General features: G+C 44.1%; 1 protein-coding gene and 2 long non-coding RNA genes across 3 annotated transcripts; 2 read left to right on the top strand and 1 right to left on the bottom strand.

The window, feature by feature from the left end:
• Positions 1-19,550: 19,550 nt before the first annotated feature.
• On the top strand, positions 19,551-23,312 carry LOC114813834. The gene is made up of 3 exons (XR_003761594.2): positions 19,551-19,629; positions 19,796-19,914; positions 23,226-23,312. It is a non-coding gene; the product is annotated as an uncharacterized LOC114813834 (long non-coding RNA).
• A 15,698-nt stretch (positions 23,313-39,010) lies between these two features.
• Positions 39,011-44,086, top strand: LOC114813835. The gene is made up of 3 exons (XR_003761595.1): positions 39,011-39,233; positions 41,565-41,686; positions 44,051-44,086. It is a non-coding gene; the product is annotated as an uncharacterized LOC114813835 (long non-coding RNA).
• A 9,707-nt stretch (positions 44,087-53,793) lies between these two features.
• POLR1F (RNA polymerase I subunit F) lies at positions 53,794-71,319 on the bottom strand. The gene is made up of 5 exons (XM_029071412.2): positions 71,279-71,319; positions 67,658-67,900; positions 60,725-60,866; positions 57,062-57,270; positions 53,794-54,643 (listed from the first exon to the last, which is right to left on the bottom strand). Exons 1-5 carry the CDS (start codon positions 71,317-71,319, stop codon positions 54,226-54,228), a joined length of 1,053 nt encoding a protein of 350 aa, XP_028927245.2. The 3' UTR covers positions 53,794-54,225.
• Between the last annotated feature and the right edge of the window lie 770 nt (positions 71,320-72,089).

Raw genomic sequence — 72,089 nt, 5'->3', positions numbered from 1 at the left:
GAAGTCATGTTACTCACCTGACTAATAGAAGCATGAAAAGAGTGGAAGTTGCCCTATAAATCTGGTCCCTTGAGTAAAAACAAAACAGAAAAACATTATTCTGAATGTATTAAGTGAGGGCAACCCACACATTAAGAAAAATAATAATAGCAGTAACAATAATAATGTGGTGTTTGTTAAATGCTCACTCTGTGTCAAGAATAGTGCTAAGAGGTAAGTGCTAAGATTTGGGATATTTAGATTGGACCCAGGCCTTAGCCCAAATCTAGCTCAAATTTTAAGAGAGAATCTATTTAATCCCCATGTTACAGATGGGAAACTGAGGCACAGATTAGTTGCAATTTGCCCAGGTTTTATCAGTCCCTGGACTGTGCTCTTTCCAGTAGTGATTCTCTTCTTAAACAGGGGAAAGGTCTAGTTCCAGAGAGGGATTTGGGAGGAGAGAGAAGGGGAATTCTCCAGAAACAGAGCAGAGAAGTAGGATCTGAATACCATTTTGGTTCTGTACTCATAATCCTGGATATTAGTTCCTACTGCACTCCACTTGGCTGGGAATATTTGAAACTACTGGGAAGTGAATTATTCTGAGAAAGTTGAATTTCCATGCCAGCAGGAAAAGTGCCTATTTTTTGGTTCGGCCTCTAGGGTTCAAAAAACTATAGAACCTGTTTAATCGATGGAGACACAGATCTCTGTTGAGTCCCTGGACTGTTTTACTAATCCATAAAATCTCAGAGCAAGGGAGACAAAGAGACAGACAGTCCTGGTTAGAGTGACCAAGGCTAGCCGTTAAGTTTGGCCCTTCCCGTTGACGTATGCTTTAGCTCCTGGGAAAAGCTTGGGAATTTGACTTCTGTTATAATTGGATCAGATCTTTCCAGAAACTCCTTCAAGGAGGATATTAGTTTCATATGGATGTAGCAGCCTTCCAGTTTGAGGCTTTGATCTTGCAAATAAATGTTGAAACACTGATGCTCGTTCTGTCACCCCAGTATAATTGATCGCTGATTTTAAATTGAACTGTCTGAGTGACACTGAGTTCCCCGAATGCAGAATTGGCCAAATGGGAAAGGAATAATTTTCAGCGTGTGGTACAGAAATTGTTAGAATTGAGGGACTCTAGAAATTTTTTTATAGTATGATCTTACTTTCTGGTCTATATTAGTAGAAAATTTGAAATTGATTTGAGCTGTGAAAGCGTTTCTTGAGGAAATGTTTTGTCACATTAACAATCTGCTTGAGAGCCCTACTTCATGATTATTTTTCAGTCTCGCATCAGAGGGCCTGCGTTCTAAACTTGACTCTCTGCCATTTGCCTGCTGCATGACCCTGGACAAGTCACTCATCTTCACTGGGTCTCAGTTTCCGCCTGCATAAAATGGAATTCCAACACCTGTTCTCTCCCCTACTCCGACTGTGAGCCGCATGTGAGAGGAGGAATGTGTTTGACCTGATTATCTGGTCTCTAACTCATCGCTTAGTACAGTAAGCACTTCACAAATACTACAATTCTGAGAGAGCACTTGGGCTATCCTCTCCCCAGTATTCAGATCCTAAATGGTGTTGGTCTGGAGCTAATCCTGTGACGGTGGGAGCTAACCAGCCATTTTGTCTCCCTGTTATATCCCAGAGGGGTTAGAGCTATTCTAGGGAAGGGAGAAGCAGGTGAGCAGTAGCACTGCTGACTGATTGCTTCTCTGAGCCTGAGAGTCATTGGCTCCTAGGTTGATTTGGTTCCACAGCAACTGTGGTACTCATTTTGGGAGGGAGAGAGTCCTCCACAAGATAATAATAATGTTGGTATTTGTTAAGTGCTTACTATGTGTAGAGCACTGTTCTAAGCGCTGGGGTAGGTACAGGTAATCAGGTTGTCCCACGTAGGGCTCAGTCTTCATCCCCATTTTACAGATGAAGGAACTGAGGCACAGAGAAGTTAAGTGACTTGCCCACAGTCACACAGCTGACAAGTGGCAGAGCTGGGATTTGAACCCATGACCTCTGACTCCCAAGCCCATTCTCTTTCCACTGAGCCACGCTGAGGGTCTGGGTCCCAGCTAGCCAAGCCATGGACCATTCGTTCATTCAATTATATTTATAAATAATAATAAATAATTATGGTATTTGTTAAGTACTATGTGTCAAGCACTGTTCTAAGCGCTGGGGCGGATACAAGGTAATCACTGCTTTCTGTGTGCACAGCATCGTACTAAGTGTTTTGGAAAGTATGGGTCACCGTGGATTGTGTCCTAGGTGGCCAACCTAAAGAAGCAGGATTTGCCCTGAACTTGAAACGTTCAAACAAGTGACAGTGTGTCTTTTAAAAAAAAAACACGAATTTGTTAGGTGCTTGCTATGTGACAGGTACCGTACTATGTGCTGGTGTATGTATAAGCTAATCAGGTTGGACACAGTCCATGTTCCACATGGGGCTCACCGTCTTAATCGCCATTTCACAGATGAGGAAAATGAGGCACAGGGAATATAAGTGACTTGCCCAAGGTCACCCAGCACACGAATGGTTGTGCTGGGATTAGAACCCAGGTCCTTCTGACTCCCAGGCCCTTGCTCTATCCTCTAGCCCACATTGCATCTCCTTATCACTGATGTTAATTTGCTTATTTATGAATTTTAAAGGCAAGGCTGCAGTGATTATGTATTACTGGGAATGTGCAAGTATTCATAATAATAATGGTAGTGGTATGTTTTACTTACTTTGGGCCAAGCACTGAGCTAAGCTCTGGGGCAGATACGGTCAGATCTGACAAGGTTCTTGTCCCACATGGGGCTCATTGTCTAAGGGCAGTGTGGCTCAGCGGAAAGAGCCCGGGCTTGGGAGTCAGAGGTCATGGGTTTGAATCCCGGATCTGCCACTGGTCAGCTGTGTGACTGTGGGCAAGTCACTTCACTTCTCTGTGCCTCAGTTACCTCATCTGTAAAATGGGGATTAACTGTGAGCCTCACTTGGGATAACCTGATTATCTTGTATCTACCCCAGTGCTTAGAACAGTGCTCTGCACATAGTAAGTGCTTAACAAATGCTAACATTAAGGGGAGAGAGAAATGGCATTTAATACTCATTTTACAGTAGAGGAAACTGAGGGACAGAGAGGTTATGTGCTTTCCCTAAGGTCACACAGCAGGCAAGTGGCAAAGCCAGGGTTAAAATTTTCAAAGTTCAGAATCACAGGTATTTCAGGCAACAAAGGAAAAATGACAGTACAAAACAATATTCCCTTATATTTATGGTGTCCCACTTCTTGCGAAAAATGTCCAGCTAATCACTTTCTCCCTCCCCTCCTCCTCTGAATGATTGTGTGAGTGCTTTCTTTCTAACGTAAAATTTTGGCCACTCAGTACTTAAGAGCTTAGTATGTGCCAAGCATTGCCCTAAGTGCTGTGGTAGCTACAAGTTAATCAGGTTGGACACACTCCATGCCCCACATTAGGCTCACACTCATCCCCATTTTACAGAGAGGTAACTGAGTCCCAGGGAAGTAGAGCGACTTGCTCAAGGTCACACAACAGACATGCAGCAGAGCCGGGATTAGAACCCACGTCCTATGAGTCTCAGGACCGTGCTCTTTCCACTGAGCCATGCTGCTTCTCATTTCTTTAGGTGGTTATCTCAAGGGAACAAAGTGGTCCAAGAAAAGCAGTGTGGCCTCTAGGAGTCAGAAGATCAGGGTTTTAGTCACAGCTCAGCCACTTGTCTGTGTGTGACCTTGGGCAACTCACTTAACTTCTCTGTGCCTCAATTCCTGCATCTTCAAAATGGGAATTCAATACCTGTTCTCCCTTCAACTGAACCTGTGAGCTCCATGAGAGACCTGAATACCTTGTATCTACCCTTGTGTTTAGTACAGAGCCTGACATACAGCCAGCACTATAAAAATCCTGCAATTATCACTAGTAATTATTATTAAGGAAGATATCCAGGAGTGGCCCCTGTGCTTTAGCTTTCTATATATTCTAATTGTTTAACAAAAGACAGCTTGGTTTTTATCCCTTTTCAGATAAGAGGGTATTCTTCTGCCTGTAGCTCTAACAAATCAGTGACATTTTTACTTCTAGGAGGAAAACTGAGTCAGCAGTTCCATTATTAAAACCATACTTCTCTACCTTCCCTTTCTTTTCTGCTCCTCCCAAAAGAGTGCAGCAGAAAAAGCAGTATATGGACCAGTTCTGGATTAATTTATCTTTTCTTTCCCTGAAGGACGCCAGTCTTCCTTCCTTCCAAACTGTCCTCAGAATTTTCTCTAGATTGTAAACTCATTGTGGGCAGGGAGTGTATCTGTAACACTGCCGTACTGTACTCTCCCAAGCACTTAACACAGTGCTCTGTACACCAAAAGCTCTCAATGCCACTGATTGATTATTTTGCATATTTTATACCTGGTTAAATATAAGGCTAACTTTCCGTGCAAGACCTAAGCAGAGTTTATTGGCTAGTTCTTAAGCATTTGACTAGGCTCCTCTGTTTCCAATATTCCTAAAGGTGAGGGTAATTAGGGTGGATGTCCTGGGAGGATTGTGGAATTTTTGAAGAATCTTTAAAAGCACAATAGATTCTCCTCTGATAAGATAATTAAAGGACAATTAATTAATGGAGGTGGTAGTTAAGGAGCACTTACTATGTGCTGAACACTGTCCTAAGTGATGGGGTGAGTATAAAATAACTCAGAAAAGCCCACATGGAGCTCACAATGTAGGTGAGGGAGGGTGTGCACATAGACTAGAGAAATAAACTGTGGTTGAGATATGGCAGAATATGATATGAATCTAGAACTATGAATTTAGATATGAATCTAAAACTAAGTGCTTCAGTAGTTAGCTCTCTAACTATTGAGAAGCAGTGTTTATAATGGACAGAGCACAGGCCTGGGAATCAGAAGGACCTGGTTTCTAATCCCAGCTCTGCTACTTGTTTGCTGTGTGACCTTGAGCATGTCACTTGACTTCCCTGTGCCTCAGTTACCTCATCTATAAAATGGGGATTATGACTGTGAGAACCATGTAGGACATGGACTATGTCCAACCTCATTAGCTTATATCTTTGCCATTGCTTAGTACCCGGTATACAATAAACACTTAAAAATGCCATTAAAAAAGATATAACTACATATAGTTCCAGCAGTGTGGCCTGGTAGATAGAGCATCGGCCTGAGAGTTGGAAGGACTTGGGTTCTGATCCCAACTCTGCCACTTGTCTGATGTGTGACCTGGGGCAAATCACTTCACTTCTCTGTGCCTCAGTTACTTCATCTGTAAAATGGGGATTAAAAGTATGAGCCCCACATTGGACAGGGATTGTGTCCAACGTGATTAGCTTGTATCTACCCCCATGCTCAGAACAGTAAGTGCTGAAAAAGTACTATAAAGTTAATATATTATTATTATTAATGTCTTCTCCCCAGCCCACATTATTGGTTCCAAATTAAAATAATAGGAAGCAATTAAGAAATACCATAATTATTATTATCATTACTATTGTCAGGTTTAGTGTTTGCAGTGCCTAGGACTGTTTCCTTTTTCACTTCTTTATCCCTCTGTCCTCATGAAGCCTTTATCATCATTACTACATTATCATTGCCAATATAATAATCGTAATTGTGGTATATGTTAAGTGCTTATTCTCTGTTAAGCACTGAGGAGAGGAGGGAGAACGTGATAATCAGGTCAGTCACAGCCCCTGTCATGCAACGGTTCACAATCTAAGCAGGAGGGAGGATAGGCATTTTATACCTACTTTTCAAATGAAGAAAATGAAGCACAGAGGAGTTAAGTTGATTTGGTCAAAATCACACAACAGGAGGAGGGCAGAGCCGGATTTAGAACCCAGATCCTCTGACTCTCAGGTCCATGCTCTTTCCACTAGTCCATGCTACATCTCTGGAAGATTTTGCTGGAAGAAAGTCACTCTTTTCTTGATTGCTGCCCCTCTAACTTTCCATATGAAGGGAGTCCACCTCCTTAGCCACACTGAGGTCCAACTTGTGGACAGGTTACTAAAACACACACACACACACACACCTTTACACCCGCTCCCTCTTTATGATTATCTTGACAGGCTGATCGACTAGTCCACTTAACTCCTCTACACTGTATTTTACTTTGTCTTTCCTGCTTGTCTCCCCAGGATCTTATGATGATTTATATTTTTAATAAGCCATCTGCGATTGTGAATTGGACTGACAAGATGGGCTTTCGCTTCTGGAGGAAAAGGTTTACGCGAACCCAGAGCAATGTTCTTTGTATCCCATGGTTCTTTCCACCCATGAGGGCCGCGACTGGGAATCCTGCCCATCGGCAGTGTCACGGAGGAGAGCTAACATTCGCTCAGCAGGTACAAACACTTGCAGACTGTGTTTATTTCCCGTGGCTCGTAGCTTCTGAGGTTGAGGTCTCTTTGTGGCATCACAGGCTATGAGAGGCACAGAAGGTCATGGGTCCTGGCTCTGAAACAGACTAATCTAGTCAGCGGGGATTCTGGCCAGACCATGGAAGGTATTTCCTTTCATTAAGCAATCAGAGCTACCAAGATCAATGGTGGGAGCCTTGCTTGTGTACTGATCTTCACCGCCCTGATCTGGTTTTAATAAAGCTCCTCTGGGTGATTGGCCTTTTTCCTGACAAGCTAACATGATAATCAAGGAAATCAGCTTCCTACCTCCACCCCCACCCTTGTTAAAAGTCACTTTGTTCCCAAAAGGTTAATGAACATATTTAGGATTCTTGGTTTCCTTATAATGTTTGAGAAATTACCTCAGGAGAGATTTCACTTGGCTGTCACTTAGCTGGCTGCACTGCAAATGCTACAAACTAAAATCTGTGTAATAATAATGGTGGTATTTATTACCGAGTCAAACACTGTACTAGGCACTTGGGCATATACAAGATAATCAAACAGGATACAGCCCCTATCTCCCTCTAGACTGACTCATTGTAGGCAGGGACTGTGTCCTCTTATTGTTATATTGTACTCTCCTAAGTGCTTAGTAGAGTGCTCTGTGCACAGTAAGTGCTCAATAAATGCAATTGAATGAATGAATGAATGAATCCCAAGGGACTCACAGCCTAAGTAGGAGGGAGAACAGGTATTTCATCCCAAATTTACAGATGAGGAAACAGAGGCACAGAAAACTTAAGTGACTTGCCCAAGGACACACATCAGGCTAGCAGTAGAGCTGGGATAAGAACCCAGGTCTATGAATTCCCAGTCCCATGCTCTGCTCCTTTGTGGCACCAGTCCACTTTCTTCTTCCTCTCTCTGAGGAAAGGAAAGCCCCACACATATTTCTTCTAAATCTTCTGGGTGTTGACTTGTTGTGGGATCTTTGGTTTCTTTTCCTTTCCCATTGCTTTTGCCACAAGTAGAAAGACAACCCAAACCTTACTATCACCAACCTGTGTGCCATTCTACTTGCAGGTCATTTATGGGATTGGAGAAGACCCAGCAGTGACTGCTGCTGTTGAGGATCTCATGACTATCAAATCTACTGTACTGCACTTTTCCAACCACATAGTACAGTACTCTGCACAGGGTCAGTGCTCAATAAATCCCATCCTCATCCCCTCAGCACTTATGTAACATCACTATTATATAAACATATATATATGTATACATACATTTATACTACCATCATTATTATTATTATGTGCAATTCTGTAGGTCATTTCAAAGTCTGTCTCCCACTCTGGACTGTAAGCTCCTTGTGGGCAGGGAATATGTCTGCCCGATCTAATATACTGTACTCTCTCAAGCTTAGTACGGTGCTCTGCACACCGTAAACAATAAATGTGATTGATTGAATGATTGGGTAAATATTTATTTTTGTCAATGGTATTAGTTAAGCACTTATTATGTGCCAGGCACTATACTAAGCACTGGGGTAGATACAAGTTAATCAGTTTAGATAGAGTCCCTGCCCCAAATAGGGCTCAGAGTCTTTATCCCCAATTTACAAATGAGGTAACTGAAGCACAGAGAAGCAACTTGCCCACGGTCACCCAGCAGACTAATGGTGGAGCCAGGATTAGGACCCAGGTCCTTCTGCCTCCCAGGCACATGCTCTATCCAATTAGCCATGCTATTTTTATTATTATTATTACTATTACTACTATTATTATTATTTTAGTAATTGAGTATCATAATCAGAAGTGGGAAACATTTGTCTTGCTTCTGTTCAGTGCTTTGTACTTAAAATCCATCAGTGATATTGAATGAGTGCTTACTGTCAATCATATTTATTTGGTGCTCATGTGTGCAGAGCATTCATTCAATTCATTCAATCGTATTTATTGAGCCCTTACTGTGTGCAGAGCACTGTACTAAGTGCTTGGAATGTACAATTTGGCAACAGATATGGACAATCCCTGCCCAACAACGGGCTCACCATACTAAGTGCTCGAGAGAGAATTATATAACAAGAAAGAGACACATTCCCTGCCCACATGAGTTTACAGTCTTGAGGAATTAATTTATGCAGGGCACTGTAGTGCTTGGGAGAGTACAGCACAGCAGAGTTACCAGACAGATAACCTTCCCCTCATGAGTTTACAGTCCAGAGGGTCTAAATATGTGCTATTGACAGATTAAAGATGAACTTCTGAAACATGGGGAGCCCCATTCTGACCTTTTATAGAGGGAGAGATAGTGGTGGCTTTCAAGATTTCCCTTGATGTCTGGGCCTTCTTATTTAGGAATGTGATTACCACCTGAAAGGGCATGAGGCCAGAAAGGAGACACTATTATTTTATGTATGTGTCTGTGCATGTGTGTTTTATGCTATTTGTTAAGCGCTATGTGTTAGTCACTGTACTAAGTGCTGGAGTAGATGGAAGCTAATCAGGTAGACACAGTCCATGACCCATATAGTGCTCACAGTCTTAATCCCCACTTTACAGATGAGGCAAATGAGTCAGGGGAGTATGGGTGTAGATGTTGTGAGTTGGGGGTGGTGCTGGGGAGGTATAGAGTGGTAGAGTTTGTCAATTGTCCTCAGATGTACTATTTCAGCAGTCTTCTTTAAACAAGGAGGACAGGTTTTTGGCCTCCTTATTTTTGCAGTGCCATCAAATATATCAAAATAATTTCCTCAGTTTTGTTAAACTGATGTGAATTATTAGCAATTTTTATGGTATTTTTTAAGAGCTTACTATGTGCCAGGCACCGAACTAAGCGCTGGGGTAAATAGCTAATCAGGTTGTACACAATCTGTGTCCTACATAGGGCTCACAGTCATAATCCCCATTTTATGGATGAGGTAACTGAGGCCCAGGGAAGTCAAGTGACTTGCCCAAGGTCACACAGCAGGTCAAGGGCAGCAGGGCTGGAGCTAGAACCCCGATCTCCCGACTCTCAATCCTAAACTCTGTCCACTAGAGATTATGTCTCCCACTTTATGTTCTGTAGCACGCCTGACCGTGGAAAATAAGGGGATTCTTAAAAGCCCATTTATAATCCTAACAAGCCCATTTATAATCCTAACCCATCTGCCCGCAAGCCTCTTGCCACTGAGAAACAGAAGGTGAAACTCCAACAGGCTGCAGAAGGAAACAATTGTCTGAAAATCATTAGTTACTTCCTTGGTTCCTTATAGACCATCAGAAAATTTCCTTGGAAAGAGATATTCTTTGATTGTCCACTTTTTTCTTCTCTCAAAATGAAAATCCCCAGCGCGATTTCTGGGCAGAGTTTGACTGCCTTTTGTTGGGAGCAAGTTATAACAACATCAATTCTAGGCCTGTTTTCTGGTGCGGTGATGCTTTTTGAAGATTTTATATCTGGGACAGCCTGTTTAGTGTTTCGACTCTGTGGCAGCAGCCCGGCATGGCATTCTTGCATTCTTGAATATCAGGCACACTTAGGCTGATTTATGTCATCAACCTCCACACGGTATTCATCATCAGCCATCAAAGTAAACGCTCTCAGAAAATAGCCACGTCTGCCTCCACGCCAGGCGAGGCGAAAGCTTTCAGGTGGTGGAAGGACCCAGGCCGAAGCCTTCGCCGAGCGAGTCTCTTGGCAGCGTGAGCGTTGTGGCTGCCGATGGGAGTGTGGGCTCACATCGGTGTGCCTGCGAGCTGTCTGGGTTATGGAAACCAGAGCCCATCTGAGGGAAAATAAACAGATTTATCAGTCTGGTTGCGATTTTATGAAGTACAATGTTGAAAGCTTTCCACTGTCTGGGTGAGACCACGACAAGATAAATCCGACATGGCGAGGAGTAGGGTCCGTCGCTCCTATCGAAGGTTTGATAAGTATAAGGGGGAAGGAAGGGTCCTCCAACCCTCTTGTGGAAGGTTTGGATCAGATCTAAAGGACAGTTTGTTTGACTTTTCTAGATTGCTTCATCATCGCAACCAAGTAACCAGTTCCGTTACAAAGTTTGGGGACTGTTTATTGCCACGCCAGATGTCTGCAACCCAAAGAGTGTGGAGGAGAACACTCGACTGGGCGATTTTCTTCCAAGAGCATGCTGGTATTTGGTCGGGAATATTCCACCGCTAACTGTCTCGGGGGGAAGCTGATAGCGGACTTGGAGGGATATTTAAAATATATGAGGGATTAGTCATTTCTGCTACCTAAGTTTAGCTTAGAAGGAGAAAAGAAGCATATGGTACTGCTAAGAGTGGCAAGCAAAAAACATACATGAACAGAGTACAGTGAAAATATGGGTTTAAACAGCCCCATGTGGAAGAGGGGCTGTGTTCAAGCAGATTATCTTAGATCTACCCCAGCACTTAGTACAGTGTTTGGCTCAGAGTGAGAACTTAACAGATACCACCATTTATTATTATTATTATTATAAGCAGCAGCAACAGCATTATTAACCTTAGGAATATTCTAGAATGGCTCCTCTTTATCCTTCCTCCTTTTTCCATTGTTGTTTGGCTGAGCTATTGAGCTATTCATGACTCCTCTCCAACTTTTCTCAGGCTCTTAACTACCCTACACAAGCACTTGAATTGTTTTTCAAAGCCTGAGATAGTTGAAGTACTGTTTGAAGTGTGGTCAGGTCTAAATGAGAAAAATTAAGTGGAGAATTGAAGTAATAATTAGGATAATTCAGGCCATTAAGAAGCCGGGTATCACACTGGATATATATAGTTTAGCAAAGGTGTTCATAGTTCGTTCAAAAGGATCTTCACTGTTGAGTAGAAGAATAATTGAGTTGTTTTTTTTTTTGTTTTGTTGTTTTTAGATTAAATATACACAAACCTGTGAGTCAATCAGCAATTACAGTGGAGGCCATTTCGGTGGGACTTTGCTGAGCCTTTCAAGTTCATTTATTGCCAAAGGTTAAATAAAATCCCAGCAAAATCCTCTTTTCACTTCAGGTTTTGATTCCAAATGGGAGGGTCCTGATAGATAATTATGTAAGTCTCGTTAACTCTTCAACTCTTCAGCTCCTTTAAGCTTCCATTCTTTATGCTATTTTTGGCTACCATTCTATTTAGTGGTAGCAATAAATTTTTTTCTGCTATCTGATTACATAGATAGTTTGTCAGTTACAGAAGATGCCCATATCTCCACAGTAGCATGGTTTAGTGGAAAGAGCCTGGTTTGGGGGTCTAGAGACCTGGATTCTAATGCTGATTCTGCCACTTGTTTGCCAGCTGTGTGACCTTGGGCAAGTCACTTAAATTCTCTGTGTCTGTTTCCTCACTTATAAATGGGGATTGTATACCTTCTCTCTCTTTCTCTTAGATTATGAGCCTCATATGGGACAAGAACTGGGTCCAATCTGATTATCCTGAATCTACTCCAGTGCTTGGTACATAGTAAATGTAAATACCACAATTATATTTATTATTTTATTATTATTATTCCACTATCAATCAATCAGTGGTACGATTTGAGTATTTACTATGTGCAGGGAACTGTACAAGAGCTTGGGTGAGTACACTTCAACAGAATTAGCAGACATGTTTCCTGTCCATAATGAGTTCTATGCATAAATACCTCCAGGCAACATATGACTCCTTAGCAAAGGTGTTGATGATTTCATGAAATCCACAGATAATACAAAAATCTCAATTAACTAATAATTTCAATATCTTTTTTTTTCAGGCTATTTGTTAAGAGCTTACTATGTGGTAGGAACTGTTCTAATTACTGGGGTAGATACAGTGTAATCAGGATGGATACAGTCCACAACCCACATGGGGCTCACAGTCTTAATCCCCACTTTATAGATGGAGGGAACTGAGGCACAGAGAAGTTAAGCGACTTGCCCAAGGTCACGCAGCAGTCAGCTGACTCTCCCCTACTCCCAGAGTTTTGATCAGGTCTGTTTACAAAACAGTAAGGTGGGCAGTAAGATATTTGAGTTCTGTTCTCTTCTCCCTTAACACTCTTAGGGTGAAAATTAATGAGTTCATTCAATCATATTTATTGAGCACTTACTGTGTGCAGAGCACTGTACTAGAACTTGGGAGAGTACAATATAACAAGAAGCAGACACATTCCCTACCCACAACGAGCTTACAGCCTAGAGAAGGAGACAGACATATAAATGAATAAGTTACAGATATGTACATAAATTCTGTGGGGCTGGGAGGGGGGATGAATAAAGGGAGCAAGTCTGAACGATGTAGACGGGAGTGAGAGAAGAGGAAAGGAGGCCTTAGGGAAGATGAGTGTTGAATTGGTGGAAAACAAAGAATAATCCAGTTTGCCTGTGCCTGAATATCAAGAGTTGGCGTCAGGGATCTTAAGGGTTTAAAATGGTAATTTGAGTAATTGAAATAAGATATAAAAATGTATTTTATTACCGTTTAGATTTGTAAATGAGGAGACTTCTTTACAAAGAAGACAGAGGGCTGACAGCCATAACAGAAGAGGAAGCTAGAGCTAAAGATGGTTACTGGGCCAAAGGGAAACTGGAAAAACGATCAATGGATTTTTTTTACAATGCATCAGGTTTTGTTTTATTTTTGACTTGGTAATTATTGTTCTTTGAAATTTGGATTGCAATTGGTTTAACTGGATGGTGTTATTCAGATGTCTGACCCGTTGAGAAGATGAAAAAACATTTTAAAACTAGTTTCAACTAATCTGCCTTTTTGAACCTTTCCTTAATAGTTCTCTGACACTTATCTTGGCAGAGTGCCATTTCACTCAATGCATTTCATTTCTACTCCTTATCTGATGCTTATCAATAAGTCATCACTAACTCACAGGGATCATTTCCAACTGCTGAAAGCCAGGTTTTAATACGAAATGAATAATGTAATTTTAATGGTATTTGTTAAGCATTTACTAGGTGCCAGGTAGTGTACTATGCGCTGGGAAAGATACAAGCTAATCAGGTTGAACACAGTCTTTGTCCCACATGGTGGCTCATAGTCTTAACCCCCATTTTACAGATGAGATAACTGAGACACAGAGAAATGACTTGCCCAAGGTCACACAGCAGACAAGTGGCAGAGTTGGGATGAGAACCCAGGTCCTGCTGCCTTGCAGGCTCATGTTCTATCCATTAGGCCACACTGCTTCTCAGTTTGGTCCACTCTGCAGTGCTAATTCATTCACTCATTCAATCATATTTATTGAGCGCTTACTGTGTGCAGAGCACTGTACTAAGTGCTTGGAAAGAACAATTCATGAACTACTAACTACATGATCCCATGATTTTGCTTCAAACAAATTTAAGAAGGTACCGCTTAACATCACGGGCCCAGCACTGTATCCCTGTGTATCCCTAAAACACCTTGATCCTCACCTCTAGCTCCTCAGCACATATGTACATTTCTTTATACCCTATTTCCCCTATCTGTAATTTATTTTAATACCTATCTCCCTCTGCAAACTGAAAACTCTTTATTGATAGGGATCGTCTACCCACTCAATTTTATTGTACTTCCCCAAGTGCTTAGTATAGTGTCCTGCTCAAAAATGCCATTCATCGATCGACGTCACCTAGTCTTCCATCACGCTCTCTCCAAATTGGCTCTAAAACATCATGCTGTGGCAAGAATGCCTGAATTTGACCCCGATATACCACCTTTCGCTGCTCCATTCCGTCACTACCCTAATAAATCCATAGAGGCCTTTCAAAATAATGAGAATTAGTCCTGAGTGATTTCTTATTGAGCCGTAATGCAGAAAAGCCTTTGCATGTTTCTTACCTGAATCCACCTTGCCCCCTCCTACCTCACCTCACTTCTGTTCTTCTACAACCCAGCCCACACATTTCACTCCTCTGGTGCCACTAACCTTCTCACTGTGACTCCATCTCACCTGTCTCGCTGCCAACCTCTAGCCCACTTCCTTCCTCTGGCCTGGAATACCTTCCCTCCTCAAATCCTACAGACAATGACTCTTCCCCCCGCTTCAAAGCCTAAATGAAAGCACATCTTCTCCAACAGGCCTTCCCAGACTAAGCTCCACTTTTCCTCATCTCCCACTCCCTTCTGTATCGCCCTGACTTGCTCCCTTTGCTCTTCCCCCTTCCCAGACCCACAGCACTTAATGGATATGCTTGTAATTTTATTTATTTGTGTTGATGTCCACCTCCTCTACTCTAGAATATAAACCCATCGTGGGCAGGGAATGTGACTGTTTATTGCTGTATTGTACTCTCCCAAGAGCTTAGTACAGTGCTCTGCACATAGTAAGTGCTCAATAAGTACGAATGAATGAATGTTTTAATGATATTGAATTTCACTAAACTATTGTTTTGAAACAGCTGTGAAGGAGAGGAGTTGATGTCTGCTTTCCGGAACTTGGTGCCGCAATGGATGACGATAAGCCCAAAAGACTGCCCTGCCTCATATACGGGATAGAAGGGGAGAGTTAAGTAGAAAGAAGGTTTGCACTGAACATTTTTCTTTGTGAATTTTCTGTAGTGATCCAGTCTTTCTTTTGTTTCTCTTCGCCCCCTCCTTTCCCCCGCAATCTCCCACAACTAGCCAATCCTACAAGCACCTTAATTGACATGCCCAATTAATATTGTTTCAATTTAAATAGGGCCAGATCTCCTCCCATTAACTGTGCACAGAAAGTATCATCTAACCCTTAGGGATTTTAATACTTCAAAGTATATAATTCCATTCTAGAATACTTCTTCCAGGATCGAGAAGCAAAATCTCTCAAATAAAGCAGAGAAATTCTTGGAAGAATTTCTCTTGTGTGGCAGAAATCTTTCTAGTGAATTCTGATACACTTAATAATCCTAGTGATGGACCAGAAAAACAATTTTTGTATCTTTACAATTTACAGAACTTCACTTTAGAAATGTAGAATTTACTCTGTTTTTTTTATGGCTTCTGCCTATGGCAAAACCCTCTGATGGATTGGGTTATATCTTCTTTCAGACTGAGATTTGCTTCTTTTTTATGGTATTTATTAAGTGCTTACTAGATGCCAAGACCATTGTGCTAAATTCTGGGTAGATGAAGCTAGTCAAGTTGGACACAGTCCATGTCCCACAGTGGGCTCACAGTCTTAATCTCCATTTTACTGATTAGGTAATTAAGGCACAGAGAAGTTAAGTGATTTGCCCAAAGTCACAAGTGGCAGAACTGGGATTCGAACACAGGTCCTTCTACCTCCCAGGCCATACTCTATCGACTAATAATAGTGACAATAATAATAATAGTGATAATAATGATTGTATCTAAGGGCTTACTATGTGCCAAGCACTGTTCTAAGCGCTGAGGTAGATACAATGTTATTGGGTTGTCCCACGTCGGGCTCACAGTCTTAATCCTCATAATAATAACAACTGTGGTATTTGTTAAGCGCTTACTATATGCCAAGCACTGTTCTAAGCACTAGGGTAGATACAGGGTAATCAGGTCGTCCCACATGGGGCTCACAGTCTTAATCCCCATTTCACAGATGAGATAACTGAGGCACTGAAAAGTTAAGAGCCCGTGCTCTTTCCACTAGGCTATGCTGCTTCTTTTTGACTGATTTTAGAAAAACATAGATTGGGGTTTTATTCTGTAAAAACTAATTCAACTGTAAACTATTTGCCCAGGTTACCCCTCCATTTTTCCTGATTTCCATTATCCTCAGAAGCGGTATGGTGGGAAGACCACAGATCTGGGTGTTAGAGAACCTGGGTTCTAATCCTGGCTCTGCCCCTTGTCTGCTATATGTCCTTGGGCAAGTCACTTAGCTTCTAAGTGCCTCACTTTCTCCATCTATAAAATTAAATTAAAATTAAATCCTACTACCTTCTACTGAGACGGCAAGCCCCATGTGGGACAGAGACTATGTTCAACCTAATTATCTTGTATCTATCCCAGTGCTTAGTACAGTGCTTTACATGTAGTAAATGTTTAACAAATTCCACACATTATTATTTTTATCATTATTATTATTATTATCTTGGAACTCCAGTTCATGCTCTTTTTCCTTTTTGAACATACTCCACCGACTGTAACTCTCTTCCACTTCACATCTACTAGACAATAACTCTCCCCATCTTCAAAGCCCTTCTGAAATGGTGCTGGGCGGGGAACGGGTCAGCCAGTCAGTCGACCGTATTTATTGAGTGCTTATTGTGTGCAAAGCACTGTACTAAACATTTGGGAGAGTACAGTATAACAATATGAGACACATTCCCTGCTCACAATGAGCTTACAGTCCAGAAAGGGAGACAGGCATTAATATAAATAAATCCAATACAAATATGCACATAAGGGCTATGGGGCTGGGACAGGGGCAGCCTGGCTCAATGGAAAGAGCACAGGCTTGGAAGTCAGAGGTCATGGGTTCTAATCCCGGCTCCGCCCCTTGTCAGCTGTGTGACTTTGGCCAAGTCACTTCACTTCTCTGTGCCTCAGTTACCTCATCTGTAAAATAGGGATTAAGACTGCGAGCCCCACGTGGGACAACCTGATTACCTTGTATCCCCCCAATGCTTAGAACAGCGCTTGGCACGTAGTAGCGCTTAACAAATACCATTATTAGGAGGAGCAGTACCGCTTAATGGAAAGAGCACGGGCTTGGGAGTCAGAGGTCATGGGTTCTAATACCACCTCTGCCATGTGACATCTGTATGACCTTGGGCAAGTCACTTAACTTCTCTGGGCTTCAGTTTCCTCATCTGTAAAATGGGGATGAAGACTGTGAGCCCCACGTGGGACAATCTGATGACTTTGTATCTATCCCAGCGCTTAGAACAGTGTTTGGAACATAGTAAGCACTTAACAAATACCAACATTATTATTATTCCAACACAACAATATGACAGACACATTCCTTGCCCATGATTGTTTTGCATCCACCCCTGTGCTTAGCATAGAATTAATGCTAATAATTGTTATTATTGTTATCATTAACATCATCCTAGGTTTTTCTTTGCAAGAGCTCACAGTAAACTAGAAAAATATAACATTTTCTTCAGGAAAATATATTCCTAATAATAATAATAGCAGCCTCATGTGCTTTTGGCTATACTAATGTTAGTGGAATATTGCTATTCTCTTATCTGTCTACCTGGTAATTCAGTCACTAAATCACTGTTTTCCTTAATTAAGTAATTAGAAGTATATTAAATTGTTCAGTTGTAATGATAATAATAATAGTAGTATTTATTCAGTGCTTACTAGGGGCAAATCACTCCATCAATACTGGGAAAGAATAATTATAATAATAGTGATATTTGTTCAATATTCTGTGCCAAGAATGGTACTAATTCCTAGGGTAGATAATCAGATTTCACATGATGCTCACAGCATAAGTAAAAGGGAGAACAGGTACTGAGCCTCCATTTTACAGATGAGGGAACTGAGTCACAGAGAAGTTAAGTGGCTTACCCAAGATCAAACAGCTGGTAAATGATAAATTCAGGATTAGAACCTAAGTCCTCTGACTCCCAGGTCCATGCTCTTCTACTAGCCCACAGGGTTGAGATACAATATTAATAATAATTGTGCTATTTGTTAAATGCTTACTGTGTGCCAGGCACTGTACTAAGCGCTAGGGTGTATACAAGCAAACCAAGTTGGATACAGTCCCTGCCCCACATAGGGCTCACAGTCTCATTCCCCATTTTGCAGATGAGGTAACTGAGGCCCAGAGAAGTGAAGCCACTTGCCCAACATCACACAGCAGACAAGTGGCGGAGCCGGGATTAAAGCCTATGGCCTTCTGTCTCCCAGGCCTGTGTTCTATCCATTACATCATGCTGCTTCTCTTATATAGACAGGGTCTCTGGCCATCCAGGGGCTTCCCATCTAAAAATCTTGGGGAATGGGGACTGACAACGCTGCTACAAGGGAAGCAAAGGGATAGTTTATTAGTAGTAAAACTTTTTAGTAACACTATTTTTAGTAAAACTTAGTAAAACTGTTGTATTAATAAAACTGTTGTTTGCACATGATCACAAGCACAAGATGCCTTTCCTGATTCAGCTCTTCTCTCTTCTTTTCCCACTTCTTTCTGAGCTGCTGTTACTTGTTCCTTTCTTCGTCCTTCTTCCCCTCTATTTATCTATTCATTCATATTCATGTCTATCTCCCTCTGTAGACTGTGAGCTCATTGTGGGCAGGAATAGACTGTTGTTATATTGGACTCTCCCAAGCGCTTAGTACAGTAGAGAAGCAGCGTGGCTCAGTGGAAAGAGCGTGGGCTTTGGAGTCAGAGGTCATGAGTTCGAATCCCAGCTCTGCCACTTGTCAGCTGTGTGACTGTGGGCAAGTCACTTAACTTATCTGTGCCTCAGTTCCCTCATCTGTAAAATGGGGATTAAGACTGTGAGCCCCACGTGGGACAACCTGATTCCCCTGTGTCTACCCCAGCGCTTAGAACAGTGCTCGGCACATAGTAAGCGCTTAACAAATACCAACATTATTACAGTGCACACAGTAAGCTCATAATAAATGCCACAAGTCCTATCAAAGTACTCGCTGTCTTGGCCTCCAAACGGGGCTCTGTACCTTCACCTCTCCTATTCATTCATTCATTCATTCATTCATTCATTCATTCATTCATTCACATTTATTGAGCGCTTACTGTGTGTAGAGCACCATACTAAGTCTTTGGGAGAGAACAATACAACAATAAACTGACACATTTCCCATCCACAGTGAGCTCACAGTCTAGAGTGGGGGAGACAGACATTAATTTTAAAAAAAGGAGATATGCATATAAGTGTTGTGGGGCAGGGAGAGGGGGAAGAACAAAGGGAGTAAATCAGGGCAATGCAGAAGGGAATGGGAGAAGAGGAAAAGAAGGGCTTAGTCAGGGAAGGCCTTCTGGAGGAGATGTGCCTTGAATAAGGCTTTGAAGTGGGAGAGAGTAATTGTCTTATGTCCTCAAAGCCTTTGCTTCTCCTATGTTCTAGCCCCCTCAGCCTCTCCCACATCTCCAAGGCCTCCACCTCGCCTGTGGATTCAGCCCATCACCCCTATTAACCCATCTCTTCTCTAACAACTGCTGGTATTCTCCAGACCCAACCGGCCGGCGACACGAACGAAGGAATCCATCCACCCTGAAGACAGCGGGGCTGGGGAAGGGGGAAGGGAGGCAGAGGCTGATGGCGGCAGACCTAGCTCCACTGCCGATGGGATTCAGCTCCGGGACGCCGGCGGCTTCCCCAGTCCAGCCCCGAGAGCCGTGGAGCCGCCGCTGCCGAGTCTACGACTCAACCTTTGACTTCGGCTTTTCGTGTGCGTTGTATATTCTGCACATATTCTATTTCTTGAGACTCTTTCAGTGTTTTTCAATGCACCGTGAAACCTAATTTGGAAGCTTATACCCACAAGAAACTCTATAAAATGTAATACAATTTATTTATCCTTGTAATTGGTTAAGAATTATGTTTCTTCATCCCAGTGAAGAAGAAAGCAGAAACACCCTGATAGAGCACGGGCCTCCATTAGCTCTCAGCCGTGACACAGAACCCCATCTGGTGGGACAGATCTAAGCTGCAGGCCATCCAAAGCAGTGCCCTCGTAAGTCTGTCGTGCATTTAAATTTGCAGTGGTTCAATTGAGAGGAGCCTGTGCCCGTCCGGTTCAGTGTTACACTTCTGAAATGTTCCATCAATACGAGTGACTGCCTAACCGACTGACTGAAATGAACGTCTGAATGGAACCCGTATCCTTGAAGATACTTTGGGGCATTGAGGGTGTTAATGGGCAGCTTTGACCAACTGTCTGTATAGGTGATGGTAAGGTAGGAAAGGATGCAGGATTTAGTGCTTCAGTTCTCTCTCAGTCAATCATATTCATTCATTCAATAGTATTTATTGAGCGCTCACTTTGTTCAGAGCACTGTACTAAGCTCTTGGAATGTACAATTTGGCAAAACAGAACAAAACAAAACAACATCATCAAGATAAATAGAATCATAGAGATACACTCATCATTAACAAAATAAACAGGGTAATAATATAAACAAATATGCACAGTGCTGAGGGGACGGAAAGGGGGAAGAGCAGAGGGCGTGAGGGGGGTAATGGAGAAGGGGGGGAGGAGTGGGGGGAGGTTAATATAACCTCCCATCTGAGGGGAAAATAGCCTAGAAGCCTCATGGCCCTTTTCAGTCAATCAATCCGTGGTATTTATTGAGCTATTATTGTGTGCAAAGTTCTGTGCCAAGCACTTAAGAGAGTCTACCAATACTCATGCTGGGAAGTTGCCAGGAGATGTGCGGAATATTTATTAAGCCCTCAGGAGAGTACGATACAACAGAATTAGCAGGCACGTTCCCTGCCCACAATGAGCTGACAGTCTAGAGGGGGAGACAGACATTAATATGAATAAATTCCTTCTCATCTGAAGTCATCATGCCACTATGCCCTACAAGTTCACCTTTCCCAGTGGCCGAATGCTTTATTGTTTTAGATTGAGCCTTCAGTTTTCATGGTTGTAGGATACATGCTCAATTAATACTGCGATTGCCCCGCAGAATCAGATGTGTGTTTTGGGAGGCTGTCCCAGGGATCCTGGCCTTAAATAAGTAAATGTGGAGAAATAGAAAATTGAGAAGAAACGTGGAAGGAATATACGCACCTTGAAGTTCAGGGAAATAAGATGGCTATCTTTAGGATTTATCCTTCAAGTTTTTTCTTTCTTTTTTCTTTTTTTTTCTTTTAAAGAAAGGAACTTAAGGAAATAACAGAGGCTCGATGCCAGCTGCATATTGAATGCAGATGGGAATTCCCGTTTCATTTGTGCTGTAACTTCAGAAACTCCAGAAACTAAGAGTCCATGATTAGAAACTTAAAGGGTTCCCGGGATGCTTTGAAGAGCTTACGGGTAAAATTAACTCCACAGACTCCAAAAAGGGAGAATGGAAAGGCAAGGGAGTGCACCTGGGGAGAGGTAGAAAATGTAGACTGAAAGAAAGCAAGTGAAGGATAAAAGGACAGAGGAAAGACATTACAGTCTCCCAGAAAATAGATGCCATGCCAGCATTCTGGAAGAAGGGAAACATGTTGACTTTGAAACATAAATAACCGCTCCCTGCTTAGTTTAGAAATCTCACAGAGGCAAAGACACTTAAATCTTTTAAAAATGACACTGGCTCTCGCGGTAGATGAATATGGAATTTTATCGCTTGATCGGTTTGCAGTTTTTAACAAAAGCATATTGCACAAGAAACGGGATTTTTTTCCCCCTGTGGGGCTTTGTTAGTAATAAGCACAGATAGGTGCTTAGAAAATATGTGGACGAGGCTTGGTATACATCAACCCAAAAAGAGAAGGCCAAGGAGTATCAACCCGTAGTTTAATAATAATAATAATAATGTTGGTATTTGTTAAGCGCTTACTATGTGCCGAGCACTGTTCTAAGCGCTGGGGTAGACATAGGGGAATCAGGTTGTCGCACGTGGGGCTCACAGTCTTAATCCCCATTTTACAGATGAGGGAACTGAGGCACAGAGAAGTTAAGTGACTTGCCCAAAGTCACACAGCCGACAAGTGGCAGAGCTGGGATTCGAACTCATGAGCCCTGACTCCAAAGCCCGTGCTCTTTCCACTGAGCCACGCTGGTTTTGCCCATCTCAGACCCCAAAGTTCTGTGGTACGTACTTGGAGTGGGCAGAGAATGTGGGCAGTGAATTCTTTTTTTTTGCCCTTCTCAAGTACTTCATGCCGTGCAACAGCTGGGACAGCAAATCCAAACTAAGCCCTCATTTCTCCTACTCCCTCTCCCTTCTGTGTCACACTTACACTTGGATTTGAATCCTTTATTCACCCCACCCTCAGCCCCACAGCACTTATATGCTTATTTATAATTTATTTATATTAATTACAGTCTCCGCCTCTCGACTGTAAGCTCCCCGTGGGTGGGGAATGGGTCGAACAACTCCGTTATTTTGGCCTCTCCCAAGCATTTTTTAGTACAGAGCTGTACACGCAGTAAGTGTTCAAAAAATATGATTGATTTGATAATGCTGTTATTACTGCTAACTATTCTGGAAAAAAGCACGGAGAAAAATCAATCGCTTGAGAGAGTCAGATTAATTACTCCTAAAACATTTGGATTTTTCCTATATTCTGGAAGGAAAGAAACATGCCCCATTAGGTCAAATTGGTGCATATTTTTATGCCAGGGATAAATTCCTAAAGGAAATAGTTAAAATAAGGTGCTACATAATGTTTGTAAGCTTCTTGTGGGCAGGAAACATGTCTACTAATTCTGTTTTGTACAATTCCAAGTGCTTAGTACAGTGCTTGACACATGGTAAGCAATCAGTAAATACCATTGATTTCGCTAAATAATTATTATAATTATATATTATATAATTATATAATTATATTTATAATATTATATAATTATATATAATTCTGGTATTTGTTAAGCACTTACTATGTGCCAAGCACTGCTAAAGAGGAAGTTATGACATTATGGCATTAAGAGGACTGCTTCATCTTCAGTTTCTACTCTGTGGGCAGCTGTCACTGTAAATATAATTTTCCATATTCAGAGTAGGAAGATTCTACTAGTCATGGAAGTAGTTTCAACTACTAATGAGGATAATTACTGACTCAATCAGTGGTATTTACTGGACACTTTGTACAGAGCATTGTACTAAAGGCTTGGAAAAATACAATGTAAAAGAGCTGCCTACAAGAAGTTTACAATCTAGTGAGATGCATTTTATCCCTTTCCTAGGTACGTACACGAATATATGTATTTTATTCAGCTATTTTACCCTGCTCTGTTTACTACTGGTTGCATCCGTGTTCTCTCTCCTGGTAAATATAAATAATTTATAATCTTTATAAATAATTCTAGTTTGTTTGTCTCTCCAGTAAACTGAATTAAACCAGAAGACATGAGGGAATGGAAAGAGCACAGATCTGAGAGGAGACCTGGAATCGAATCCCAACTCTAGCACTGGCCTGCTGCATAAACTCGGGTAGGTCATATTTTGTCTCTCTTCCTAAAATGACAATAAAACAACTGCTCTCCCTACTTCCTCAACTAAGTGCCCTTGGTGGGATAGGTTCTGCTGTTATTATGTTGTTGTTAGAACCAGTAAACATCCCAGCACATAGCAAGAGCTGTTTTATTTTATTTATAGTGTTTGTTAAGCACTTACTGTGTGGCAAGCACTGTACTAAGCATTAGATACAAGCTAATCAGGTTGGACACAGTCCCTGGCCCACACAGGACTTCACAGTCTTAATCCCCATTTCACAAATGAGGTAACTGAGGTACAAAGAAGTGAAGTGACTTGACCAAGGTCACAGAGCAGACAAGTGGCAGAGCCAGGATTGGAATCCATGTCGTTTTGACTCCTCTAGGCACAATGCTTATCTTTAGAGCTTAAGAAATATCATAACCAAGTCATCAAGGGATGGAACAGACTAGTGTCTAATCAAGACCTAATAGGAAAAATGACTCCACTTTACCTTCTGTGTACATCTGAGTTTATAATGGGCAGTGGCTAGAAAGCTTAGGCGGTACAGGATTAATCCAGTAGAGGATTATCCAGTTTGTGATAATTGGTTTTGGTCATATCACAGCATGGCCTGGTGGAGAGACCACAGGACTTTGAGTGAGGAAATCGAGGTCCTAATCCTGGCTTTTCCGATTGCTTATTGTGTGAACTTGGGCAAGTCAGCTTCTGTGTGCCTCAGTTAATTCACCTGTAAAAATGGGTCTGGTATCTGTTCTCTTACAACCTTAGACAGTGAGCTTCCTACGGGAAAGGAACTGGGTCTGGTCTAATTTCATTTTCAATTCCTTGAAATTTAGTACAATCCTCGATACACAGTGAGTGCTTACTAAAATACTTTCATTATTATTATCATTAGTAGTAGTAATAGGAGGCATGATTACATGAGTCCATGGGGAGATAGAGACTGTTTGAACTACTGAACTCTTTCTGAATGTATTTATACTGACCCCATAGATTGCAAGCTTGTTGTGGGCAGGGAACATGTCTACCAACTTTCTTATATTGTACTCTCGCAAGCACGTAGTATAATGCTCTGCACACAATAAGCACTCAATAATTATGATTGATTAACTGAACTGTTTTATCTGTATTTTCCCCAACACTTTACCAGGATCAGCATACATTAAGCACTTAGTGACGATAATAATAACTGTGGTATTTGTTAGGCATTTACTATAAGCCCCACACTGTACTAAGCATCAGGATGAAAACAAGCAAATCATGTTGGACACAGTCACTGTGTCACATGCAGCTCGCAGTCTTAATCCCCATTTTACAGATTCATTCATTCATTCATTCAATCATATTGATTGAGCGCTTACTGTGTGCAGAGCACTGTACTATGCGCTTGGAAAGTACAATTCGGCATAGAGACAATCCCTACCCACCAATGGGCTCACGGTCTAGAAGGGAGAGACAGACAACAAAACAAGTAGACAGGCATCAAGAGCATCAAAATAGATAAATAAAATTATAGAAATGTACACATTAATAAAATAAATAGAATAATAAATATGTACAAATATACACATGTGTTGGGCAGGGAAGGGGATAGAGCAGAGGAAGAGCTTAGGGGAGATGAGAAGGGCAGGAGGAGCAGAGGCAAGGGGCAGCTCAGTCTGGGAAGGCCTCCTGGAGGAGGTGAGCTCTCACTAGGGCTTTGAAGGGGGGAAAAGAGTTTGGCAGATGTGAGGAGGGAGGGCATTCCAGGCCAGAGATAGGATGTGGACCAGGGGTCAACGGCGGCACAGGAGAGAACGAGGCTCAGTGAGGAGGTGAACGGCAGAGGAGCGGAGTCTGCAAGCTGGGCTGTAGAAGGAGAGAAGGGAGGTGAAGTAGGAGGGGGCAAGGTGATGGACAGCTTTGAAGCCAATAGTGAGAAGTTTTTGCTTGATGTGAAGGTTGATAGGCAACCACTGGAAACTTTTGAGGAGAGGGGTGACATGCCCAGAGCATTTCTGTAGAAAGATAATCCGGGCAACAGAGTGAAGTATTAGACTGAAGCAGGGAGAGACAGGAGGATGAGAGATCAGAAAGGAGGCTGATGATGTAACCGAAGCACAGAGAAGGTCTGTGCTCCCAAGGTCACGCACAGCAGCCACGTGGCAGAGCCAGAATTAGAACCCAGGTCCTTCTGACTCCCAGGCCCTTCTGACTCCCAGGCCCATGGTCTATTCACTAGGCCACGCTGCTAAATACCCCAGTCGATTGGAATCGTGTTGGAATTTAGGAAGCCGAAAAGCATCGCCCCACAGAATTCGCCATGGTATTTGCTCTTTGGAGAAGACAAGAGGGTTGGGATCAGGGATGCTGGGGGGAGGGATTTCAACTTGTCCATCCCTCTGGGACCTGCCATTTCCATGCCTCAGTGGCTTTGAGTCCTCCCACCAGGAGGCCCCTTCCTAACGCAACCTAGAAAAGAGAGAGTTCTGCAGACCACAAGCTCCAGTACCATGGCAGGATAAACAAACCGGCAGACGGGCTCCAATCAGGTCCGACCGTTTTGTTTGACTCCCTGATATGTTTGCATTCTTTGCAACCACATGTTGGAGGCTTGGGGTTAAAGAGAAAATTTTTATGTGCAGGAGGGAATGCTTTTCATGTGTATTTTTCTTTTCGTTTTGGAACAGGCTAGTAAATGGTTTAGGAGTGAGAACACTAATTTGGATAAGATAAAAATCAACACAGATGGAGAAGTTTGTTTAATTGTTGGTAAATTGCAGATCGGTCAGTGGGGGTGGAGGGATAACACACTATTTCCTTCCCGGAGTTGTTATTTTAAATCCGTATTATCGTTCTGATTTTCACGCACGTTTTGGGGCTCTTCAAACTCCTAACTATATTTCCCTTCAACGTGTCATTTCTCGAGTCTGAGATCTGGGCTGGATTCCTGTTGCTTCGGATTAATCTCAACGAATAAATCATTAAGTTTCACTCTGTCAACTGCAGAGTGTTCTTCAGTGGGAGTGATATGCCAAAACCAGAAACTGTAAAAGAGGCCAAAACTTGGTTTCACCCTCTCCTCCCATCACACTCCTCTTCTTCCTGCTCTTCCTCATCCATCTCTACCTCCTCCTCTTCCTTCTCATCCTTCCTTTTCCTCCTACACCTCCTCTTCCTTCTCTTCTCCTCTTCCTCCTCTTTTCCCCTTTTATCATTCTTTACATCCTCCTTGTCTTTCTCCTAATCCTCCTCTCCTCCTTGTCCTCTTCCTCTTCTTTCTCCCCGTCTCATTCTCCTCCTCCCCACACCTCCTCCTCCTCTGCTCCTACTCCTCCTTTCCCCTTCTCCTGCCGCCCGACTATCCTTTTCCTTCTCCTCTTCCTCCACCATCTCTTCTCATCGTTATCATCCTTCTCATCCTCCTCTTCTTCCTTCTTTTCCTCCTTTTCTTGGTCCTCCTCCTTCTCTCCATCCTCCTCTTTCTCTCTTTCCTCCTCCTGGTTGTCCATCTCTTCCTCCTCTGGGGAATCCCATGCCGCCTTATCACCCCCCTCCAGCCAGCTGTTTTCTTCCTGGATCTTCGGTGGAATCTGCCAATCACCCCACCCGCTGCCAGCACACGCCGACATTTCAGCCCGAGTAGCCAAGAGTCAGCAGCCACCGCGTGGAATCCACTCGTGTCGCTTTGTTTTTCATTGAAGCTGCATTGAACTCCGGCTTCCAGAAATGAAAGGTTACTTCATCAAATCCCCATGCCACCTGGCCCCTTTCTGTTTATTTTCATTTTGCATTTTCTCAGCTGGGACGTCGCCGCCCACGCAGGCAGACACAGCGGAGGGGAGAAGAGGAAACGAGTGTTGTTTCACAACGAGCGGATGCCGTCAGTGTTTAGGTCGATGGCTCTGGTCACGGAAGACTGTTTCACTGTGCTTTGCTTCCAAGCTGCCTCAGTGAAACTGTTTCTCTTGGGCCTCACTGGATATGGGGAGATATGGGAAGGACAGATTGGTGCTCCACAAAAGTCCAATGTTGTAACCTAGTTCTCAAAGTATAAAGACCCTTCATCAGTGAACAGATGGAGAATGTTTCATGGCCTCTTTGCTTAGTGCTCTTTGTTCCCATGTATTTGATCTTATCCCTAAAGCTTTCATCCTGAGGGATGGGGAGGTTCATTTTGGGACGCTAAGGAACGTACCTGCCAGGCATATTGGCTGAGAGGTATTACCATAATAAGCATTCTCTGTCCTAAATATATGAATGCATTCATCAGATACTTGCTCAGGTCTCTTTCACATCAAAGGCTCTTTCTCATGTTTTGATTTTCCTCCCCTGCAGGGTCATTTGGCATTGATTAGAGCTGAGACACCATTTTGAGTGACGGAGTCCTCACAGCCCAGGGAGGTAGGAGGTAGGATTGCACCATCGCAGTCCTTTTATCAAGAGGAATGGGATAGGGAAGGGGCTTACTATGTGTCATATCCTGGACTTAATATTTCCCTCCATGGCCCTGTGAGGATGATGGATAAACTTTCCTCTTCCCTCATATTCTCCGGAGCAGCTAGACTCCCACCTAGTGACAGGTGAGAGATGAGGTAATGGTTGGTTCTTCAAAAATGGGCAGATCTACACCCTGAAGACCGTCTTTAAAGGGTGCCGGTCTTGAAGCTGCCTTTTCTCTCCCCATATCTTACCTGATGCTAATAAAACACTGAATATGGTAAAGATAATCATATCTGTTAAGTGCTTACTATGTGCCAAGCAGTCAACTAAGCACTGGGGTAGATGCAAGATTATCAGGTCCCATGTGGGGCTCACAGCCAAAGTATGAGGGAGCACTGGTATCCAATCCCCATTTTGTAGATGAGGTTAATAATAATAATAGTAACTGTGGTATTTGTTGAGTGCTTATTTTGTGCCAGGCACTCTTCTAAGCACTGGGGTAGATATAAGCTGGTCAGGTTGGATAAAGTCCCTGTTCCACTTGGGGCTCACAGTCTTCATCCCCATTTTACAGATGAGAAAACTGAGACAAAGAGAAATTGTGACTTGCCTAATGTCACACAGCAGGTAAATGGAAGAGATGGGATTAGAATCCAGGTCCTCTGACTTCCAGGCCCCTGCTCTTTCCACTAAGCCACACTACTCAGGACGTTACACAGAGAAAGGAAATCTCTCCCTCCCTCAGGTGGTTCCTTTACTTTGCCCTGCTTAAAGAGGAGGTGACTCAGATAGGTTCATCGCCTATAAGGATGACATTTTGGTCACCTCCCTATGCTGGCCACACTGAGAAGCAGACCAGTGGTCACCCTTAGGAGAATGGCACTTTGCTTTTCTCTTGGCAACCTCCCAGCATAAGTGCCTACCAACTATATAGTACTCTCTTAAGTGCTTGGCACAGAACTTTACACACAGTAAGAGCTCAGTAAATACCATTGATTGACTGATTTTTTTTGTTGGGTATTTAAGTGCTTACTGAGTGCCAAATACTGTTCTAAGCACTGGGGTAGATACAAGGTAATCACGTTGTCCCACGTGGGGCTCACAGTCTTCATCCCCATTTTACAGATGAGGTAACTGAGGCACAGAGAAGTGAAGTGGCTTGTCCAAGGTCACATAGCAGACAAGTGGTGAATCTGGGATTTGAACCCATGACCTCTTTCTCCCAAGCCTGGGCTCTTTTGCTAAGCCTTGGTGGGTCATGAGGCTTCTAGGCTATTTTCCCCTCAGATGGGAGTTTAAATTAATGTTTGTCTCCCCCTCTAGACTGCAAGCTTGTAGTGGGCAGGGAATGTGTCTGTTTGCTATTATTATTAATAATATTTATGGTATTTGTTAAGCGCTTACCATGTGCCAAGTACTATTCTAAGTACTGAGTAGATACAAGGCAATCAGGTTGTCCCACGTGGGGTTCACAGTCTTCATCCACATTTTACAGATGAGGTAATTGAGGCACAGAGAAGTGAAGTGGCTTGCCCAAGGTCACACAGCAGACAAGCGATGAAGCCGGGATGAGAACCCACGTCCGCTGACTCCCAAGCCCGTGCTCTTTCCATAACAGCAGTGGCATGCTGCTTGTTGTATTGAACCCTCCCAACCACTTAATAGAGTGCACTGTGCTCAGTGAGCACTCAGTAAATATGATAGAATGAATGATTGCATGAAATAAGCTGGAGAGCGGAAGAAGGAGGAGGTTTCTTGGGGTCCGGCCAGGAGTAATCCTAGCTCTTTGAGATATTCGCTTTATGGTCTGAGATCTCTCTCTTAGCAGGCATTCTATAATGGGGATTACCATTCTAAATGCTAAGGGCCAGAAATTTTCAAAAAATGGCTGCCATTTTTTAAATGGTATTTGAAAATAGCTCTTACTATTTTCCAAACACTGTACTATGCACTGAGGAAGAGATAAGCTAATCAGGTAGGACACAGTCCAGGCTGGAGTAGATACAAGGTAATGAGGTTGTTCCATGTGGAGCTCACAGTCTTAATCTCCATTTTACAGATGAATTAACTGAGGCACACAGAAGACAAGTAGCAGAGCAAGGATTAGAAACCACGACCTTCTGACTCGCAGGCCAGTGCTCTCTATCCACTAGGCCATGCTGCCTCTCCAGTGTTATTTGGTCATTTCTCATTTAGAAAAGGCAACAGGGTTCAAAATGGAATAACAAAATGGAATCCAGCCCCCTAAAGAAGGCACCATGATACCACAGAAACAGCTCATACCAGCATAAAATTAATGCAGAATAATCCGCAAGGAGAGAAAGCAGAAGGCCACGCTTCAATCGTCTCTTGTGAAGATCTGGGTTTTCTACAGTTACATAGGGGCTGTGGGACAGGAACTCTCTCAGGCCTGTCTGATTTGCTTATGTCGTATTAATCCCAGTGCTAGTACAATGCTTGACACAAAGTAAGCACTTGACAAGTGCCACAGTTATTTTTATTAAGTTATCCTATGTGCAAATGACCTGAAGAAACAATCATAAGTCATGTACGCATTTATATTCCCTCCAGGCATCCAAAAAAAAAAAGAACCAGATCAATTTGGAGTCTGTGGCTTTGCCTGGATGAGTGATGGCAGACCTCTTCCGGGAGAATGCATTTAGCATCAAATGTATCCAGCGTTGAAAATGTGGTATAGAGAAGAATTGTGAAATACAGCAGCACTTGGTTATTAAAAGAGCCAAAAGAACAAACACATTTTATGAGACTGAAGTTATTGTTCCAGTGTAGCCTATTTGATAGAGTTCAGAACTGGAAGTCAGGATACCTGGTTTCCAGCCTAGACTTGGCCATGCCCCTTCTGTGTGACCTTGGGCAAGTCACTCAACTTCTCTGTGCCTCAGTTGCCTCATCTATAAAATGAGGATTCAACGTTAGGTCTTCCTTTAGTGTGGGGGCTCGATGTGGGACAGGTACTGTGTCTGATCTGATTCTCTTATATCTACCACACTGCTTGGCACATAGTTGAGCGATTAAGAAGTACCCCAATCATTGTGATCAAGAATTCCTTGGAAACTTTCAGAACCGAAGCTCCCTCTTCGTTCCGTGATTCAACTTTTGTGTTGGATCCCATCGGCTTCGTGAATCATAGAATCCCAATCCATCTTCTGGACCTGTTATCTGGATCATAGGGAAGAAAAGTTTTACTCCATCTCACAAGGAAAGAAAAAGATTATTCATTCAACTGTATTTATTGAGCACTTACTGTGTGCAGAGCGCTGTACTAAGTGCTTGGAATGTACCATTCGATTATATTCAGGGTATAAGTTGACTGCCCTAATAGCGAGGTATCGGGCCTTTGGAGACTTACTCATGTGAAACTTGAGAGTTTCGCCGGTCATTTTCGAAGCCAAAATTGGCTTAGCAAGAGAGGTCTTAATCATGCACATCCTCTCAGTTCTGGATGACATCAATATTTAATAAACGTCTCTTAAAAATAAGCTGGGCTTTTGCTTGCCTGTCTCAGTTGTCGAACTAGAGAGGTGCTGCTTCACTTCAAACTCCCTGGCTTTTAGCATTTCATTGTCAGTTGTAAACGGTGATTCTGATCCAAGATTTAAAACCAATTATTTTCATTCGGCATTGGAATAGCCAAGAGCGAATGGTTATAATTCTTCTAAGGAGAGCTAACGTAGTCAAGCTCCTGATGTTTGTTAAAAAGGAGGGAAACCACATCCAGGTTCTTTAAATAGCAGCCAGACCTCATGATTGCCCTCGTGAGCAGGCCCAGAGAGCATACAAATAAGCATCTGGGGCCGGGTGACATTTATGAAGTACGAACTTGAACGTGATGCTCTGACCTAGAGTAAGTCAAACCGGCCCGCTGAAAAAAATGACCAATGAGGTAACAGAACATGGTTTCCACAAGGTGGCAGTAAAGAGTTCCAGGCCCCCCTCCCCCCTACCCACCCCCACCCCCCCCGCTAACCTCTCCCCCAAAGCATCATTTTTATCTAAATAAATTGATCGTGTAAACTACAATAACTGTTAAACACATCATGTTCCCCTCCAAGAAACTGGTAAAGATAATTAAGAAACTAACAATTTGTTTTGTGGCACTTTTGATAGAAGAAACTAATACTTCTATAGAGGACACTCGTGTTTTTCTGAAAGAGAAAGAGACCCACAGCACTTGTACATATCTATCTATATATTTACATATATAGATACATATATATATGTACATATATATATTTACATATATAGATAGATATATACAAGTGCTGTGGGTTTCTTTATATTTACATATATAGATATATACAAGTGCTGTGGGTCTCTTTCTCTTATATATCTGTAAATATATATATATACTACTAATAATAATAATGTTGTTATTTATTAAACGCTTACTATGGGCAGAGCACTGTTCTAAACGCTGGGGTAGATACAGGGTCATCAGGTTGTCCCACGTGAGGCTCACAGTCTTAAGTCCCATTTTACAGGTGAGGGAACTGAGGCACAGAGAAGTGAAGTGACTTGCCCACAGTCACAGAGCTGACAAGGGGCAGAGCTGGGATTCGAACCCATCACCTCTGACTCCCAAGCCCGAGCTCTTTCCACTGAGCCACGCTGCTTCTCTATATATGCATATCTCTGTTTACATAAATATATATGCATATAAATAAATAGAAGTATAGATATATGCATATATAGATATTTATACACATATATCTATGATTCTATTTATAAATAGAATATAATAGAATTCTATTTATGTATTTTGATATCTGTTTACTTGTATGGATGTTCCCCCTCCTCCCCTTCCTTCCCCACCACTGACTGTGAGCCTGTTGCAGGAAGGGATTGTCTCTATTTTCTGTATTGTACTTTCCAAGTACTCAGTATAGTACACAGTAAGCGCTCACTAAATATGATTCAGTGAATGAAGAGAGATATCAGGGGACTGTCTTTGGGGGCAGTTCCTTATACAAATGGAGTAAGGGGATGGTTTTAAGTCAAGCGATAGAAACAATCAGTGGTATTTATCGAGTGCTATTATGGGCAGAGAACTGTACTAAGCATTTGCAAGAGTACAGCGGAATTCATAGGTATGATTCCTGCCCTGAAGGAGCATTCAATCTAGGGGAGGGCAGACCAGCTGCTTTTTACATTTCTGAAACGTGGACTAAGACCCCCGACTAAATATTGAAAATAGGGTGTTCATTTATCCAGTTCTCCCCTGGTCAATCTCTTATCTGCTATTGACACGATACTGGATGCCTTTATGTCTGGTGTAAAAAAGCAACAGACCAACCAGAACTGATCAAATGTGTGCTATCTAAAACTCACTAGTGAAGCTGAACCAAATTTTAGGAAAGTAACCTGTCTAAACATATGACAGGTTAATGGACAATACACAGAATAACTCCATGAAGTTTGGATCATACCAGAAAAATATCATTTTTTATTTTGATGAAATTATATATACGCGGACAATGAAATTGTATATTTAGGATTGAGTAGAGCCTTCAAATTGGTCCCACCAATTTGGTGAGATTGTGTTGGAAAACTATGAAGAAATTCCCTGGATCAATAATGAATGTTGAGCCCTCTTTATAGAGGAAAAGATAAGAGATTGCCCTCTTTACAGATATAAATAATAATGAATCAGTTTGGGCTTGATTTTTAATCAGAATTCCACCAGAAAACATATAGGAGCCAATGCTGTGAAAAACCAACCAAAGTGGCTTGGATATTTCATTCATTCGGTTTGTTGGTGAAAAATATTAGCAGGAACTGCTTAAGACCCAGGTGGCTAAATCTGTTCTAGGCCAAAGGATTAAGAGCCAATGTGAATTGTATTAGCGAATGGCAATAGCAAACAGAAATGTAGGAAGGCTGAGTTCAAGAGGTTGACAAAGCAATAAAGGGGCTTGAAAAGAATTTGAAAAAAAAACTGAATTAACTTCCTAGGAATTTAAGAACTCATTCGATTCATAGTATTTATTGAGTGTTTACTTTGTTTACCTAGCACTTGAGAGAGTACAAAACTCCAAGTGGAACAGTGTTCTTCGCTTCTTATCCAGAAGGATGCTCACCTCACACCCTCCTGGAGATCCTCTCCTGGCTCCTGGATTTCCCCTCAAGCTTGGTAGGAGAACACTCTTATGTCACTTAACTTCTCGGTGCCTCAGTTACCTCATCTGTAAAATGGGGATTAACTGTCAGCCTCACATGGGACAACCTGATTACCCTGTACAGAAAAGTGTTCTGTAAGCGCTTAACAAATACCAACATTAAAATACCAACATTCCAGGTGATCTGGTTGGCCTCTCCAGGACAGCAACTTCCTTGGGCTGATCCAACAGAGGAGAGAATTTGGACTGTAAACTCTAGACTTTAAGCTCACTGTGGGCAGGAATCTGTTGGATTCTACGCTTCCAAGCCCTTCTTACAGTCCTCTGCTCTTAGAAAGCACAGAATAAATACCGTCGGTGATCATGGAATGGTAGCAGAAAGAAGATTCGTAGCCCACTGGGGCTGGGAGGATCTGCTGACCCTGATGCCCAGCTCACCCCAGCCCCCTTTCCTTTATGGTACATAGGAGAATTGTGTCCTAGGAGAAGGTGGTCTTCTGCCAGGTAGTTCTGTTCATGTGTGGTGTGGAATGATGTCCCTCTGTTATTATATGATATCTTCTTATGGTTTTTGATAAGAACTTAGTATGCGTCAAGCACTGTTCTAAGTGCCGGGGTTGATACAAGCAAATCGGTTTGGATGCAGTCCCTGTCCCACATAGGGCTCAAAGTCTTCATCCCCATTTTACAGATGAGGGAACTGAGGCACGGAGAAGTGAAGTGACTGGCCCAAGGGCACAAGGCAGACAAGTGGCAGAGCCGGGAGTAGAAGTCGGGTCCTTGTGAGTCCCAGGCCTGTGCTCTATCCTCTAGGCTGCCATGCTGCACTTGTTTGTTAAGTGCTTACTATACATCACGTGCTGTCTAAGCATGAAGGTAAGTAGAAGTTATTCAGGTCAGAAGCAGTCCCTGTGCCACATGGGGCTCATAGTCTAAGTAGGAGAGAGAACAGGCATTGAATCCCCATTTTCCAAGTGAAGAAATTGAGGTACAGAGATGGTAAGTGACTTGTCCAAGGTCACACAGCAGGCAACTGGCAGAGTCAGGATTAAAATCCAGGTCTTGTGATGGCCAGGCCCATGCTCTTTCCACTAGGCCACACTTCTCCTTTCTCCCCATCCGCTGGATAAATCCACACTGACAATGCTGGCACAAGACGGCACTATCTGCTCAGCGTCTCCTTTTCGGGCACCGAAAAATGTTTATGTTTGTTCAACCGTTAGAAACTTCCTCTGAACTTAACATTGTCAGCCGAGACTTCTGTGACTGTTGGCCTGAGCAATGGGGAGTCTAAAATCTTGCTTCTTTCATGTTTATCACCTGAGGAGGACTTGGAGTCTGATCCCCGATCTTCCACTTGCCTGCTGTATGACCTTGGGTAAGTCATTTCACTTCTCTCCAAGCTTCATCTATAAAATGGGGATTCAATACCTCTTTTCTCCCTCCTATTTAGACTGTGAACCCCGCGTGGGTCAGGGACACTGTCAGACTTGATTATCTTATCAAAGTGTTTGAGACATAACAAGAACTTAAAACCATTGTTATTATTGCTATTATTATTATTACTTTGTTTCTTTGTTCGTCTTTCTTTATGTGTCTGCCCCCACCTTATCCTTGGATTATGAGTTCCTTGAGGCCAGGGCTGTACCTATATCTCATCTATGCATTTCTTTCCCACTGCTCAGAACAGTGTTTTGAACATAAGAAGCTCTAAATGAGTACTATTACTTTTACTAGCAATCCTGCAAAGCACGAAATTGCTGCATTTTAATAGCACTTTGTTGTAGTCAGTAGCTTCAGAAAAGATGTCCTTTTGACTTGAAAAAGTTGGGTTTTTTCAGCCATTATCATGACTTTCCAAGCTCAGTGTGATCCGTTTGGAAATATAGTTCATATTCCTTGAAGGTCATTTGGGGAAAAATGTGTTTTGCTTGAAACTAACTCATTTGTCTAACCGAATATTGTTACAATCAGTAGAGAGCTATTTTTTGTCATATTCATCTAGGACGGTTTTTCTTTCTGGATTGAAACTTCAGGATGCTGATTCCAGAGGGATACCTTTACCCAGGGAGCAGAGCTATGTTCACAGAGTCAAAGTGCTTTGTTTGGACTCCTTGGGACCGTTGATTAAAGCCTATTGTTATTTAATATTCTCTGGGCTTAATAGAGCCCTCAATCAGTTTGTCCCCTCCTAACTGATTTCCTACTACAACCGGGCTTATACACTCTGCTCCTCTAGCACCAGCTTGCTCACCGTGCCTCAACTTGTTCATGGTATTTGCTAAGCACTTACTGCTTAGACACTGTACTAAGCAATGGGGTAGATATAAAATAAGACAAATGGAGCCGAGATTCAAACCCCTGACCTTCTGACTCCCAGGCCCGTGCTCTTCCCACTATGCCGTGCTGCTTGTGGGAAGGGAACACGTCTACCAACTATTGTACTCTGCCAAGGCTTAGCATAGTGCTCTGCACACAGTAATTGTTCAGTAAATATCACTGATTGACTGACTGATGGATTGAAGCTTGTGAAACTGAAGTACGATCCTTTTGACAAGCCCCGTAGCTTTAATTCACCAATTACCTAATGGAATTGAATGATTCAGTAATTTTGGTGGTACAAAGAATCTATAGGTAAGGCAAGACTCCACCGTGTGGCTCCGCATGAAAGTGTATATGACTTCTTCTCCCCAGCAGACTCCCTTGAAATTTCCCCCACAACGAGGGAATTCCAAAATATGCAGTTCAAAGGAAAGCTGACATATGACAGTACCTCGGAAATGTCTTGGGGGATTACGGAGAATAAAGACCTTTTGCTTATTTTGGTGTTTGAAGATTTTTGTATAAAGTGTGTAGATTTTTTTTCTAATGAGCTCTGGAAGAAAAATAAATCAAAATCACCATCTCGATCTAGCCACAGAAACCAAAACCAGTAAGAAAGAAAAGACTTTTGGGTGGTAGAATTACCTGTTCATTTTAATATTCATGCTTTATGGGAGGGAAGACATTGATATGCTATGGAATTTAAAATAGGGATGGAAATTAATTTAACTTATCTCCCAAAATCAGGAAGAAAAGAACTACTGAACTTTTAGACAAGCCAAAGGAAAGTTTTAAAAGAAACTCTTTAACAAGCGATTATATTTTGACTCAAATGCAATCAGGCCTAAAGTAATCTTGCAAGAATAAAAGTGACCATTCTCATCAAAGATGGTGATTATCTGTAATTTCTTCTGCACTTATTTAGTCTTTATTCTTTCTGCCAACATGGCAATGCTTAGGAAATTTAAAATCCCAGAAACAAACTTTTATTCTCTTTCCTCATTTCCTTCCTCCATGATATTTGGAAGAAGAACCACTCCTTTATGGTAGAAAACATAATCAATCCAGTTTATAGATCAGTCAATTTATTGATTAATTGATTGATTTATCCATCTGCACCAAGTAGTACTCAGAAGGATTCTTTCACATAAAAGGCGAAGAAATCAAAGACTTTGTCTGCCAATGGTATTTTCTGAATGCTCACTGTGTTCAGAACACTGTACTAAGCACTGGGAGAGAACAATGGAGTCGAAGTAATAATAATGATTGTGGTATTTAAGCACTTACTATGTGGCAAGCCCTGTTCTAAGTTCTGGGGTAGAAACAAGGTAATCAGGTTGGACACAATCCTTATCCCACATGGGGCTCCCAGTCTTAATCCCCATTTTACAGATAAGGTAACTGAGGCACAGAAGCTAAGTGACTTGCCCTAGGTCACACAGGAGACATGTGGCAGAGCAAAGACACAGTCGAGTCTTGGAAACAACTATTCCATGTCAAGGGGACAGATTTTCAAGGCAGAGAACTCCTATTCTTTGAGGGGTAACTGAGCAATCCTCTGTATGACTTTATCTGATCGAAACGCAGCACAATCCATCTCTGAGTTCAAATCTACCTACCATCACGAGAGTCTTCCACATGGTTATTTTGGCTTCTCGGGATCCAGTGTTGGCCTACCCATTATCATCTGTAACTTCTAACTTGTCTTTCACCCCTGGTCACTTCCTGTTAACTTCCCTTAGAATTGTTCACTGCCCTGCTCTTAGGGCACCTTGTCATCTTCTCCACTTTCTAGGCCTGTGTCACCTCCAAAATTTTTAATTAGTATATTTGATGCCTAAACCGTGGAGTCCTAAAAACGTCTCTTCTTCCAACAGGGTGATCCTGATATTATGCATATTGGTTCGTGCTGCAGTGCTTTGCATTCACAACTGAAAGGTTTGGCCTGACTTCTGAATGAGATAAGTGAATTTTCATTTTCAAGAGTTTCATTTATGGCCCAGATTTGGTCAACCACTTCCTCTTTAACAATGCTTTATAGATTGTAAATAAAACCCAGCTGTGTACATCCACATGGATTTCTCTTTTCCAGTTGCTGTACAGAGCCCTCCTAAAAAGTCATCTCCTCACCTCCTCCAAGAGGGCTCCTTTGGTCATGCCATCGCATCAGTCAACTCAGCAATCATGTTCTCAAAGGTTTATTTTTTTACTGGTGCTTGTTATGTACTTAGTATGTGCCAGGCACTCTATTAAGTAAGCACTGGAGGTGATAGAAGCTAACAGTTTAGTCACAGTCCCTATCCCACGTGGGGCTCATGGTCTTAATCCCCATTTTACATATGAGGCACAGAGAAATTGCCCAAAGTCACACGGCTGACACGTGGCAGAGCTGGGATTAAAACACAAGTCCTTCTGACTTCCAGGCCCGTGTTCTATCCACTGGGCCAGGCTACTTCTATTGATATAGTCCTTTGTGCCAGTTATTTATATCTATGCTCTCATCTACCTTATACCCACCTTCGCTGTCAGATTGTAAACTACTCTATGATTGGGACCCATTGGGGACTCAGGAATTGGAAATATGGGGGAGGGAAGTGAGCATTCAGAACTGGTGACCTTATTTGGAAGTCATTTGTATGAAGGGGATATTTGAAATGATGAAAGAGTGAACATTCATTCATTCAATCTTATTTATTGAGCCCTTACTGTGTGCAGAGCACTTTCATTCAATTGTATTTACTGAGCACTTACTGTGTGTAGAGCTCTGTACTAAATGCTTGGAAAGTACAGTTTGGCGAAGAATAGCAACAATCCCTGCCCAACAAGAGGCTCACAGTCTAGATCATCTTCCAGAGATAAGCAAGATGAAGTTCAGGATAAAGAGGGAAAGGTTTGCTCTGGGAGATGATTAGGGGATGTTAGGTAGATTTCTAGGAGTTGGGATTTATGTCTAGGCAGTAAACATCACACGATTCAACCTGAGGTCACAACTGGACCCAGCGCTGGGATACAAGGTACCATTTTGTCTCAACACGTAATACCATTATTCCTGTGCTGATTAATTTGACAGCCAATCAATCAGTCGACCGTATTTATTGACTGCAGAGCACTCTACTGATAACAATATTAATAATAATCATGGCATTTGTTAAGCGCTTACTATGTGCCAGCCATCATTCTAAGCACTGGAATAGATACAAGCTAATCAGGTTAGACATAGTCCCCTGTCCTCGTGGGGCTCACATTCTTCATCCCAATTTTACAGATGACAGAACTGAGGCCCAAGGTCACACAGCATGTGTGAAAGAGATATGGCAGAGCCAGAATTAGAACCCGGGTCCTCTGACTCCCAGGCCCATGCTCTTTCCACTAGGCCACACTACTCCTCTCGTACTAGCCACAAGAGTACCAGCAGCAAGTGAGTGCATCATGCGCAGTGCTCTGCACACAGTAAGCGCTCAAGAAATATGATTGAATGACTGAATGAATGCATCATATTAAATAGTCACTTGGGAAGAATTTACAGAGGACAATAGTTAAAAAAGTCCCTGAGCCAACAGCTTAGACTCCAAAATAGGCACAATGACATGGACAGAGGGAACAAAAGAAGATTTAACTATATGACAGGCTCAGAAAGCTGGAGGACGCTCTTGCCAAACACTGCAAATATATTTTCCTTTTTTAGTTTTGTAACTTGGGCCTATTTAAAATTCAGGTTGCTCCTTTGTTTATGAGAGTGAAGTTGCCATGGTCAGAGGGTGCAGGAGGAGAGGGTTGGCCCAGCCGATGGGAGGGGCAGAGAGAGACCAGCGGAGGAAATAGAGAGAGAAGTTCAGCCTTCTAAGCCACCAATCATGAAGTTGGCAAACTTCCTGGAAAACCTCCATAGACTAAAGACCTAAACGATGGAATGCATGGCCAAAAATGAGAATTGGTGGAATTGAAAATGGCCCCTTTCCTTCCTCAGCTGTACCACTGCTTCACTGAGTGGCTTGAAACAAACCATTTCCCTCTTCTCTTCCCCATCGTCCCCTCTCCCAATAAGTCCCTTATTCCTCTATGAGAAATAGAAATGGAGGGAGTTGTTTTAAAATCTTTTGGGATCATCGTAGAAATAACTAGCGATACAACGTTATCCCGTTATACTATCCAGGCACCACAGTACCCTCGGCCTGGCTTCCTGATATTCATTAAGTATCATACTGTAGTTTACTTTTAACCGGCTTAGTGTCTGCCTTCCCGAGGTTGAGATGATTAAGCTCCAGTTAGTTCCCTTCTGAGTTCTCTTATTTCTCTTGGGAAGGAACTTAGCATAATGGGTAGATCCCGGGGCTGGGAGTCAGAAGGTCATGGGTTTTAATCTTGACTCTGCCACTTGTCTGTTATGTGGCCTTGAGCAAGTCACTTCAGTTCTCTGGGCCTCAGTTATCTCATCTGTAAAACGGAGATTGAGACTGTAAGCCCCATGTCGAACAAGGACCATGTCCAACCCAATTGGCTTGTATTCACCCCAGTAATGATAATAATAATAATAATGTTGGTATTTATTAAGCATTTACTATGTGCAGAGCACTGTTGTAAGCACTGGGGTAGACACAGGGTGATGAGGTTGTCCCACATGAGGCTCACAGTTAATCCCCATTTTACAGATGAGGTAACTGAGGCACAGAGAAATTAAGGGACTTGCCCACAGTCACACAGCTGACAAGTTGCAGAGCCAGGATTTGAACCCATGATCTCTGACTGCCAAGCCTGGTCTCTTTCCACTGAACCACGCAGCGTCTCATACTTAGTACAGTACAGAGTACATACTTAGTACTTAGTACATACTACATAATACATACTAAGTGCTTCTTAGTACTTAGTACACTGTCTGGTACATAGTAATCCCTTAACAAATACCATTATTATTATTATTGTTAGATCATTCCAGTAGAATGGACTTCACATTATGAATACTCCTTGTAACTCCTTGTAAATTCCTAAGTCCTCTCCTGCCCTGGTTTTGGCACGTCCAAAATGCTTGCTGATTCTCTCCAGATGGAAATAGCCAAATAGCTCAGTAATGGACCTTAATTACTGCAGAGCATACGGCGAAGGTGCTTAAAAAGAGAATGTTCATTATGGATGGCAAATGAAGTGCAGAAGCCTACCAAGGAAGAGAGGATATCTTTGGTTATGATTTTTGGCTAAATTATATGGCCTCCTTAAGATTATCGTTCTCACATTTATGATATGATTTGCCCCGGACTATAAAGCTTTGGTGGAAAGAAATTGAGTCAGCATCTGAAAATATGTGTAGTTTATCTGTTTCTCCAATCTCCTCTCTTCTGACTGATTCACAGATCATATTCTTGCAGCTGAGGAAATAGTCTGAAGAATATACACACGTGAAATGAACTCTATTTCTGGAGTTTTCCTAAGGCTGACGTGTGATGGTTTTCTAAGTGAAGTTGAAATTGAAGCGGTAGGTCTAAACTACAAAATGCAATGGGATGTACATGTTTACAATAACCTTGAAAATGGTTTGAGTTATGGATGTAGTGTATGTCCTATCAAAAATGCCTCTCTATTATTTTTTTTGTGTGTGAATTAGTTTATTTAAATGTATAGCTCCAAATAGATTTTTCACATTTGATAATAATTGTGGTATTTGTTAAGAACTTACTATGTGTCAAGCCCTCTATTAAGAACTGATTTACGACTAATAACCCTCTAGTCTGTAAGTTTGCTGTGGGCAGGGAATGTGTCTATCAATTCTGTTATAGTGCACTGCACACAGTAAGCGCTCAATAAATATGATTGATTGATTGACTTAAGATCACACAGCAGATATGTGGCAGATCGAGGATAAGAACCCAGGTCCCCTGGCTCCAGGCCCATCCCCTTTCCACTAGGCCACACTGCTTTGGATCACAAATAAAGCCTTCGTACCTGTGGAAATTGAAATTAAAATACTTTCTTTTTAGATGAAAAGTCTAGGTGCAGAATGGATAGGGCTGGGATCCCAATAGTTTGTCAAAGCTAAATCCTACATTCTCTTGTATTCTTTTTTTTTTCCTACTCACACAGTTAATGAAGATTTCAACCCTTTTAGAAGACCGTATTTATTTTTCTTTTATAAGCACACCAACATCTCAACACTCAGCTTCTGAGTACTGTGAATGTAGAGACAATGGGAATGAAAGACTGGAACTAAGATCTAGTGCCCTGAGGCTGTTGGAAATAATGAATACTTAAAAAATAAAATACTTTACTTCACATGTGTTTCAAATTTATAATTTCTTAAGGAGGAGGTAATGGATGGGTTTACTTATTGACTCAAAAATTTAGCCGGAAGATAAAAGGCACCAGGTCTTCCTCTGTCCCAAACTAGTTTGAGTACACTATCGATATAATTCATTCATTCAGTCAGTCAGTCATATTTATTGAGAGCTGACTGTGTGTAGAACACTGTACTAAGCCCTTGGGAGAGTACAATGCAACAATAAACTGGCACATTCCCTGCCCACAACGAGTTTACAGTCAAGAGGTGAGCATCATCTCCCCACACTAGCCCGAGAACGACTAGATTAATAATTTGGTTTTATTTCAGTCCAGAAAATGCCAAGTTAAATACATATTGTTCTTTGTAGTCAAAGAAGAGAACATGAATGGTGAAGCTCATCTAGGTGTGGTTGTGTGGATAATAATATAATAATAATAATAATGTTGGTATTTGTTAAGCGCTTAGTATGTGCAAAGCACTGTTCTAAGTGCTGGGGGGATACAAGGTGATCAGGCTGTCCCACGGGGGGCTCATAGTTTTAATCCCCATTATACAGATGAGGGAACTGAGGCACAGAGAAATGAAATGACTTGCCCAAAGTCACACAGCTGGCAAGCGGTGGATCCGGGATTAGAACCCATGACCTGTGACTCCCAAACCCGGGCTCCTTCCACTGAGCCACGCTGCTTCTCTAAAAGAACCATGAAAAGAACGATGAAGGGCACAAAGTTCTGGTCACAATTCGCACACATAAAGGTTGCCCATTGGATTGTAATGTTTAATGTTTGAGTTGCTGGGGCTGTTTAGACTTTTGCCTCCTTGTCGCTCAGTCTATACAAAGCTTTGGCTCAGAAGGGAGTCATCCCTTTCTTGATAGCAATGCATCACATTGGTCTATCACTGGCAGTTGATTGCCCGTTTTCGGCTGGGATGCGGCATCGTCTAAGATTTTGTTGTACCATGTCTTTACAATTGTTCCTCTTTCCTCCTTGCTTTTGGTTTCCCAATTTCAGCTCTCCACTCGGGAACCATTGTGGTTTCCCGCTGTCGGTTAATTCTCCTCTTATGACCCATCCAAGGGGAGTTGCGTTAAGCTGAATGTGGCTTTGATAATAGGAGACTATGTTCCAGAACGTTATAGTTTGTGCAGCAAGATCAGGTTTGTGTGTGATAGAACAGGGCGTAGACAGTGGTTTTTAAAGCAAATTTTGCTGTAGTCACTCTGTTTAATATTACATTATGGGTAGGGAACATGTTTGCTAATTAATAATTATGATACTGCTTAAGCGCTTACTATGTACCAAGCATTGTTCTAAGCGCTGGGGTAGATACAAGTTAATCAGGTTGGGCCACAGTCCCTGTCCCACAGGGGGCTCACACTCTTAGTCCCCATTTTACAGATGAGGTGACAGCACAGAGAAGTGAAGTGACTTGCCCAAGGTCACACAGCAGACAGATGGTAGAGCTAGGATTAGACCCCAGGTCCTTCTGACTCCCAGGCCCGTGCTCAATCTGCTGTTGTTTCATCTTGTCTTATGCCATCGCTTCATCTCCAACCCATAGCGACACCACGGACACATCTCTCCCAGAAGGGCCCACCTCCATCTGCAATCGTTCTGATAGTGCATCCAGAGTTTTCTTGGGAAAAATCCAGAAGTGATTTACCACTGCCTCCTTCCGCGCAGTAAACCTGAATATCCGCCCTTGACTCTCTCCCATGCCATCGCTGCCCAGCACAGGTGGGTACCGTTTAATAATTAACTCATGGTTTTAAATCGAAGATATTTAGACAAGTAAGAACTTTGTGGCTGACAAATGAAATATTCAAAGAAAACATTTATTTTTTCTTAGTGACCATGCCGTAATAATCACGTGGCGGTCCTTGAGAACTTTGCTTTGGAATGAGACAGACGATACAGGCTGAATCTCCCACATATCACAGGAATGCCCTTGATCTATTTTTCAGCATTCGGGGGAAGGGGTGCTTTTGAGACTGCCTTGAACGGGGGCCACTTCTTAGGGGGTCACTGCAGATGCAATTCCCTCTGTTTAGTGGTTTGCAGAGTAATAATAATAGTAATGATGGTATTTGCTAAGCGCTTACTATGTGCCAGGCACTGTACTACGTGCTGGGATGGATACAAACAAATCGAGTTGGAAACAATCCCTCTCCCAGGTGGGGCTTACAGTCTCAACTGAGGCAACTGAGGCCCAGAGAAGATGATGATGATGATGGTATTTGTTAAGCGCTATATGTACCAGGCACTGTACTAAGGGCTGGAGAAGTGACTTGTCCAAGGACACGCAGCAGACAAGGATGGAGCAGGATTAGAACTCAGGTCCTTCTGACTCCCAGGCCCAGGCTCTCTTCACTATGCCATGCTGTTTCTAGTACCATGGTCACTCTCTCATTCCTATCAGTCACGCCTCCCCCGGCACAGAACACGGACGGCTCCCGGGCAGTACGTTACAAAATGAACGTGTAAGCTCCATCCACGATAATCAGCTCGAAACCGAACCAAAACTAGCACCCTGCTCTCCTTGCTTTTCCAGAGCAGCGTGCTTTCCCCTTGACCAAAAGATGAGCTTTCTGCCATTTTCTATTTAGTGAACTGCTGATGTGCATATCTGTAATTCATTTATTCATTTATATCGACGCCTGTCTCCCCCTCTAAAAATAATAATAATAATGATGATGATGATGATGATAGTATTTGTTAAGCCCTTACTAGGTGAGCCCATTGTTGGGCAGGGATTGTCTCTGTTGCGAATTGTACATTCCAAGTGCTTAGTACAGTGCTCTGCATACAGTAAGTGCTCAATAAATACAATTGAATGAATGAATGCCAAGCACAGTTCTAAATGCTGGGGTAGATACAAGGTTATCAGGTTGTCCCATGTCGGGTTCCCAGTCTTAATTCTCATTTTACAGATGAGTAACTGAGGCAGAGAGAAGTGAAGTGGCTTGCCCAAAGTCTCACAGTTGACAAGTGGCGGAGCCAGGATTGGAATAATAATAATTGTGGTATTTGTTAAGTGCTTACTATGTGCCAAGCACTGTTCTAATCGCTGGGGTAGATACAGGGTAATCAAGTTGTCCTACGTGGGGCTCACAGTGTTAATCCCCATTTTACAGATGAGGGAACTGAGGCCCAGAAAAGTTAAGTGACTTGCCCAAAGTCACACAGCTGACAAGTGACGGAGCCAGGATTGGAACCCTCGACCTCTGACTCCCAAGCCCGGGCTCTCTCCACTAAGCCATGCTGCTTCCCCTAGACGGTAAACTAGACTATGGGCAGGGAATGTGCCTGCTTATTGGTGTATTATACTCTCCCAAGTGCTTAGTACAGTGCTCTGCACACAGTAAGTGCTCAATAAATACGACTGAATGGATGATTATTCAGATATGAGATTGGCTGAGTTGAGCAGGTGATGAAAACCAGCCATGAGATTGGTGGTAGAGAGGCCCCCAAAGTTGTCAGATTAACTTGATTTGATCTAGCCAAAGCATTTATTAAGTGTCTATTGTAGGCTATCAGTGAATCGATCAATGGTATTTATTGAGTGTTTATTATGTGCAGAGCACTGTACTAAGCACTTGGGAGAGTTCAATAGAACAGAATTAGCAGCCACTTTCCCTGCCCATAATAAGCTTCCAGTCTAGAAGAACAGAACAACATGCAGAACACCTTTAGACTGTAATCTCACTGTGGGCAGGGAATGTGATTTTACTGTTACATCGTACTCTCCCAAGTGCTTAGTACAGTGCTCTGCACACAGTAAGCACACAATAAATATGATTGAATGAATGAACTAAGTACTTGGGAAAGCACAGAATTAGTAGAAATGATCGTGACCTTCAAGGATTTTACTGTCTGATGGAGGAGTTTATAATCCCGGCCCTGCCACTTGTCAGCTGTGTGACTGTGGGCAAGTCACTTAACTTCTCTGTGCCTCAGTTCCCTCATCTGTAAAATGGGGATTAAGATGGTGAGCCTCATGTGAGACAACCGTATTACCAGAACCAGAACAGTGCTCTGCACATAGTAAGCGCTTAATAAATACCAACATTATTATTAATCAACTTGAATTAACCGTATCTGGGGTAGACGCAACCGGCAGGGGTCCCTGAAGCGACCTCTGAAACTAGACTCTGGACTGCAAATGGCAAAATCTGCAAGGCATTAGACGACAACTTCAAGTATGTCGGGATGCTGAATTAACAGGCTGAATGTCAAGTGAAGTACGTGGAAATGCTTTTATGTATTTGAAACATAATGTTTAGATTTCTTTCCTTTGTTGCCCATAATCTCATAAATTTTTAGGTCACTTCATTTACTTTTAAGACTCTAAATGGCTGTGGTCCTGTTTGACTTATCTTCTTTTACCTCTCTTTCAAAATGTTTACTGAGAGAATTGGCAAGGTATTGAGTTTGTCCCGGTTTTTCCTTAAAAAGGTGGGTGCCAGAACATTTGATAATTATGTCCATCCAATGCGGAACGAATTACAGCCTCTATACAAACTGCAGTCTGTTTAGATACTTAAATCCAGGTTGAAGACATTATGTTTCCTGATTCTGTTATTTACTCTTAATTATTCTTGAATTTTATGATGTCCGAATGTAAAGCCCTCGAATTCTGTGCGAAGTGCCAAGTGAAAACACATTAACGGGCAAAGGTTGATCGGCGTCAACTCTGAGGCATGGTAGCTGGCTCGAAAATTATCTGGGAAAGAACCTCTTCCCTCGTCTGTAAAATGGAGATTAAGATTATGTGAAGCAGGGAACGTGTCCAACCTGATTATTTTGTATCTACCCCAGGGCTTAGAACAGTGCCTGGCACTTAGTGAGCTGAACAAATACCACAGTTTATTATTTTTATTATTATTCTGTTATCTGGCTGGAAAATTATCTGGGAAAGAACCACTTATTTTCAAAAAGTGGGGCAGAAAGGGATCCAGGAGGCATGGAGTACTGGAAGTCAACACATGAAAAACTTCGACTTCGTTAAGTGAAGTCCCTGACAGCTCTCAACCTGTGCAAGAAAGTTTACTGCATTTTTCTTGCATTGCTCCAATTCCCCTCCAAAGATTCAGTCTCCTCTTTTGCACATTTAGATGTGACTCAATCTCATCTATTCACACTTCAACATTTTCCGTCATCTTTCTCCCTCCACTAGATTGAAAACTCCTGGAGGGTAGGGATCGTGTCTACGAACTTTACTGTCCTCTCCCGAGAGCTCGGTTACCGATTGATATTCATTCGTTTCCTCTTGCAATTTTCTGGGTCAAACCTTTCGAGTAGGTTTAGAGCAGTGTGACCCAGTGGAGAGAGCACAGGACTGGTTTCAGGAGACCTGGATTCTAATCCTGAATCCACCCCCGTGCCTGCTGGGTGACTTCGGGCAACCCGCTTAACTTCTCTGTTCTTGAGGTTTCCAATTTGTTAAAAAAATGGATTAAATACCTGTTCTTCCCCTTCATCGATGGTATTTATTCGACACTTATTATGTGCAGAGCACTATACTTAGTGCTTCCCCTTAAGAGTAAATCCCATGTGAGACAAGGACTGTGACTGATCTGATTGTGTTGCATCTTCCCCACAACTTAGCACAATGTTTGGCATAAAGTGCTCAAAAAATTAATCAGAGAAGCAACTTAGCCTAGTGGATAGAGCATGGGTCTAGGAGTAAGAAGGACTTGGGTTCTAATCCTGACTCTACCACTTGTCTGCTATGTGACCTGGAGCAAGTCACTTCACTTCTCTGTGACTCAATTACCTCATCTGTAAAATGGGGATTTATAACGTGAGCCCCATGTGGGACCGGGACTGTGTCCAACCTGATTACCTTGTATCTACTCCAGCACTTAGAACAGTGCCTGACACATAGTAAGCACTTAATAAGCACTAAAAAAACAAAATAAAATCATAGTGCCCATCTAACATAGGGCTCACTATCTGGGTAGGTGGAAGAACAGGTATTTTCTTCATTTTACAGATGAAGAAACTGAGGCACAGAGAAGTTATGTGATTTGTCCAAGGTCACACAGCAGGCAAATGTCAGAGCCCGAAATAATAATAATAATGGTATTTATTATTAGTAGTAATAATAATAATAATGTTGGCATTTGTTAAGCACTTACTATGTGCAGAGCACTGTTCCAAGCGCTGGGGTTGATACAGGGTAATCAGGTTGTCCCACATGAGGCTCACAGTCCCCATTTTACAGATGAGGGAACTGAGGCACAGAGAAGTTAAGTGACTTGCCACAGTCACAGCTGACAAGTGGCAGAGCCAGGATTCAAACCCATGACCTGACTCCCAAGCCCAGGCTCTTTCCACTGAGCCACGCTGCTTCTCTACCATCTACCATGTGCCAAGCACTGATCTAAGCCCAGGCCCGCGCTCTCCCCACCCGGCCATACCACTCCTGAGATGATGATGATGATGTAATTATACTGAGAAAACATAAAATATCCCACATCTGGTATCTTCCTAATGTTTTTTAGTCCTTTGGCACTGAGATAATTGGACAGCTACTATAATTAATCCATCGACTCTATTTATTGAGTGCTCACTGTGTGCAGAGGACTGTACTGAGCGCTTGAGAGAGTACTTTACTAAGTGAAGTCAGTTGGTAGATATGTTCTCTGCCCCATAGAGAACATAGTCTACAGGGGGAGAAAACAAAATCAATTAGCTATATACATCAATTCTATGGGGCTGAGAGTTGGGTAAATATCAGCAAAGCCTCATTAATTTAGGTAGAGGGATCAGTGAACATCTAGTCTGAATTGTATAATATTTTAAAAAATGCAGCCAAAGCTTTATACCACATCAAAAGTAGTCTGTCAGTCGTATTTACTGAGCTCTGTGTGCAGAGCACACAATATAAAAGACATTCTCTGTCCACCAGGAGTTTACAATCTAGCGGAGGACAGTGTAGACGTTGCAGATTCTGAATCTAATCTGGCCCGCAGATGAGTTTCTTGGAGGAGAGTCAGGGCCTCATGTTGAAGCGTGGTACCAGGCTGTTGGTCTGAGCTGTGGGTCCTGTCCTGACCTCAGCCAGGGTTCCAGAAAGAAAGGACTGTCAAAAGAAAAGTCTGAAAGAGGCAGAAATAGTCAATCAGGCCTCCTGGGGAGGTGGGATGGTAGGAGGCACCAAAACTGTTAATCCTGTCTGCATAGCACAACCCCTACGCACGTTAATTAGGCAGACTCTTCACGTTAGCTTTCCCAATTCAGGGCAGCCTTGGGGCCCCAAATTGAATTTTCTATACAAAAATATATCTTAAACAAGCAATTGGCATAGACGACACTACCCATGAGTTCCACTGAGGAATTCCAGCCTCCAACAAATGTTTTTTCATAGATCCTCTACGTCATGCAGATCATAGATTAGATTTGAGTCACTGATGCCAGGACACGTTTTCCACCTGACTCTGAGGAAAACCCCACAACCAAATATTTATCACTCACTCACTGGACAGAGTCCAAAGGCAACTGGTTTGACTTTGCTTGAAATAAGGGAGTCAGAAGGACCACCTGGGACACATGAAAGAGCAGTCAGCGATACCATCTTCTCTTGCTACCCTCTCCCTCCATCCAACCCCGCTCCGCTCTTGACCCCTCTCCCACCCCCACACTGTCAACCTACAAAAAAGTAACATTTTGAGAAGTGGCATGGCTTAGTGGATAAGGCACAGGCCTCGGAGTCAGAAGGACCTGGGTTCTAGTCCCTGCTCAGTCACTTGTCTGTGTGACCTTGGACCAGTCACCCTGTGCCTCGGTTACCTCATCTGTAAAATGGCGGTTAAGACAGTAAGCCCCATGTAGGACAGGACTGTGTCCAACCCCAGCACTTAGTACAGTGCCTGGCACATGGTAAGCACTTAACAGATGTCATTATTACTCTGTACCAAATATTATTTTTCACGGTTTGTTGGTCCTGATTCTGAGCTTGTAAACATGGGAAGCCCTACGCTAATCTATTGTCATATACTCACCTGAGCAAAAATGCCAGTGCAGAATTCCAACCAGGAACTATCTTGCTTGTTTAGAGAATAAAATATAATGAGCTAAATAAAACAAATCAGATATAGTAAAAATACATAAAATTACCAATTTGTTTCCCTTGCTAGGGTTGAAAAGCAGTAGGAATTATGTTTAGAAAACCCACAGATATTGCCAATTTATACAAGTGACACAATATTCTTAGTATCAAAAATCATTCACCATGTTTTCCAGTCAATCTAAACATTGTACACGTTAGCACTGTAGCGGAGGTTACCATGCCTGTCTTTCACAGTTGAGCACTGGTTTCTTCATCTCTTTGCCCTTTCCCTCTTTGTAATTAAACTGAATCATTCCCTGATAGGAATTCTCCTGGGACTTCCTGTTATTTTCACATCTTTTCACATTTGATTTTTCTGATACATTAGCTAGGCACACCCACCAGATTACTGGTGGACTATGGACTACTGAAAAATGCTTTTCCAGAGAAAGCAAAAAAAAACAAAAAAAAGCCAAAAGCAGACCATGTAACAGCTACAGATGAGTTACAAACCAAGTAATAATAATAATGTTGGTATTTGTTAAGCGCTTACTATGTGCAGAGCCCTGTTCTAAGCGCTGGGGTAGATACAGGGTCATCAGGTTGTCCCACGTGAGGCTCACAGTCTTCATCTCCATTTTACAGATGAGGTAACTGAGGCACAAAGAAGTGAAGTGGCTTGCCCACAGTCACACAGCTGACAAGTGGCAGAGCCTGAATTCGAACCGATGACCTCCGACTTTCCACTGAGCCACACTGCTTCCCTTGACTTACACATGTTCTCATCAGAGACAGAGTCAAGAAATGCCTGGAGGTTTCTGGATGAAAAGGTAGCTACTTCGTAACTAAAAATCACATCCTGGTGTCGAGACAAAAATCATAGTTATCTCAAAAACAGAGTTGTATTCTGATTGGTGGGAAGGTTACACGGTGAAACAAGCATCTTCCCAGCCAATTATGTTGCTCTGAATTAAGCTCTAATCATTTTGGTATTTTCAAAAAAAAAATCTAGATTTTGTGCCCTGGAAAAGCATACCTAATACAAATGAATGAATGGAGTAACAAATGATGTTCTGTGCAGAAATAGTTTAATCCTTCTTTAATAGTTCTAGTTTCAAAATCTGGTACACAAAGAGATTTACTTAGGTCCACATGATTTATAGAAATTACATTTGAAGAATTTGAAAAATGTACAGTATTGGTTTTATACTATAGTTTCTACTATTTGATACAATATTCTATTTCAAGTTAAACTTTTCACTACTTCTCTTTCACTTTTTGTTTAAATGGAAACTTTATAATTATTCTGAAATTTTATCATTGTTAGCTCTAATTATTTTTATTTTAGGCTTCAGGATGATGCCACTAATATTAATCCTTTAGTTTCCATTTAAAAAGGGAGTGGGGGAAAATCTGCTAATTGCAGGAACCCCTAGCTCATACAGCAAATAGCCTGAATGTGGTAGGTGTTAACCGGCATAAACCATTATTTTAAATTGAAATATTTATTTGGAAAACCTCTAAGAGTGTATGCAGCCATGAACATGTGCGTTGCAAGGTAGAAAATTATCGGTAGCAAGGACTTAAAGGAAGCAACAGAAATACAAGTTTTCAGGGCTTCTTCTGCCTTACGGTGTGACGTCAGCATTTACATGTATTACTGTAATTTATTATTAACGTCTGCCTCCTCTCTAAGCTGTAAACTCACTGTGGGCAAGGAATGTGTCCACTCATTGTTATAATGATCTCTTCCCAAGTGCTTAGTACAGTGGGCTGCACACAGAATGTGCTCAATAAATACAACTGAGTGAATGAATTGTATTGAGAAAAATAGTTTTGGTTTTTTTTTCCTGATTCCACTCAGGGTAAAATTATGTACCGTCTAGGCTGAGCTGGGGCTATGCTTTGCGAACAATGTTATTGTTTTCCAAGTCTCACATCACTTGTCCTTCTTTTGAAGAAGTACGGCGTAGTGCAAAGAGCGAGGGACTAAGCCAGAAGACATCTCTGGGTCTGTTTCCTCATTTCTAAAATAGGGCCCTGTACTAAGCGACTGGACGAGCACAGTACATTCCCTGCCCATCCCAGAGCTTAGCAGTTTTTGGATAGGAAGTGCTTAATGAATACCACAATAATAATTTGATTCTGAACATGGAAACCCTTAAAATATCTGTTTAGTAATCAAAAACAGGTTAATTCAATAATGTGCATGGAACAGATGATGGACCCTTGCAAAGTACAAAATACAAATGCTATACCAGTAAACAGGAATGCAGTCAAAAAACAAATGCTTTGTATGCCAGTGCTTTTTTGAAATCCTCTCTATGCAGATGGATCGATTTGGACTAAATCATCAGGGTAAATTACAGTTCTAGCCTAAAATGGGATAAGACTGTAGGTTCCTTGTAGGCACGGAATGTGCCCGTTATACTGTACTCTCCAAAGCGCTCAGCACAGACAGCGCTCTGCACACGGTAAGTGCTCAGTAAATACGACTGACTAGAAGACAGATCGATAGGGCTGGGATTAGAAAATAAGTAGCATTAGAAAATAAGTAGCGTGGACCTGGTAGTCAGAGGACCTGGGTTTTAATGCTGGCTCTGCCACAAGCCTGCTGTGTAACCTTGGAAAAGTCACAACTTTTCAGTGCCTCAGTTTCCTTACCTATAAAATGGGGATTTATACCTGTTTTCCCTCCTCCTTAGCCCGTGAGTCCCATATGGGCCAGGGATTATGATGGACCTGATGATTTCAAATCTATCCCGGTGCTTAGTATGGTGCTTGTTACCTAACAAGTACTTAATAATCACAATTATCATATATACGTTGCATATAGTTACATATGATAACTGTGGAATCTGTTAAGTGCTGAACTGTACTAAATGTTGGAGCTGATACAATATAAGCACAACGCACAGGCTGTAAAGGGCTCAATTTAAGGAAGGGGGGGAGCGAGAGATCAGGGTTCTTATTCCCATTTTATAGTTGAGGAAACTGAGCCACAAAAGTGGTGGAGCCAGTATTACAACCCAAGTCTACTGTCTCCCAGGGCCGTGCCCTTTCCAAATATGCCATGTGCTTCTTGATAAAAAAATAACAGAAATACCTGATGCCATGACAGGATAGTTTCAAGAGGCCCAGGGCAACCCTATGTGACTTCAGCTGTGAAGGAGAGAGTGGGAAGCAGTGTGGCCTAGTGGAAGTCCTTAATACAACGCTCTGCACACGGTAAAAACTCAAATACCACTGAATGATCGATTGACAGAGCACCGATTTACCAATGTAAAACAGTGTTGCTCTTAAAGACTGTTTATTTTCCCTCGCATACAACGAGTTCTGACACAGCTCAGAAAGTGGCTACAAAGAAAAAGTGGCTTTCAAATGCAACTATATACTAGAAGTACAGTACTGCATTTTGGCATAGTAAAAAGAATCTTGACATGTTGACCACATGATTGCTATATATCTATTCCAATTCATCCTTTCATTCCGGGACCAAATGAAAATCTTCTGAGTCTTCAAAATGTACAGATTCCCAAGGAGCTTTCTGTGCCTCTATTTGTGTGCGACAGCTTAAGCGTGCTTTTGGGGGACTAGATTAAAAACCTGAAATGATAGAGCACCTGATCCTAAGAGAATTGGGCTGACGTTCTTCAGGACGCGTCAGCAGTCTGAGAAACGATTTACTCGGAATTCTTTTTACGCAGCGGCTCTTCTAATAGTTGAGAAGAGTCAGCATCACAGTGTTTCCTTTTCTTTTTCTTGCTCTTTTTGTGGTCGCTCTGGTAACCGCTGGAGTCGCTGCCATGAAACCCAGGGTCCTGAGCCTCCCTCTCCTCCCTCTTTCTCTTCTTCTTCTTCTTCTTTAGCGGTGTCTCACAGAGGCCGTTCACACCGTCAATGGGCTGTATGTCCGTCTCCTCCTTCACGGCAACCGTTGCGGAATCGGCTGCCTCGGCCGCCCCGTCTCCCTCCTCGTGGTTCTTCGAGTCCTTTTTCTTTTTCCGCTTTTTCTTGGGAGTTTCTTCGGTGGCCCCGGGATCGTGGTCGATCTCCGCCGACTCCTCTGGCGCCTGGCTTTCGGGACACTTGGCTTTCAAGCTGCGAAGATGAACACAGAAGCGAGTAAGCAAAAACTTATGGGACAGGGGTCTCCGAGGGCATCTCAACTCACGTCAGGATTTCTTGAAAACCCAGCAGCTACGTGGGTTAGAACGTGTGCTTGGCATTCTCACCCAAGCCACTGAAATTTGGCTGGAAGAAAAGAATGTATTTTTAGACGCTGGCGAGGGAATGCAAATGCCTCTCGTTTCGGAGAGCACATCGGTACTTCCCCAAGTCCTAGTTCAGGTCAATCCACGTGTGAGAAAACCCGGGGAGTCGACTAGCCGTCAGAGGCACTATTGGGTGAAGTCTGCTTTAAAGAAGCACAGGTTGGGTCAGATTCATCCCCACCATCCCCCTCAAATGAACCCATGGCCATGGTAAAGGGCCTGCCAGGGAAAGTGGGCCTGCCTCCTAATTCATTCATTCCTTCATTCAGTCGTATTTATTGAGCGCTTACTGTGTGCAGAGCACTGTACTGAGCACTTGGAAAGTAGAATTCTCAACAAACAGAGACTATCTCTGCCCAACAATGGGCTGGGGGAATACACAGAAGTTCGGCTTTTTGGAACCCACTTGAATGTTTCCCTGGGGACGTGGGAGGGTTTGAATCTGCAGATGTTTCTGCCTTCCACACCTTCCTCTAAGCTCACTGTGGGCAGGGAATGTGTCTCTTTGTTAAAAATATTAATTCTGCTATTTAATTCATTCATTCATTCAATAGTATTTGAGCGCTTACTATGTGCAGAGCACTGTACTAAGCGCTTGGAATGAACAAGTCGGCAACAGATAGAGACAGTCCCTGCCACGTACTACACTGCTTCGCACACAGGTAAGTGCTCAATAAATATAACTGACACTCTCGGCACTGCTTCACACTTTTTCATTCTCTCTACTTTACCCTCGGGGCCCTGTAAAAACTTCTTTGGCCACAAACTATCCCTCCAGGAAAAAGACAGCTCTTTTACCTCAGGGAGTATCCCAGTACAGACAACGAACGGCAATACACAATAGCACTTCCCCCTGAGAACGAACCCATCGGAAGGTTGGCAAAATGGCGAAAAGAAATTTGACCCGAGCGGTTCCCTCATCAGAGGGCTTAAAAATCAAAGCCCGTTTCCAACAGTGAGACTCTAGCATCTCATCTATAGGCAGTTTCTATCCTGCAGTTATTCCTACAAGTTTAGATAAATCAAATGGGACCAACTAAAGTGAAAAATCTGTCGATGAAGATACCCATTCTTAAAACAGGGGGAAATAATGAGCAAAATGGGGACCAGTGAAAAGAAATGGGCCATCGACCAGGGTCACACTCATGAGACTTCTTATTCTGTGAATACACATCATACTTTGTAGCCTTTAGTGTTTTCCCAATGACAGCATCACATCATTCTTCCATCAGTGCTTCCCAGATTTCCTCGAGGTTACAAAGGAGGAAGAAGAGGAAAATCATTCGCTGGAAGACTCTTAAAGGGCAACAGCACGGTCCAGTGGAAAGAGCCCAGCCTTGAACATCTAGGTTCTAGTCCCAGCTCTGCCTGTGGTTGGTGGTAATAATAATAATAATGAAGGTGTTTGCTAAGTGCTTACTATGTGCAAAGCACTGTTCTAAGCGCTGGGGAGATACAAGGTGATCAGGTTGTCCTACGTGGGGCTCACCGTCTTAATCTCCATTTTACAGATGAGGTAACTGAGGCCCAGAGAAGTGAAGTGACTTGCCCAAAGTCACACAGCTGACAAGCGGCAGAGCCGGGATTTGAACCCATGACCCCCAGTATGACCATGACACTTAACCTCTCTATGCCTCACTGCCCTCTTCCCACCTCACTAGGAAGATGGGAGGATGAATAAAAAAATTGATATGAAAGTCCCATACTTTTGAGTTAATTCAGAAACTGCCATATACCTGTTACCTATAGTGACTACACCTCTGGCAAATGCTGATCCTTACAGCGCACCTAAATATTCACACAAAACACTTGCATTAACATTCCTTCGCTCGTTCATTCAGTCCTATTTACTGAGTGCTTTACTGTGTGCAAAGCACCGGCTTAGGGGTGCGAAAAACCAAATGAATGGAAGAGCTCAAAAACAAATGGCAAAAATGTGAGGTTAGCCACTGAGTACTTTAGCTACAAAACGAAAGAGACTGTGAGTGAGGCATCATTACAGCACTTAATTCTCAAAGTGAATCACCATCCCATGTACAGAAATGTTCCTAAATATACGTATGTGGTTAATAAAGAATTTTGGGGGGGGGGGGGGGGCGGAGGTAACGACACTTATTTCCACGGTGAAAATGTTTTGCAGCTGCCCAATTTTTTTCCCTCAAAGAACGTGTTCCTTCAAGAACCCGCGTGCACTGGCTTTAGAGAGGCGGCTCGACAGAGAGAACAAGTGTGGAATGAAGGGTACCTGTTTTCGTTCAGCTGTCCCCGAATGCAGAACACTCCGGCAGCATCAGAGTCTAGACGGAATACTTCGAATTCCAACTCGTCTCCTATTTGTATCCCCAGATCTTTCCACTGTTCGCTTTGCATCTGTTCGGGTTTGGGGATGGAGGCGTTGAAGCAGCCGTGCACCAGGCAGCCTATGTGACTTGGCGACACTTTGTTGACCTGCCCCTAAAAGCCAAAACACAGCGCGAAAGGAGATCGTGAGCTACAGGGCGAACCGCAAATGTTCGGCGTTTCGGGTTCGGTTGGGGGTCTCCCGGGTAGAAGGACGGGCGGGTCTCGGTGCAGGGATGGGAATAAGGCGCTGGTTGTCTGAGCGTGGTCGGGGCCCTCTCTGGTCCTTGCTGGCTGGGTTCTCGGGCCACAGATCAGCCGTCGCCTCGACGGCTGTTGCCCTCCTCACCGCTCATGACAGTGTGGTGGGTCCCTGGTGGATCCGTCCCCTGAAAAAACATTCCAGATGGTTCTTTGGGCCGTTGGCTACCCCACCGACGAGCCCCGACCGAGATTCCGGGTCTCCTGACTCCCAGACCCGCACTCCAGAAGAGAGCGAGGAGGCAGCGTGGAGACTCGCCTAGGCCCATATTCCGGACCTAGCCTGAATCAGAAAACGTTGTCATAATGGCATACCTGAATAAGGAAAGATTTACCTCAACTGAAATTCAGGGCAAAAAACGTGCCTTAGAGCAGTGCAGTGTTTTTCTCAAAAGAGGAACTTCTCAAAATTAGCAGTTGCATGTCAACCGTGTAACAGAAAAGAAAACTGCCTCAACTCCCCCCCACCGCTACAATCCCCCTAGGAGCAAATCACTGCACTTCCACATTAAAAACCCCTGAGGCAACGTTCCTTGATGTGACCGGCTTTTGAACGAAGGTTCAAGAAGTTGAGGGCGGGAAACATATGCTTTTCATAACTGGGATCCTTGATGCATTTCCATAAACAGAACTAATTTGAAAACTTAAAAAGCATTCTTTAAAGATTTAATTTAGCATGATGCAAAGAGTTATGTTTGAACATGGTTTGGCCCTTATGTGTAAAATAGCATGCTCTATATGCTCATTCTAACCAGCTGACAGCTACATTTTTTTAAAAGGATTTTATTTACTGATTAATCTATTAACTGAATTCTGCCTGGTCCTTCTGCCCTACAGAAGTGGGAGAAAGGGGCTTGAAGATGAGTTTTGAAGAGTCGAGACCTAAGCCAGGTGGCCAGTTGTGAGAAAAACCGGTTACGGTTACAGGTTTCAGGGGATGAAAGACTATGCCTCTTGTGCTAAGTGCCAGGTAAGAAGGAGGAGAAGACAAAAAAGAGTTCACGCTTGAGAGTCAAGGGACCTGGGTTCTAGCCCCAGTTAGAGAAGCAGCGTGGCTCTGGGAAGAGCCCGGGCTTGGGAGTCAGGTCATGGGTTCGAATCCTGGCTCCACCACTTGTCAGCTGTGTGACTGTGGGCAAGTCACTTCACTTCTCTGTGCCTCAGTTCCCTCATCTGTAAAATGGGGATGAAGACTGTGAGCCTCACGTGGGGCAACCTGACTACCCTGTATCTCCCCTAGCGCTTAGAACAGTGTTCTGCACATAGTAAGCGCTTAACAAATACCAACACTATTATTTCATCATTTCCTTGCTGAGTGACTCTGAACAAGTCACCTATTTTCTCTGGGCCTCAGTTTCCTTTCCTGTAAAATGGAGCTTACGGACCTCTTCTCCCTCACGCTTAGCCTGTGGGACAATGTGGGACAGAGGTTGGGCCCAACCTGATTATCTTTTCTCTATCTCAGTTGTCAGTTCAGTGCTTGGCACATAGTAAGTTGTCCTCCGCCCCCACGGTATTTAAAGGGCTTCATGCGCCAGCCACTGTACTAAGAGCTGGGGTAATAATAATAATGTTGGTATTTGTTAAGCGCTTACTATGTGCAGAGCACTGTTCTAAGCACTGGGGTAGATAGAGGGTAATCAGATTGTCCCTCGTGAGGCTCCCAGTCTTCATCCCCATTTTACAGATGAGGTAACTAAGGCACAGAGAAATTAAGAGACTTGCCCACAGTCACAAAGCTGACAAGTGGCAGAGCTGGGATTCAAACCCGTGACCTCTGACTCCCAAGCCCGTGCTCTTTCTACTGAAGCCAAGCCGCTTCTCTAGATAGATACAGCTAATGAGGGCGGACACAGTCCATGCCCCACGTGGGGCTCATAGTCTTAATCCCCATTTCACAGATGAGGCAACTGAGGCCCAGAAGATCTAAGTTACTTGCCCAAAGTTGCCCAGCAGGCAGATGGCAGAGCCAGGATTAGAACACAGGTCCTTCTGACTCCTCCCAGGCAAATATGCTCTCCTCGAGGCCACACTGCTTCATTAAGTCAGTGCTCAACAAAGTCCACACCGATTATGATTCGGCCCCAACGTGGCCGCGGTAGAGTCCTGGAGCACCCGGGAATCCCACGAGACGTCTAGCTTGGTAACCTTGAGGCTGCTGCCAGAGGCCAGAAGATGGGGGAGCGCCCCAGCAGCTTTGGCCTTCCTGGACTCGACCTGAGGATTTCCCCGGCGTTCTCTGGGGTTCGTCAACCCGCCCGCCCTGCTCCGACTGTCCGGGGATCCCGACTGTCCAAGGCGGGACACTCCCTACTTGGCAGCGGGTGCTCAGGAGGGGCCGGGGACTGACTCACACGGACAGAAATCAGTGGCAGAACAGCCGGCGGCACCTTCTCCAAAGCCGGGGCTGGGGGAGAATCTGGACGTGCTTCCTTCCTTCCAGCTCCCTCCTCCTCCCGCCTCAAAACCTGGTGATGTGAAAGCTTGTGCCAGGCAGGAAAATATCCTATCGCCCCCTGCACCCTCCCAGTTTTCTTTTTTTTTAACAAACAAAATAAATCTATTTGATAAACACCTACTGTGTGCCAAGCACTGTTCTAGCCACTGGGGTAGATACAAGTAAGTCAGATTAGACAGTCCCTATCCCGCGTGGGCCTCACAGCCGGGAGGGGAGAAAAGGCAGTGAACCCCCTTTTTCCAGTTAAGGAAAGAAGTGAAGTGACTTGTCCAAGTCCACGCAGCAAGCAAGTGGCAGTGCCGGCATTAGAACCCAGGTCTTCTGACTCACAGACCGTGCTCTTTCACTTAGGTCAGACTGCTCCAGTTGACTGCTGTGTGACCATGGGCAAGAACACGTAACTTCTCCGTGCCTCTCTTTCCTCATCTGAAAAGTGGGAATTCAAAACCTGTTCTCTCTCCCATTTAGACTGGGAGCCCCATGTGTAACGCGGGCTGTGTCCAACGCGATTGACTTGTATCTACCCCAGCCCCAGCGCTTAGAACATAGTAAACGCTTAAGAAATACCATAAATCAAATCAAATCAATCGAATTAATTTTCCAACAGACAAGAGAGCATCTGCTTGCCAAATGCACACGCCACCGACGAATGAGCAAGTCTTTGGGCGTAAGGATGCTGATATTGATGTACACACTGAAAATTAAAAGGAAGTGGAAATCACTGCTCACCAACCATAATAATCCCTTCAGATCCCCAAAACTGGATTCCCCTAAAGCCTCAAACAGATTGTTTTTCAGATTATATTCCAAAGCAAAAGAAAGAGAAAAACTGGAAAAGAAGTTACGTACCACAAGCGTTGCCCCTTTCTCAGGAGAGAAGATGACAAATTCTGCCTCGATGTTGATGTGAATGTGCCCTTGGTCATCATAAATATCTCCCAGGGGTCCCACTATTTTGATGTTATCATAAGCCACAGGAACGCCCTGGAGGCTGCGAGGAAGGAAAAGAAGCCACTTTTAGCCCCCAGACCAAGACGGTAAGACTTGTTCAACCATAAAAGCCCGCACAGAGACGTAGGACATAACGGAGTGAGAGATTTCAAACCCAGACGCTACCTGTGGGGGAAAAGTCACCAGTGACGGGAAATGAAGCAGGACCAATCTGTCCAAAAAGCAGCCAGCGGTTCGTTCATTGAATTTATTGAGCACTTACTGTGCGTGAAGCACTGTACTGAGCGACTGGGAGAATCTACTACAACAATATTCCTTGCTCACAGTGAACTTACAGTCTACAGGGGGAGGCAGAAATTAATATGAATAAATATATGACAAATTTGTACATAAATGCTGTGGGGCGGGGTGGGGAGGGGAGGATGAGTAAAGGGAGCACATCAGGGTGGTGCACAAGGGAATGGGAAGAGAGGAAAGGAGGGCTTAATCAGGGAAGGCCTCTTGGAGGAGATGTGGTTTCAAAAAGGCTTTGAAGGGGAGGGGGTCTAAAAGGACTAAAGCCCCAGGTGGGGGGAGAAGCATCGGCTCTGGCAGAGGAGGATGGGCGAGACTCGCCGCTCTTCAAAAACACCAACAAAGTAACTGGCCAACAAAGGTGCCCCGGGTGCAAACTGGGGATGAAACCCCTGTTCTTCCCTGCTCACCTCCCGCTGGGAGCCCCTTAGGGGATGGGGACAGTGTGCCATCTAATTAGTTTCTATCTACCCACCCCTCAGTACAGTGCTCCACACAGACTAAGTGTGGACTAACCAATACCACTAGGGTTAATAGGGTTAATTCTGTTGTATTATACTCTCCCAAGTACTTACAACAGTGCTCTGCACAGAGTAAGTGATCAGTAAATACTACTGATTGGCGGACAGTATTACTAAAGACCATAAACTAGCAGTGGACTGTTAAGATAACAGTGCAGCAGATAGCCTAGCCAGGCAGAGAACCATCCTCAAGCAAATGCTTCACCAAGATCAGGCCACCAAGAGACAAGTTATAAGACCTGAGGGGGGGAAATAATAATAATAATAATTATGGTTTTTAAGCACTTACTATGCTCGAGGCACTGGGATAGATACAAGACAATCACGTTATCCCATGAGGGGCTCACAGTCTTCATCCCCATTTTCCAGATGAGGTAACTGAGGCCCAGAGAAGTGAAGTGACTTGCCCAAAGTCACACAGCTGACAAGTGGCTGAGCTGGGATTTGAACCCATGACCTCTGACTCCCAAGCCCGGGCTCTTTCCACTGAGCCACGCTGCTTCTCTGGTGTGAGCCACACATCTTTGTTGTACTCCCGGAAGGATCGATCCTTGGGACAGTGAAGCATTTGAGAAGCGGCCTGCCTTAGTGGAAAGAGCCCGGGCTTGGGAGTCAGAGGTCGTGGGTTCTAATCCCTGCTCCGCCACTTGTCAGCTCTGTGACTTTGGGCAAGTCACTTAACTTCTCCGGGCCTCAGTTACCCCATCCGTGGGAGACGTGGAACCACCTGTTCACCTTGTATCCTCCCTAGAGCTTAGAACAGTGCTTTGCACATAGTAAGCGCTTAACGAATGCCATCATTATTATTACTATGTTTCTTTTTGGCGACCCACCCCTACTATTTTCATCGGCACAGTGAGCAGGAGATTGTATCTATGGGTTATTGAGCGACAACCAGGCATAGGCTTCATCACACGGCAGAAATCTTTGCCGTCTAAGAAACGTCATCACCGTAGCTGATTTAAAGTCCACGTTAGACGCCCAAAAGATGCTGGGCAAGGCACCCCTCTCCTCACCACAAGCACAGAGAAAGACCCTACTCCCCCAAAGCCAGTCCTGGCTCTTGTTCTGCCAGGGATTTTGGTAGAAAATTGGAGGTGGCTGCAGTCCAGCTACTTCTCCGGAATCTTCCCCTCCCTGGGAAGAGAAACCGCGTTCGATAGTGAAGTTTACCTGCAGCTGAGCAAGCCAAAAAATCTGCAGGGCAGGGAGAAACCCACACCTTTCCTGAGAGGGGCAAAAGGCCATCCTCCCCCTCTTCCCAAAGTTATGCTCTCCCTGGTTTCCCAGAACTGGTTTCGTTATGATTATCATTACTATCACCACCAACAATAAGAACAATAGCATTTGTTAAACACTTCATGCTGTGGGTCAAGCCTGCTTCAAGCCTGTAGAAGGAGCATGGCGTAGCGGATAGAGCAAGGGCTTGGGACCTGGGTTCTAATCCCGACTCCTGCTACGTGCCTGCTGTGGGACCTTGGATTAGCCACTTCATTTATCTGGGCCTCAGCTGTCAATACAAATAAATAAAATTACAGATATTACATAAGTGGTGTGGGGCTGGGACGGGGGCGTTGGGGGCAAGTCAGGGTGAAGCAGAAGGGAGTGGGAGATGAGGAAAAGTGGGGCTTCGTCTGGGAGGGCCTCTTGGAGGAGATGGGCCTTCGGCAGGGCTTTGGAGGGGCCTGGAACTCCCTCCCTCCCTCCTATCAGACATATAATTGCTCTCCCCTGCTTCAAAACCTTCTAAGGCACAGCTCCTCCAGGAAGCCTTCCCTGACTGAGCCCTCCTCTCCTCTTCTCCCACTCATTCAATAGTATTTATTTATTCAATAATATTTATTGAGCACTTACTATGTGCAGAGCACTGTACTAAACGCTTGGAATGGACAAATCGGTAACAGATAGAGACAGTCCCTGCCCTTTGACGGGCTTACAGTCTAATCGGGGGAGACGGACAGACAAGAACAATAGCAATAAATAGAATCCAGAATCACTTCCTTCCTTCTGCACCACTCATATTTGCTCCTTCATTCATCCTTTCTCCTTTCCCCATGGCACATATGAATATATCTGTATACAGCTGTCGTTTATGTATCTATTTATATTAATGTCTGTCTCCCCCGCTAGACTGTGAGCTCCTTGCCTGGGCGGGGAATCTGTCTGATGCTCTACTGTCCTCTCCCCAGGGCTTAGCACAGTGCTGCGTACACCATAAGCACTCAATCAATAAAATAATAACATCCCCCTCCGGTCTGGGATCTCATTGTGGGCAGGGAATGCATTTGATGTTTTATTGTCTTCTCCCAAACACTTAGTACAGTGCCTTGCACACAATAAGTGCTCAAGCGATGCAATTATTACTACTACTGATGATGATGATGATAATAAGCCTCCCCAAGGATGTCTGAGATGTCTGTCTGTCTCCTCTAGACTGGGAGCCCATTGTGGGCAGGGACTGTCTCCCTTGATTTGGAGTGTTGTACTTTCCAAGAACTCAGTACAGTGCTCTGCACACAGCATGCGCTCAATCAGTACGACTGAATGAATAAATGAGTGAATGAATGGGATTGGACCGGGCCAAAGGGGGTCCCTCGAGGCCGGGCCGGCCAGTAATAATAATAATAATAATAATAATAATAATAATAATGGCATTTGTTAAGTGCTTACTACACATCAAGCACTGTCCTAAGAGCTGGGAGAGATACAAGGTCATCAGGTTGTCCCACATGGCGCTCACACTCTTAATCCCCATTTATTTTACAGATGAGGTAACTGAAGCATGTGAGTTGGTGCTAAGAGCCCTGGCTTGGAAGTCAGAGGTTGTGGGTTCTAATCCCCCCGACGCTGCCACTTGTCAGCTGTGTGATTCTGGGTGAGTCACTTCACTTCTCTGTGCCTCAGTTACCTCATCTGTAAAATGGGGATTAAGATTGTTAGACCATGTGAGACAACCTGATTACCTTGTATCTACCCCAGCGCTCGGGACAGTGCTTCGCAGATAGTAAACTCTTAATAAATACCATAATCATTACTATCATTCTTACTATTACAAGCGGGGTTTGGCACATAGTAAGCACTTAAATACCAACATTATTATTATTATTATTATTATTAAGTGGCTTGCCCAAGGCCACACAGCAGACAAGTGGCGGAGCCAGGATTGGAACCCACGTCCTCTGAATCTCAAGCCTGGGCTCTTGCCACTAGGCCAAGTTGCTTCATTCATTTATTCATTCAATCGTATTTATTGAGCGCTTACTGTGTGCACAGCACTGTACTAAGCACTTGGAAAGTACAATTCAGCAACAGAGAGAGACAATCCCTGCCCACACTGGGTTTATAGTCTAGGAGGAGGGCGGGGAGGCTGACATCAAAAACAAGTAAACAGGGATCGATATAAATAGAATTAGAGACATAAAGACATCAAAACTGGTAAACCAGGAGCAATGTAAATAAATGGAATCATAGACCTTTACACATTTAAAACCAGTAAACAGCCAGTCCAAGAGACCCATCGAGCCACTCCTCCGTGCAAGAGTACAGGCTTGGGAGTCAGAGGAAGAGGCTTCTAATCCTGGCTCCGCCACTTGTCGGCTGTGTGACTTTGGGCAAACCACTTCACTTCTGCGTGCCTCAGTCCCCTCACCTGTAAAATGGGGATGAAGACCGTGAATCCCACACGGGACAACCTGGTTCCCTTGTATCTCCCTCAGAACATACATTCAGTCGTATTTATTGAGCACCGTGTGCAGAGCACTGCCCTAAGCGCTTGGGAGAGTACAATTCGGCAACAAACTGTGACCTTACCTCCCCGCAAAGGGCTCTCAGTCTAGAACAGTGCTTGGCACAAAGTAAGCGCTTAACAGATAATACTAATAACGATGGGGCCGGCCAGTCATAATAATAACAATGATGGAACTAGTTAAGCACTTACTATGCGCCAAGGACTGTTCTAAGTTCTGGGGTAGTTGCATGGTCCTCAGATTGTCCCACATGGGGCTCAGTCTTTCTTCATCCCCATTTTACAGATGAGGTCACTGAGGCCCAGAGAAGTGAAATGGGAAGATACAAGGCTAATAGGCTGCCCCACGTGGGGCTCACAGTCTTCACCCCCATTTTCCAGATGAGGTCACTGAGGCCCAGAAGTGAAGTGACTTGCCCAAGGTCACAGAGCAGAGAAGTGCTACTGATGCCCGTCTACCTGTCTTGTTGTCTGTCTCCCCGCCTCCTCCCAGACTGAGCCCATTGTTGGGCCGAGATGGTCTCTCCTTATTGCTGAATTGTACTTTCCCAAGCTGTTAGTCCAGCGCTCTGCACACAGTAAGTACTCAATAAAGACAACTGAATGAATGAATGACTGAGTGAAGTGGGGGAGGCGGGATTCGACCCCATGACCTCTGAGCCCCTGGGGGCTAGGCTGGGCTGATGGAGCCCCTGGTGAGGTGGGGGATGGGGAGTAGGGCGGTGAGGGGGAAGGGGGAATAGGGGATAAGGAGTGGGGGGGGGGTGAAAGTGGGGGATGGAGGTAGGGGGTGAGGGATGGGGGTGGAGGATGGAGGTTAGTACAGCGCTCTGCACATAGTAAGCACTCCATAAATACTTTTGAATGAGGATATGGGTGGAAGATGGAGGTTAGTACAGTGCTCTGTACATGGTAAGCGCTCAAGAAATGCTATTGAATGAATGAATGAGGATGGGGGTGGGGATGGAGGTTAATGCAGTGCTCTGCACATAGTAAGCGCTCACTAAATACTATTGAATGAATGAATGAGAATGGGGGTGGGGGAATGGAGGGTGGGGGTGAAGAATGGAGGTTAACGCAGTGCTCTGCACATAGTAAGCGCTCACTAAATACTATTGAATGAATGAATGGGGATGGGGGGATGGAGGTTAATGCAGTGCTCTGCACATAGTAAGCGCTCACTACTAATGAATGAATGGATGAGGATGGAGGTTATTACAGTGCTCTGCACATAATAAGCGCTCACTAAATCCTACTGAATGAATGAATGAGGATGGGGGGATGGAGGTTAACGCAGTGCTCTGCACATAGTAAGCGCTCACTAAATACTACTGAATGAATGAGGATGGGGGATGGGGATGGGTGGATGGAGGTTAATGCAGTGCTCTGCACATAGTAAGCGCTCACTAAACACTATTGAATGAATGGATGGGGATGGGGGGGGTGGGGATGGGGGATGGGAAGGACTGAGTTGTGAGAGTAGAGGAGGGGCGGTGGGGGGGCTGGGGGATGGAGGTTAACGCAGTGCTGTGCACACAGTAAGCGCTCACTAAATACTACTGAATGAATGAATGAGGATGGGGGGTGGGGGAATAGGGGTGGGGGGGCTGGGGAAGGACTGAGCTGTGCGAGTAGCAGAGGAGCTGCAGGGGGTGGATGAGGAAGGACTGAGCGGTGGGAGTACGGGGGGAGGTGCAGGGGGGTGTCCGGGGAAGGACTGACCTGGGTGAGTAGCGCAGGAGCTGCAGGGGGTGGATGAGGAAAGACTGAGCTGTGTGAGTATGGGAGGAGCTGCAGGGGGTGGATGAGGAAGGCCTGACCTGTGCGAGTACGGGGGGGGGGAGCTGCGGGGGGTGTCCGGGGAAGGACTGACCTATGTGAGTACGGAAGGAGCTGCAGGGGGTGGATGAGGAAGGACTGAGCTGTGGGAGTACGGGGGGAGGTGCAGGGGGGTGTCCGGGGAAGGCCTGACCTGTGCGAGTAGGGGAGGGGCTGCAGGGGGGTGTCCGGGGAAGGCCTGACCTGTGCGAGTAGGGGAGGGGCTGCAGAGGGGTGTCCGGGGAAGGCCTGACCTGTGTGAGTAGCGCAGGAGCTGCAGGGGGGTGTCCGGGGAAGGCCTGACCTGGGTGAGTAGCGCAGGAGCTGCAGGGGGGTGTCCGGGGAAAGACTGAGCTGTGTGAGTATGGGAGGAGCTGCAGGGGGTGGATGAGGAAGGCCTGACCTGTGCGAGTACGGGGGGAGCTGCAGGGGGGTGTCCGGGGAAGGCCTGACCTGTGCGAGTAGCGCAGGAGCTGCGCGTCGAGCTGCTGCCGGATGCCGCTGCGTTTCCTGCGCAGGTACCTGGGCGCCAGGGCCACGTGGCGGCGGTGGGGGCCGAGCAGCAGGCAGGACGCCCGGCTCCGCACCAGCCCGCAGGCCTCGGAGAACGACGGCGCCGCCGGGCAGCGCGGGGGGAAGCCCGGAGCCCCCGGAGGCCCCAAATCCGCCGCCCCGGGACCCCCCACCGCCGCCGCCGCCGCCGCCGCCGCCGCCGCCGCCATCTTGCGATCTCCTCCCTCCCTCCCGCTGACGTCACCGCCCGCGGACACGTGACCTAGCCCCTCCCCCGAGGGAGGAGGGCGGGGAGCGCGCATGCGCCGCTGGCGGAAGGCGGGCGGGGGGGGAGGCGGCGCCCCCTGCTGGCCGCCCGCCCGCCCGCCTTCATTCATTCATTCAACCCTACTGTTCGTATTTGTTTGTTAAGCGCTTACTAGGTGCAGAGCACTGTTCTAAGCGCTGGGGTAGACACAAGGGAATCAAGGGGTCCCACGTGGGGCTCACACTCTTAATCCCCATTTTCCAGATGAGGGAACTGAGGCACCGAGAAGTTAAGTGACTTGCCCCAAGTCACACAGCTGGCAAGGGGCAGAGCCGGGGTTCGAACCCACGACCTCTGACTCCAAAGCCCGTGCTCTTTCCAGTGAGCCACGCTGCTTCTCAACCCTAATGTTGGCATTTGTTTGTTAAGCGCTTACTAGGTGCAGAGCACTGTTCTAAGCGCTGAGGTAGACACAAGGGAATCAGGGGGTCCCACTTGGGGCTCACACTCTTAATCCCCATTTTCCAGATGAGGGAACTGAGGCCCAGAGAAGGGAAGTGACTTCCCCAAAGTCACCCAGCTGACAAGGGGCAGAGCCGGGATTTGAACCCATGATCTCTGACTCCAAAGCCCGTGCTCTTTCCACTGAGCCACGCTGCTTCTCCTTCTTTCATCCATTCAACCCTATTCATTCATTCAATGGTATTTATTGAGCGCTTACTATGGGCAGAGCACCGGACTAAAGCGCTGGGAATGGACAATTGGGCAACAGATAGGGACCATCCCGGCCCAACGAAGGGCTCACAGTCTCATGGGGGGAGACAGACGGCAGAGCAAAGCAGAACAAAACAAAACCCAGACAGCACTGTCACGAGAAATAGGATCAAGGGGGTGAACGCTTCGTTAACAAAATAAATAGGCTAATAAATACTATAGACAAATGAGCACAGTGCTGAGTGAGGGCAAGGGGGGTTCAGCTGAGGGGAGGGGAAGGGGAAGGAGCAGAGGGTGGAGAGGACGTCAAGAGGGAGAGACGTTGATGTGAATAAATAAATAATAAATAAATGAAATACAAATCTGGACCTAAGTGCCGTGGCCAAATCCTCCAGAATTATATGTGGTGAAATATTTTCGTGGATATTTCCACTTTGAAATTAAATGAAGTTGAATGAAGCAGCATGACTAAGTGGACAGAGCGCAGGCCTAGGACTCAGGTGGTCATGGGTTAATAATCATAATGATAATAATAATGATGGCATTTGTTAAGCACTTACTCTGTGCCAAGCACTGTTCTAAGTGCTGGAGGGAGGGAATACAAGGTAATCAGGTTATCCCAAGTGGGACTCACGGTCTTGAGAAGCAGCGTGGCTCAGTGGAAAGAGCCTGGGCTTAGGAGTCAGCATCATGGGTTCTAATCCTGGCTCTGCCGCTTGTCAGCTGGGTGACTTTGGGCAAGTCACTTAACTTCTCTGAGCCTCAGTTACCTCGTCTGTAAAAGGGGAATTAAGACCTCTTGGAAATGTGTCATTCATTCAATCGTATTCATTGAGCGCTTACTCTGTGCAGAGCACCGTACTAAGCACTTGGAAAGTACAATTCAGCAACAAATAGAGACATTCCCTGCCCACAATGGGCTCACGGTCTAGAAGAATAATTATTATGGTATTTGTTAAGCGCTTACTATGTGCCAAGCACTGTTCTAAGCGCTGGAGTAGATACAAGGTAATCAGGTTGTCCCACGTGGGGCTCACAATCTTTAATCCCCATTTTACAGATGAGATAACTGAGGCACAAAGTGAAATGGTTTACGCAAGGTCACAAAGCAGTCAGAAGGCGGAGCCGGGATTAGGGCCCAAATCCTCTGACTCCAACCCTGTTTTCCTGCCACGAAGCCACTCTGGTGTCTGAGCTATTATTAACACTGGAGAGTTGGGGGGCACGTTTATAAAAAAACAATGCTCGGTTTCCTCGTGTAAAATGTTTAAGACACCCTCAAATAGTCTGAACTGTGCATTTGAAAGTCATATTACTGATCTGCAAAAGTTAGTGAACTGTGGGTTTGAGTATTATAGTCTTAAGAGGCCTTCCCCCGCTAAGCTTTTCTTTTTCCCCCCACTCCCTCTCCCTTCCGCATCACCTCTGCATCTGGATCTGGGATCTTTGAGCATTTAATAATAAAAATAATGTTGGTATTTGTTAAGCGCTTCCTATGTGCAGAGCACTGTTCTAAGCGCTGGGATAGATACAGGGTAATCAGGTCGTCCCACGTGAGGCTCACAGTTAATCCCCATTTTACAGATGAGGTAACTGAGGCACAGAGAAGTGAAGTGACTTGCCCACAGTCACACAGCTGCCAAGTGGCAGAGCAGGGATTCGAACCCACGACCTCCGCCTCCCAAGCCCGGGCTCTTTCCACTGAGCCACGCTGCTTCTCTGATATGCAACCCACCCTCAGCCCCACAGCACTTAGGTACATACCGGTAATTTAATTTATTTATATTAATGTCGGTCTCCCCGGCCAATCTGTAAACTCGCCGTGGGAAGGGAGTGTGTTTACCAACACTCATATAGTACTCTCCCAAGCGCTTATTACAGTGCTCTGATGATGATGATGATGTTGGTATTTGTTAAGCGCTTACTATGTGCAGAGCACTGTTCTACACACTGAAGTAGAGACAGGGTCATCGGGTTGTCCCACGTGAGGCTCACAGTTAATCCCCATTTTACAGATGAGGTAACTGAGGCCCAGAGAAGTGAAGTGACTTGCCCACAGTCACACAGCTGACAAGTGGCAGAAGCAGGGATTGGAACCCATGACCTCTGCCTCCCAAGCCCGGGCTCTTTCCACCCAGCCACGCTGCTGCTTCTCCTGGGTGCTCTGCACACAGTAAGTGCTCAATAAACATCATCGATCGATGGATTAAATGAATCAAAACGTTCTGGGAAAACTACAGTGGCTCAAAGGGACAATCCGAATTTTAAAAATAATTCTGCCAAAGGAGTTTGCGTGAAAGAGCGATGATGAAAGTAGACGAGGGCGCACACACTGACTGCTGAAGACCGTTAAGTTTGATGTGCCGTAGATCAAATGTAATTCACTAAGAATTCACCAGATGGCATGCTGAACCTTAAATATATATTTAGACTAGCAAGCCCACTACATTTACCCATCGAAATAGAGAGCTGTGACAGCACATATCAAAACAGGAATTTAAATAAGTGAAAAATAAAACCCAAAAACTGATTTGTAAAGAGCTCTCGTGTTCTCCTTGAATTTATAGGCTCAGGGAGCGCTTATCTGCATCTTCTCTTACCGGCAACTGAGCTTCTCCAGGAAGCAGCGTGGCCTAGTCATTGGTTCTTTCGTTCAATCTTATTTATTCATTCATTCAATAGTATATATTGAGCGCTTAATATGTGCAGAGCGCTGTACTAAGCGCTTGGAATGGACAATTCGGCAACAGATAGAGACAATCCCTGCCCAATGACGGGCATTTTTTGAGTGCTGACTGTGTGCAAAGCACTGTACTAAGCACTTGGGAGAGGACAGGATGGCGATACACAGACACATTCCCTGCCCACACTGAGCTTGTGGAAAGAGCACGGGCTTAAGGCTCAGTGGACCTGGGTTCTAATTCCCACTCCTCCACTTGTCTGCAAGTCACTTCACTTCTCAAGGCCTCAGTTCCCTCATCTGCAAAATGGGAATCCAATACCTGTTCTTCCTCCTGCTTAGCCTGTGAGCCCCATGTGGAACATGCTCACAGGTACAGACCTTCTATTCAAGAGTATTTATTTTCATTCAACAGTATTTACTGAGCACTTACTATGTGCAGAGCACTGTACTAAGCGCTCGGAATGTACGATTCGGCAACAGATAGAGACAATCCCTGCCCATTGTATTCATTCATGCATTCAATGGTATTTATTGAGCACTTACTGTCTGCAGGGCACAGTACTAAGCTCTTGGGAGTACAGTGCTTGGCACATAGTTAGCACTTAATACCACAGTTATTATTGTTATTACGATGATGAATCGTAAAGTACAGGGGTTCAAATGGATGGCCGCATTAAATTTGAAACTCTGGAATAAATTACATTTTACTGAGTATAATAGATATGGCA

This window comes from Ornithorhynchus anatinus, chromosome 8 (assembly GCF_004115215.2).
Source record: "Ornithorhynchus anatinus isolate Pmale09 chromosome 8, mOrnAna1.pri.v4, whole genome shotgun sequence".
NCBI lineage: Eukaryota > Metazoa > Chordata > Mammalia > Monotremata > Ornithorhynchidae > Ornithorhynchus > Ornithorhynchus anatinus.
The sequence above is the reverse complement of the archived record's forward strand: the minus strand, read 5'-3'. Positions and strand labels throughout refer to the sequence as shown.

Coding starts and splice junctions, on each gene's coding strand:
- POLR1F (XM_029071412.2), bottom strand. CDS start 71,319: ATGACTAGGCCACGCTGCTTCCTGGAGAAGCTCAGTTGCCG. Junction 67,901..71,278: donor CTGGAGAAGCTCAGTTGCCG/GTAAGAGAAGAT, acceptor GGCGGCGGCGGC/GGCGGCGGCGGTGGGGGGTC. Junction 54,644..57,061: donor GGACAGCTGAACGAAAACAG/GTACCCTTCATT, acceptor TCATCTTCGCAG/CTTGAAAGCCAAGTGTCCCG.